Below are 67,376 nucleotides of genomic sequence, written 5' to 3'. Positions count from 1 at the left end.
ATCAATTACATACATATATTTAGACATATAGTCGGTATAGATTAGCATAAATGATTTAAGGACATTTGAAGGAACTGTTTGAGGACAGTTATAACATAAAGAAAGATGATTGGTCCAGCCGGTATGTTGATGTAAATACACAGTGAACATAAACCAATGATATCACTGCCCAGGGAAGAGTGGTCAACACATCATTAATAAACTACACTCTTTATAGTAATAATACATATACTAGGTACAGTAGTCCATAGCGACAGTCCTATATGTCGACTAGTGGTATCAGACATACATACATACATACATACATGGTCATGCAAACACACACACACACAAAGAAACAAATTATACAATGTCATTTTGAACATCCACTTAAACATAAGTTCTGCAATTTTTGTTTCATTCTTTAGACACACAAAGAAACAGCATCCTGGAGGCATCCTGATAGAGAGAGCAATGTTACAGACTGATAAGATAAAACACAGCATATTTCAAGGAAACTATTCATTGTAGTGTAGCTTTTTGCATTAATCCATTGTGCACTTTTGTGTGATAAGAGTACGGTACAGCTTTTGTGTGATAAGAGTACGGTACAGCTTTTGTGTGATAAGAGTACGGTACAGCTTTTGTGTGATAAGAGTACGGTACAGCTTTTGATTAAGATGTTGATTGTTTCAACACTGATACAACAAAAATGTCTATGGGGACGGCACTTGGTACTATCCCTGATTTGGAACCCCAATCACAAGCACACACCGTAACCAATCTCACACACACACACACACACACACACACCATATTGTATTGTACTTTTACAGGACCTTCAGAAAGTATTCACACTTGAGTTGTTCCACATTTTCTTCTGTTACAGCCTGAGTTTAAATGGATTAAATAGAGATTTGTTGTCACTGGCCTACACACAATGCCTCATAATGTCAAAGTGGGTTCATGTTTTTGTCACTGTCCTACACACAATGCCTCATAATGTCAAAGTGGGTTCATGTTTTTGTCACTGTCCTACACACAATGCCTCATAATGTCAAAGTGGGTTCATGTTTTTGTCACTGTCCTACACACAATGCCTCATAATGTCAAAGTGGAATGATGTATTTTCTAAAGTTTTACAAATGAATTCAAAATGAATAGCTAAAATGTCTTGAGTCAATAACCCCTTTCAAGCCTAAAATAAGTTTGGGAGTAAAAATGTGCCTAACAAGTCATGTGTAAGTTGCAAGGACTCACTCTGTGTGCAATAATAGTGTTTAACATGATTTTTGAATGATTACCTCATCTCTGTACCCCACACATACAATTATCTGTAAAGTCCATCAGTCGAGCAGTGAATTACAAACACAGATTCAACCACAAAGACCAGGGAGTGTCACGCCCTGGCCTTAGTTATCTTTGTCTTCTTTATTATTTTGGTTAGGTCAGGGTGTGACATGGGGGATTTATGTGTTTTGCCTGGTCTAGGGTTTTTTGTATGTTTATGGGGCTGTATCCATTCTAGGTAGTTTGTAGGTCTATGGTTGCCTAGATTGGTTCTCAATTAGAGGCAGCTGTCTATCGTTGTCTCTGATTGGGAACCGTATTTAGGCAGCTATATTCTGTGGGTATTTTGTGGGTGATTGTCTTCTGTCTTTGTGTCTATGCACCAGATAGGACTGTTTCGGTTTTCACATTTGTTGTTTGGTATTTTGTAGTGTTCTCATTTATTGTCCTTATTAAAACATGTTGAACACTAACCAGGCTGCATTTTGGTCCTCCTCTCCTTCAACGGAAGAAAACCGTTACAGGGAGGTTTTCCAATGCCTCACAAAGAAGGGCACCTATTGGTAGATAGGTAAAAAAACAAACAATGAATATCCCTTTGAGCATGGTGAAGTTATTAATTACACTTTGGATGGTGAATCAGTCACTATAATGATACAGGCATCCTTCTTAACTCAGTTGCCTGGGATGAAGGAAACCGCTCAGTGATTTCAACATAAGGCCAATGGTGACTCTAAATAAGTTACAGAATTTAAAACTTCTCAGGGCTAGGCATCCCGTCAGCGGGACACCTGTCGACAACTTCCGGTGAAATTGGAGTGCGCGCAATTCAAATAAATAATCATAAAAAGTATTCTTGTTAATCTAACTGCATTGTCCGATTTACAATAGGCTTTAGAGCGAAAGCATGCCATGCGATTGTTTGAGGACAGCGCCACATCAAAATATTTTTCAACCAGCACAGGCTTCGTAAAAGAACAAATAGCAATTAAATATTCACTTACTTTTTTGAAAATCTTCCTCTGATTTGCAATCCCAAGGGTCCCAGCTACAACATGCATGGTTGTTTTGTTAGATAAAATCCTTCTTTATATCCCAAAAAGTCGGTTTAGTTGGCGCCATCGATTTGAGTAAACCACTCGTTCAACATGCAGAGAAAGGAATCCAAAAAGCTACCGCTAAACTTTGTTAAAAGAAGTCAAAATACCTTTCTACTCAATCTTCAGGTACCCTAAAATGTAAATAAACTATAATATTTCATACGGAAAGAAGTATGTTCAATAGAAAAGCTAAGCAAGTGCGCGTCCTCTTCGCCGCACACGCACAGACTGATTTCCAACTCTGACTACCTGTACCAAAACTCAAAGTTCTTCCATGTTTGGGAAGAAACAAGCCTGGAACCTTGAACAAAGACTGAGCTGGAATTGCATAGCTTTCCATTGAAAGAGCATGGGCTCTCAAAAAACAATATTTTCTGGTTGGTTTTTCTTTGGATTTTCTCATACCATATCAATTGTGTTATAGTCTCATACATCATTTTAACATTTCTACAAACTGCAAAGTGTTTTCTATCCAATGGTACCAATTATAAGCGTATCCTGGCTTCTGGGCCTGAGTAACAGGCAGTTTACTTTGGGCATGTCAGTCAGACAGGAAGGGGAGAAAAATAGACCCTAGCCTGCGATATAGGCATCCTTCTTAACTCAGTTGCCGGAGATGAAGGAAACCGCTCAGGGATTTCACCATGAGGCCAATGGTGACTTTAAAATAGTTACAGAATTTAATAGCTGTAATAGGAGAAAACTGAGGATGGATCAACAACATCATAGTTACTCTACAATACTAACCTAATTGACAGAGTCAAAAGAAATAAGCCTGTACAGAATAAAACATATTCCAAAACATGCATCCTGTTTGCAACACTACACTAAAGTAATACTGCAAAGAATGTGCCAAAGCAATGTAACTTTTTGTCCTGAATACAAAGTGTTATGTTTGGTGCAAATACAGCATATTACTGAGTACCACTCTCTATATTTTCAAGCATAGTTGTGACTGCATCATGTTATGGGTATGCTTCTAATCGTTAAGGACTGGGGGGCTAGGCACAGGCAAAATCCTAGAGGAAAACCTGGTTCATTCGGCTTTCCACCAGACACTGGGAGATGAATTCACGTTTCAGCAGGACAATAACCTAAAACACAAAGCCAAATCTACACTGGAGTTGCTAACCAATAAGATAATGGTTGTGTAGCAATGATCAACAACCAATTTGACAGAGCTTGAAGAATTTTTGAAAGATTAATGGGCAATCCAGGTGTGCAAAGCTCTTAGAGACTTACCCGGGAAGGACTCACAGCAGTAATTTCTGCCAAAGGTGATTGTAACATATATTGACTCGTGTGTGTGTGTGTGTGTGTGTGTGTGTGTGTGTGTGTGTGTGTGTGTGTGTGTGTGTGTGTGTGTGTGTGTGTGTGTGTGTGTGTGTGTGTGTGTGTGTGTGTGTGTGTGTGTGTGAATAGTTATGTAAATGAGATATTTCTGTATTTCATATTCAATAAATTTGCAAACATTTCTAAGAACATATTTTTACTTTGTCATTATTGGGTATTGTGTGCAGATAGGTGAATTCAGGCTGTAGCACAACAAAATGTGGAATAAGTCAAGGGGTATGAATACTTTCTGAATGCACTGTATGTATTGTAGTGGTGTAATGTGTACGCTGGGAGTCGGGAAGCAAGTTCAGGGAGTGTATTTAAAAAAATAATTGAACATAGACCAAAACAAGAAAACCAGGTAGCCTACAGCCATGAACACTTGAACAGAAACAATATCGCCTGGGGAAAGAACCAAAGGGAGTGACAGATATAGGGAAGGTAATCAGGCAGATGATGGAGTCCAGGTGAGTCTGATGAGGCGCTGGTGGGCTTAACGATGGTGACAGGTGTGCGTAATAATGAGCTGCTTGGTGACTTCGAGCACCGGAGAGGGAGTATGCGTGACAAGCGGTGCTGTGTGGGGCATGTCACTAGCAACACCAGAGTAGTGGGTTCGATTCCCACTTGGTTCATGACTCACTGTCGTCACTTTGGATTAAACACCTGCTACGTAAGTGGTATGTATTACAGCATTGGCCAATGCAATTTCAGTAAGGCAGTGTGAAAAGACCCCAGCAACTTTATTTTGGATGCATGCATTACATGCAAGTACATCTCTGATCATGTCAATATCAGACTTTGTTTCAACTTGCTGTGAAGTAAAATCACAATAGTTATGATAATACATTACAGTAAATCATAATTTTATATATTTATGCAAACATCGATTCTCATTAAATGGTTCAAAATCTGTTGTAGACAAACCCGTTTAAAATGTATAGGTTTACCAAAGGTTAAGTGATTATTGATTAAGAGAGGTCAGATTAAGTTATAGTAAAATATATTTTAACAAATGAGAAGACAATCATATCAGAAATGATGTGAGCATAGCGAAAAGCAATTACTTTATATTAACGTGTATTGCAATGTGAAACATGTGTTTCTAGATAAAACACTAAGTTTGGTTAAAGTGACTATGATTTGATGTGTTGTACTCAGTCAATTGAAGATGTACTTAGAGGTTTGTAACAACTGCCTTTTTGATGATCTGTTTTGAGTTTTGTTGTAAGCGTTGTAAAAAAGTACCACATACTTTTTTCAAATGGTACCAAAGCAGTTGAAAAAAAAACCAATGTCAACGTTTAACCGGACAAAGTCGCTGCCACATTAGATTTACTGGTGAGAGCGACAGAATGTAACGCATGAATAGTTGTCTTTTTTTTTAGAGAGGGATTCATTTCCTGACTAACCCAAAAAGATTATCATGGACCCGTGAACCATTAGCATCTCTGCTATGTTATTCCTATTTTAAGTCGCGCATGTGATTATATTACCTTCCTGCAGTAGGGCAGCTAAACCTAACCAGATGTTTGTGTGTTTTGGGGTAGGTGTTTTTCATCTCACACTGTCTTCTAATGCTATGAGGTTGAGGCAATTACATCTGATGTCAGGGTCGTCTTCTCCCCTTCATTTCTCCCCATGACTCTGTTCACCGGATCCTTGACGGGATGGCAACAAGGTATAGGGGTCACACGAAGAGTGTCAACATCTTTGATGCCCTATTTCAACTGGCCAGCTTTATTGTACTTTCCATTCTTTGTCTTGTGTTGTGTGTTTCTAATGGGCTCTTCTTCTTCGGTAATGCAATGAGCTTCCACTTGGGGGAAGTATCTGTAAAATAATGGAGCCTGACTGTTACAGACGGGGAAAGGGAAACGTCTGCACAGGTTCCACTGTCCTGTTTTAAGCAGTTATAGGCTAAGCTAATTTGCTAACATCTGTAACAGTGTCACTGCTCTTGTAACATAAACAGCTTTGTGGTCGAATGCACAATGCATATTCACAGACCTCAACCGGCTGCAATCAGTCGTTTGTGTGGATGGATTCAGAGATAGATCATCTGTAAGTGCCTGCTGGAGAAGGCAATTAACTGTAGAGTCCACCAGGGAGTTGATGTGAAATGGGGAGCATTCATCCACTGTTTAAAAAAAATACACCACGGGGACATGCTTGCTCATATCCAGCCAAGAAGCTATTTATCGTCAGCGTTCTAATTGGTTATTCATGAAGATGGCCGCAATCTCTCTCTGACATGTTTTTATAGCGACACACAGCTTTTCCCCAGCCTCATTGAGATTCTGCATGACTCGATCATTCTGATTGCCTTTGACACCAACATGATTAAGGTTGTAAAAAAGAGTATGCAAATTAAATGGTACGATCTTGGTAATCAGAGAATTGGCCAGAAATCAGGGTGAAATATGCAGAGCTGTGGCCAAAGCTGAGAATCGAAGATATTGTGAATTGAAATCGTTTTTTAGTTGCCCTAACATTTTTAGCTGCCCCAATAACTGCCCCAAACCTTTACTGATAAGAACATAAACTTGGTCCAAAATGTGTCTAGAAAAGGCATATTTCATAGTTCTAGTAAATGCTACTCTTTCAGCATGCTGTGAGCAAATGGGAGTAGAAGAGAGGGGGCAGGCAGGCAGGCAGAATTTTGCAGCCTTCTGAACTGAAAGGCTTTTGCTTGGGCCCGTTAACAGTAAGTTTCAGCCTGTGTTTGTGGCTAGTGACCTGCTACTTCATTCCAGCATGCATCACTAACCCCTCTGAGGGATAAAGAGAGTGAAAGACTTGCACAGATGGAGAGAAGAGGAATGAAAGAGAGGAAGAGATTATCTATAGCCCCATTTATACCTGCCGCTAACATGCGTCCTGATATTGTCCTGATCTTGTTCTTATCTTGTCTGTTAACAAAATAAGATATGACCTGTCTAAAATTGTGGGCACAGTCAGAATGTGGGCAAGATCAGGACAAAGGACACACCAGGTTTAAACGGGGCTTTAGAGCAGGAGAGAGAAACATAATATGGTTATAATACTGTAGAGGATGGTAAGGAGAGTGAGACGTAATCAGTGACCAAGAACATTCGACTGAAACCTCTCATCAACTGGTCATGACCCTGCAACCAGTGGTCAGAGGGGTTCACGCGCACACATGCACACGCACGCATATACACAGCCATACACACACACACACACACACACACACACACACACACACACACACACACTCCCTCCCTGTTCTATTCCAGTGCTGTTAGCTATAATTGGTGAACCATTAGTTACTTATTAGCAGAGAGAGTGGGCGGTGTAATTATTAAAGTAGCCAAGCATGGAATGTGGTCTGTAGCAACCAACTGAGATAGTGTCGCAAAGTGCCCCTGTCTTTTAAGAAGGTGCGTTAGCATAATGGAAAATTACTACTTTCACTCTACTACTCCAACAAGAAATGTCAAAGCTGTTAGATGAGATACAAGCAGCAGTGGAGTTTTAGAGCCTCACAAAAAGCTAAATACACACTATGAACATTGCAACAGTACATAACTCTCATCCAATCCAAACAGACACGTTCAACCTGTTCTTCTAATGGATTATGCTCATCCAGTACAGTGCAGTATGTCTGCTGGTTTTGAGTAAATGATTATGGACATACTCTATTTAGAGTGAGCCATCACAAATGTGTTTTTCCCCCTTTACCCTCTTTTCAAAGTGACGCTATGTAATGATGTGGTGTGTGTGACATCACATCCTCTTAAAATATTTTTTGGGGGTTAGACGTCAACCTTGGGCCTAAATGCTTTATTTAATAAAGAAGAAACGGCCACGTTTAACAGTATACAACACGAAGACACAGACAGCCAATCCATGTCAGGCCAACCTCCTGTAGCTATTGTGTTTATTTGGTGGCTTGTGGCCTCAGAGAAAAACAGCCCACATGGCTTACATTGACTGCAGACAAGAGGAATGACTGGCTTTCACATCCGCTTTTGATTAGACTCCTTCTCTGGGTTTGTCCTTTTTAAGTCAACATTAGAGTAAAAGGGGCCAGGTTTGGGTTTGGAGAGGGTTCAGCGAGGACTACAAATCACTGCAACTGATGTTACTATAATAGATAGGCCCATGGGGGGCCATGGAACTAGCTAAGGCTTCAACCAGGATTCCTGGAAAAGCAGGGAACTTATTGAATGTTCCTGGAATATTGCAACCCTAGGTCTAGCTATCATACTGTACATCCCAGTGTTGCAGTTGAGGATGCTTAATAAAGTTTATAGTATTTACCTAATTCCATGTAGTTACTGTAGCCTATTTCATTGTGGTAATAAGAATGTAATTACTCAATATAATTTATAGATACTTAACGTTATGGCAGTTAAATGGCACTCAACACCTCCCACAAGTGAATGCATTGCAATCAAATAGCATCCAGTTTAGTACTCATTCAGAAGATAGGACTGTTGTGGAGAAAAAGATGAGGATGGAGTTGGTTGTTTGTCAGTGTGACCTCAAGTCTTAAAGGCCCACTGCAGTCCAAAATGTTATTTTCCTATGTTATATATATATATATATTCACACTATAAGTTTGGAATATTACTCTGAAATTCTGAACATTTTGATAATGGTCTTTTAGTGTAAGAGCTGTTTGAAAAGACGGCCTGAAATTTCAGCCTGTTTTGGTGGGATATTTTAGCCTGCCTGGTGACATCATTGGAAAGATCAATAAGAAAGAGAGTTCCAAACCTCTCTGCCAATAACAGCTAGTTTTCAGTTTTCAAATTCAGTCCAAGCTAAATTCTTGTTTGAGAAATACTCTTTGCTAAGAAGCTATTTTTGTTTCTTTTTGACCATTTTAATTAAAAACAATCATAGTAAGGTACTTCATTGTTACCCAGAAATGATTTGATATTAAGATAAAAATGGCTACATTGGACCTTTTTAAAGGTTTAAAACATGCAAGCAAAGGAAAGGACTTAAGCTCAATTATTTATATATATACTAGATGACAGAAAGGGTGCGATGTTTTGAAGCCACCGGGCCTCCATCTTGACACTCCCCCACCTTCGTAAAAAATATTTTGTAAGCTATAGAAATGCAATTGTAAATATCTATATTAGTTTTTGCCACATATGTTCTATTACAGACACCTACCTTCATGCATACTTTTACATTACATTATGTGAGCTAAAAAATATATAAAACACTTCCTTAAAGTATAATTTTGTGAAAGTACTAATCTTACTGTCCCCACTGCAAAAAAAAAATATGCCTTCAAAGCCTCTCATTGGCAAATTCATTGCATCAGAAATCCAGGGTTTATATACATCAGTGGTTAAGCCATAAGAAGGTAAATAAACTCACTGCACATGTATGCTTTGTGGGGGTGAATGATGTCTCTCCAAACACCACTGGATACATTTACAGTGATTCAGGTTTCATAGCACCTTAATGGTCTATCTTTTAAATGATACTGGACTGTCTTTTTATGAAATTAACACTGACTGTCACACACACACATGATTTGTGTCAAACATTTGAGTGTTAATAAGTATGCGAATTGTAGAAGAAACACGCGGTTCACATTAAAAAGTGAACATTCAGTTGGAATACTTCTGTCTTAACGGTCCATAGTTTATAATGCACACTATTGTTTTGCTCTAGACACGTGCACAACGTACGTACACGTAAACACCCACATACACGCAGATGCACACAGACATCTTCTCTCTTCCCGTTTTCCCTCTCTCTCTCTCTCTCTCTCTCTCTCTCTCTCACTCACACACACACACACACACACACAGCTCTGTCTCTCTGCTGCCTTTGATGTTTCCCCTCATGCACTGTGGGTCCCATTTGATCGACAACATGAGAAATCTGGAGCGTCGCTCCATCTCACACACCTGTTTCCAATTCAGACTGCAGACAGAAACATTAGATTATTTCTCACAATCAGTTTTCGTTCCGATTCAGCCGCTATTAGTCATGTCTGGAGAGGGATAGTTTACCTGTGTGTTAAATATGATGGATTGATTCTAAAATGATTCAAGAACAAGAATTAGTACAACTGTATGATTTCTGTCTGCAATTTGGACACCTAGCTTGCTTAAAAAGTTGATTTCAAATAGGTTCAATATGCTTGGGACTCCATGACATGAGTAATGTCTGGCTGTTAAGTTTATTTAAGCTGTGGAAAATACTGGGTATTTCATGTATGATGGTTGTCAGGATGGTGGGGTCAGTTTTAAAGCTGTCATGGTTGAAAAGACTGAAGAATCATATCATGTGATGCAGTCACATGGTGGAGGTGAGACTGTGTGCCGTCATTCAAATTTTATCAAAGCCTCTATATCAGGACATACATTTTCTACATGAATGACATCTCAATCAATCTCAGTTCATCCCAAAAATCACACCTAGATGCTGACCCCCTCATGACTTTTTGGTACATATTTTTTTTTTTTAAAGCAAGAGGGAGAATCAACCTCTTACAAAATGTGTGAATTTTTATTTGGCTTTGAAAAAAACAAGAATACACTCATTGTTGTTCTACAATACATGTGAAGTCAAACAAATCACCAAGCATTGCATAGCGTAGTGAAAATAAAGCAGAAGTATTTCAGTGACCGACCGCTTTGCTGCCAAATCGCTGAAACACTTCATTGTGTCTAATTGTTTGGGGGACAGAACATGCACAAAGGCAATTAAGAATGCTATGCAGAGGCAGCACTTCCACAGGGCCAAGAGTATTGAGGCTAAATCACAACATACATTATGCGGTTAACAGATTGTTGCTACATAAAACCTGATTTGTGTGAATTATCAAATGTAAAAATGATAATAATCTGAGGATAAATTTTCCCTACACCATTTACATAAGTATATGTAATGTATACTACACTTATACTGTAGTTCCATGGTCACATAAATATTTGTAACATAATTCTATTGTTTGACATACATGTATCCTAGAAGCACAGTATTGACACAACTGTGATTGTTTTATCAAAAGAGATTGAAGTACAATTCTGTTTATGAAGTAAGGTATTGTTTCCAATAGTATATCGATACATTTTTTCCCAATGTTACTCTACTATTATTTTAAATGACATAAAATTCAGAATAAGTTATTGAAAATATGAAATAAAAATAACAGCTTGGTGAAAGTTAAATATAATACATTTTAAAATATTGAAATGCTCTTTTATCAAAATACTCTAATACACACGCATTGAAAGGCAACATTTCATATTCATGTGCAGGAAATTGATGGAATAAGATATATTATAATAAAAAGCATAACAAACATTATAAACACACACACGTCATTCAGCTTACTTCATACAAAATAATTGGTCACTGCTCAACCAGCCGAAGTACTTCGAGCAACATCAGTACTTGTCATCCAAAATAAATCAATGAATCAACAAAGTATCAGTCATAAGATACAAACAACATTAACATAACAAAAATGTTAACATTAGACAAAACACAACCTTCCATTTCAAAAAAGTTCCTCTACCTTGGAAGCACCTGTGACGTTAAGTGAGGTTCCAAATTTGCTCTGTAATTTGAAATTGTGCGAAACCATGTTTGTTTCTAAAACGTGTTGACAAAATGTGACAGAGTCAACAACAAAAAAGGTCCTCGTTTTGGATCACAACGCCACCCAGAGGATGGATATGTTAGTGCCTCCCTTGTGGGTGATCTGGTTAACACGACCACGTACGCAGTCCAGTGTCACATAGATGGCTGTACCATTTTGGACCTGGAAGGAGGCCCTCAGGCCCACGTTGGCCCACTCGCTGCCCTCAGGCATGTGCCCAGAAATCTGCTGGGCCACGGGTGTAGCCTGTCCACCCTCCCCACTGCCCCCCTGCCGGTGCAGAGTGAGCTTCACCACGTTACACGAATGGATCAGCTTCAGGTTGAGGGCCACGTTAGCTGTCCCATTCCCCCAGAAGACAAAGTTCTTTTGGGCGTTGGGTTCCCCAGAATGGGCCAGGCGCACTTGGTCTGATTCTGGGCTGACCTGCTGGAAGAGGAGGGCTTTGTTGCGGACGACTCCAGAGGGAAGGCCTGTCCTGGACACTGTGGCAGTCAGGGCAGAGGAGACAGCTGAGGGGATCCAGATAAGGCTCAGTATACTGATCCCAGTACTGTCTCCAAAGTAGCGGATATTACACTGGGATGGGGATAGGATCTCGAAACTAAGCGAGTGCCCACTATCCACCCTGACAGCCCCAGAAAGGGTGATGGATGTGTCCCTGTAGTTGACGCCCGACTTGAATGCCTGCATCAATTCCTGGTTGGTCCCGTTGCGGTTGGCGTAGGCCACCAGAGAGAAGCCCTCTCGGATGCAGGTGTGGCCCATGGAGTACAGCGCTTGCTGTAGGACAAATTTAACCACGCCACTCTCTGTGAAGCGCACCCCGCGGCTGTCGTGGGTCAACCCCACCATGTAAGGGTCAGAGACGGAGGTGATGCGAAAGGTTGGACGGTAGTTGGTCTGGTAGTGGGCTGACATTGACATCTGTGCGGTCATGGCCACGGCTCCAGTATCGTGGGACAGCCAGAGCATGCTGAAGGAAGGCCCGTTGAGTTCGTAGACGTGAAGGTCCTTGCTCTGGTTGCAATGCTGGTTGGGACTCTTCAGGAACAGAGTCAGCATGTGGTTGGGCTCGACCTCTGCGATGCCACTAACACTAACTCCCTGGAAGTACTTCCCGTCTGGCTGCTCAATGCGGACCCCACTGAGGTCGTGGCCCTCCTCCTCTTGACTGCTGTTGAGCCGCATGCCCACCTGGAGGAAGTTCCTGCAATTGTGCTTTAGGGCAAAGTTATGGTCCAGCCACATCAAGCCGTGCTGCTGGAAGGATAGCCGGCCGGCGTGGTTGGACAGCAAGTCGCTGACTTCTTTGCTCTGGACATTGAGCTGGAGGCCAGGGAAGATGTGGCTGCCAGGGGCCATGGCTGGGGGCAAGGTCACGGTGGCACCCCAGGACTGGGACATCAGGTTGTCTGTGAAGGGTCCACAGACAGAATCACTGGTGGCTGTACAGGGGATTGCAATGGGTTCTCCATTGCAGTCAGAACAAGCCTGGCACTCCGGAAGCTCCTGGTTGTAGAAGTAGTCATGGCCACATACTCCAGCAGCAGCCTCCCTTTCCGACATGCCCAGGCACCTGAACCCTCCTGCTCAGCATCAAACAACAACAAAGAGTTGGGAGAAGGAGATCAGAAATATGAGCATGTGCCAAATTGCTTGATACTCTTAGTTGACTATTCAGTATAAGGACTTCTGGAACCAGGATGGATATCATGTATAATTGCAAATTAGAAATGTTATAAGCCTTACCTGGAGTGTTGAGGCACTTCACTCCCTGTCCACATAGGTTTGGTAATTCAAGGCATTCGTCTCTGTCCTGGCATATTCTGTCTGCATTGGGAGAGCACTGGGAGACCAGGAAGAAACCCGGTGGGCACATGGTACACTTCTCACACTGCGGCGGCTCCCTCTGGAAGTCACAGTAATCCTCCGGTCCACACGGGTTGCCACACCCCAGCAGGGGGTGCAGAAGGTGGGCTTCCCCGACCACATCCATCAACTTAGCATCTACATCCATGTGCATGTCCTTGCGAACGGCATAGGACTTCTGCAGGTGGCTCCGAGCCTGGCTCTGGAGGCCTGCCAGGTGGCTCTCGAAGTAGCTCTGGAGCTCCCCTTGGAGGCCTTGGAAGGACACCTGTTTGACAGTGTCAGAGAGCAGGCCATACTGTGCCTTGACCACGTCCATCTGCTCGTACATGCGGCGCTGCTGCTCCAGGATCTCCCGCTGCTGGGCCAACAGCGCCCCCTGCTGTTCGGCTAGCTTTTGCTGCAGGTCGCGGATGATCGTCTGCTGAGCCTGAAGGGCCTCTACCAGCTTCTCCTGCCCCTTAGCCAGTTGGAGGTGTAAGATGAGGGCATCCTCTGAAGGCACCTCATTCTCCCCTGTGAGATGGAATAGGGCAGGGTTTAACGTGTGGAGTAGACAGAGATAGGATGTGGGACTATGTATAGCTAGCTATTAAACTGGAATCAAGTACTTATAATGTGCTCCTGTGCTCTAAGATGATTAGACTTCAAAACGGTTCAGCAAATCATTACTGAAATTGTGGTTAATGCTAAGTTAAATATACTGTGAAATTATGATCATACAGTACATCACTTTTTGAGATTAAATACTTTTTTAAAAAAATGGTTAAACTACTTTGGCACAAAATCTAAAAGTCCAACATCAAGTAATGGAAGTTTCCTAGGCAGGCTTTTTATAGACATCAAAGCATTCTAAGTTTTCTTGACTGCCAAACATTTTTCTAGTTCAATTGGACTGCAGTCAATGCATGTATAATCTTGGGTCTCAAACACAAGAAGATGGTAGCAATGATGCCTAATGTTGCGTGTTAAATTAATCCCAAATAAATGTAAAGTAATTATAGGAATATTATGTGATTTCCATGTCATTTCTAAACAAAAATCTATGTAGCCTACAAGACAAATAATCGATGAAAACCGCTTGTTCTGGAATGAGACTACTTTGTATATTTTGCATACGCATTGTGCAAAGGGGTTCCAAATTACGCACACATCCACGGAGTTCAATCTGGCACGAGTTGGAACCCCTTTTACACACTATGTATCTTCCCTTGTCTGTCAATTACATTCTTCTCAATAGACAGCCTACACTGTAAAGGTGTTACTGTGGATTTGACAGTAGATTACAGGCAGCTCGTGGCAAGTAAAACTCTGTATTTCGTATTACAGTACACCTAATGTAATATAAATACGGCATCAAAGCAAGTACTGTGTAATTACACGAAGTACAATACCATAAAATGTACTGTATTATACTGTAAAAAGCATGTTGGCTGCTAGGTAAAGTGTTTACACATTATAGTATATTAATTTATATTTGGGTATTTATATCACTTGCACTTCTAGAGGTCTTACCAAAGGCTTCCAAACTGGCATCGACTACAGGGCAAAACAGTAGTGATGTTACGCTGAATGCTGGAGCTCCGAGGCATGCGTGGAAATCGAAGCTGTGTGCCGATGACTGTATCACTTTATCAGAAGCATGTGATCAATGATGTCTGAAGCTTTGCTGAACAACCACCTGATTGGTTTGGTATTTATTTGGCAGAAGACAAAGGCTACACTACAGTCACGCTATGGGACATCGTCTATAGTAATTTGGCAGCTCTAAATTATTTTGACCAGCAGGTGCCACTAGTGTATACTGTGTTGAGCAAAGCCTTGAATGATGAACTGATTTTCAACACAATTGGATGGAAAATCTCAATGCGTCAGGAAGCTTTGTACTCCCATCACTACAAAACAGACCAAAAGGACATGGTAAAGGTTTAATAGTTGCTGCCCATCCAAATTGATGGGGCACTATAACCACATAGTACAGCATTCTCACATTCTCACTCGAGGGTGCAACAAATATAGCCTACTACAAGCCCAAACCTCAAAATATGTTAATGAACCAAAAACAACAATACCATGCACCCACTAGTGGTCAAACGGTTATTAGCGCACCAAAGATATGGTATGGTATTGCAGTTTGTGTGGTGGAATGACAGTACCTTACGAAATACAGCAATGTTTTGCTATGCCCAAAACATTTTCCCACAATGCACCATAATGTACAGTGTGATGCAGTAAAATGTTTCAGAGTATTTGACTGTTTATAATACCCCAAATGACCATATAATTTACAGTTTTCTGTTACTGTGTAGTATTTTAAGGCATTATAACACTAATAATAATATATTTCATATACAATTGATGTGTGGGTATATACTAACCTGGTTTAATGTCACATGTGAGCTGCACTCCCAAAGGCGCACTGCCAAGTTCAGATGCAGGATATCCAAACTCTGGAAATTCTCCCAGAAACTGAGCAGCTCTGTCCGGCATATGGACAGGGAAAGGCTGGCTGGAAGCTGCGGCATCATCAGCCAGACAGCCCTCTCCCACACAATCTTTTGGACGGGGCTTTGGCCGTATCCTTAGTGGTAATTTACATTCGATTCCTTTGCAGTCTCTGGTGTCGTTAAAAGCGTGGAGCTGTTTCTGAGGAGTAACGCAATCCGCTCCAGTACACCCTGAACCGAAAACTTCAGACGTTTGCATCCTTGCGCTTTCTCTAACGCTGTCAATGTGCCTACCGCGCTGTGGTTGAACAACATACGTGTCTGTTGTGTCTCCTCTTGACTGAGAGCTGTGGTACACATGGTGCTGGCTGGGGACTGCCTGTCCCGATCTGCCCTGTGTTGTTGGATTATATTGCCGCGGTGGTCTGGATGATCTACCCCCCAGGCATTGGGCTCCGACGCACGGTCTGGGATCCCCAGTCTCGCCACGGTGGCAGTGAGTCCCCCGGCATATCTCTGCGACACCTCTTACTGTGTCATGTAGTGATAACGAGTACACCAATAACAACAGCACTGTTCTGGACAATGCCATTTTGCATTTGTTTATCTCCCTGGAGAAAATGAAAACGATTTCAATTTCAGCACACCAGTGCGCAAAAATGTCACATTTTGGATAGATATCCTTATTTGATTAAATTAGATTTGGTTTAGTCTGGATTCCCCCGTGTGTATTTTCTTGTTTAACTATAACAGTTAAAGTAGGCTACCTGAAATACAAATATGACAAAGTAAACTCCAACAGACAAAACAATAGGGAACATTACCTGTGGCTCTGGTATTTGGTGTGGATGCCCTTTTTTAATGGCGTCAATAAGATAAGAAAACAATTTGAAACGTGCATCGCTCCCCTCACTCCATGTCTGACCCACTCTGAAGGCTTCTGGAATAGAATGCTAGTATGTGACATTCCAAAGACTTAATTAGCATCAGGTTTCCAGAGCCGCAAATTAACCCTTCCCCTTCCTATTCTTCCTTCCTATCGGGACACACTAAAAACAAATGGTTCTATATAGTGCCAAATACGGGTTATTGGGCTTGTAAGAATAGCAGAATCGTTTCTGGTACTTTACACTCTTCAAATCAAATCCAGCTTCATTATATAGCACATTTCAGACATGGAATGCAACGCAATGTGCTTTACAGAAAGAAAAACAACAACAAAAAACTTTGACAATAAAAACTGAAATATTTACTACACAACAAACAAATGGATATAAAACAAAAATAATAACGCAAACTGAATGAAGGAAAAACAAAGCTAAAAATGTGTGTTTCAAGATCTCTTTTAAATATGTCCACAGTTTCTGCCCCCCTCAGGTTCTCTAGAAGGCTATTCCAGGGGAATAGTAACTAAAGCCTGTCTCTCCATGCCTCTTGGTCCTAGGCTTTGGGATAGTTAAAAGGCCAGTGCCAGAAGACCTGAGGGACCTACTGGGTACATAACTTAAAAGCATGTCTGACATGTATTGGGGAGCACAATCATGGATTGATATAAAAACCAATAGAAGCATCATTCTAAAACTCAGGCAGCCAGTGCAGAGACATTAAAACCGGTGTAATATGTGCTCTCCTTCTGGTCTTGGTCAGTACCCGTGCTGCAGCATTCTGTATGTTTTGCAGTTGACTAATGGCTTTCGTGGGTAGACCAGCTAGGAGAGCATTACAGTAAAGCCTGCTTGTAATAAAAGCATGGATGAGTCTCTCTGGATCAGCCTAAGAGAGAATTAGTGGTGACTCGAGGAAACCTGGAGATCCTCAAGGAACCCATGGAGGTCCTCAAGGAACCATTGCTAGTCAATGGTTCATATTTGCACCTTTGGTTAGTTGAGGGGTTTTTGAGGAACCTTTTAATGGTTCAATGTAGCAATGGGTTATTGGCGGAACCCTGGAGTTTAGGTGTGGCTTAGTAGGGGCGTGGCTTTAAGATATATATTTGTTTTTGGCAACCTGTTAGAGTCAAAATCATTGCTGTTAATCTGTTCAGTTGTATTATTTTATCAATGAGAAGTAGTGCTCTTCAAATGGACCTAGATTTTTTTTGTCTTGTTCATTTAAAATAATGAATCCTATGACTAATTTTGTTAATTTGAGTCAGTAATCCTTAGAACACACAGGACCCCCTAACGGCCAACGATGGACTGAAATCTTGACAGAGTCATGATTCTACAAGTTTCTCATTCACATGTTGTTCACCAGCTTTTTGGAGCTGTCATTGGTGACTGGGGCTTGTAGACGTGTGCTTTAAACAACGTACATTTGTTGATTGCTAGGCATATAAATATGATTATTTCTTGATACATTTGAAACCTATCCAAATGGTATTTGTCACATGCGCCGAATACAACAGGTGTAGACATTACAGTGAAACGCTTACTTATAAGCCCTTAAGAAAAACATGTTAATTAAGTAAAAAATAAATAAAAGTAACAAATAATTTAACAGCAGCAGTAAAATAACAATTGTGAGGCTATATACCAGGGGTACCGGTATAGAGTCAATGTGCGGGGCACCGGTTCGTCAAGGTAATTGAGGTAATATGTACAGCTGAAGTCGGAAGTTTACATACACCTTAGCAAAATACTTTTAAACTCATTTTTTTTCACAATTCCTGACATTTAATCCTAGTAAAAATTCCCTGTCTTAGGTCAGTTAGGATCACCACTTTATTTTAAGAATGTGAAATTTCATAATAATAGTAGAGAGAATTATTTATTTCACTTTTTTTTTACATCGCATTCCCAGTGGGTCAGAAGTTTACATATACTCAATTAGTATTTGGTAGCATTGCCTTTAAATTGTTTAAGTTGGGTCAAACGTTTCCGATAGCCTCCCACAAGTTTCCCACAATAAGTTGGGTGAGTTTTGGCCCATTCATCCTGACAGAGCTGGTGTAACTGAGTCAAGTTTGTAGGCCTCCTTGCTTGCACACGCTTTTTCAGTTCTGCCCACAATTTTTCTATAGAATTGAGGTCAGGGCTTTGTGATGGCCACTCCAATACCTTGACCTTATTGTCCTTAAGCCATTTTGCTGCAACTTTGGAAGTATGCTTGGTGTCATTGTCCATTTGGAAGACCTATTTGCGACCAAGCTTTAACCTCCTGACTGATGTCTTGAGATGTTGCTTCAATATATCCACATAATTTTCCTGCCTCATTATGCCATCTATTTTGTGAAGTGCACCAGTCCCTCCTGCAGCAAAGCACCCACACAACATGATGCTGCCACCCCCGTGCTTCACGGTTGGGATGGTGTTCGTCGGCTTGCAAGCCTCCCCCTTTTTCCTCCAAACATAACAATGGTCATTATGGCCAAGCAGTTCTATTTTTGTATCATCAGACCAGAGGACATTTCTCCAAAAAGTACGATCTTTGTCCCCATGTGCAGTTGCAAACCGTAGTCTGGCTTTTTAATTGCGGTCTTGGAGCAGTGGCTTCTTCCTTGCTGAGCGTCCTTTCAGGTTATGTCAATGTAGTACTCGTTTTACTGTGGATATACACTGCTCAAAAAAATAAAGGGAACACTAAAATAACACATCCTAGATCTGAATGAATGAAATATCCTTATTAAATACTTTTTTCTTTACATAGTTGAATGTGCTGACAACAAAATCACACAAAAATGATCAATGGAAATCACATTTATCATCCCATGGAGGTCTGGATTTGGAGTCACACTCAAAATTAAAGTGGAAAACCACACTACAGGCTGATCCAACTTTGATGTAATGTCCTTAAAACAAGTCAAAATTAGGCTCAGTAGTGTGTGTGGCCTCCATGTGCCTGTATGAACTCCCTACTACGCCTGGGCATGCTCCTGATGAGGTGGCAGATGGTCTCCTGAGGGATCTCCTCCCAGACCTGGACTAAAGCATCCGCCAACTCCTGAACAGTCTGTTGGTGGATGGAGCGAGACATGATGTCCCAAATGTGCTCAATTGGATTCAGGTTTGGGGAACGGGCGGGCCAGTCCATAGCATCAATGCCTTCCTCTCGCAGGAACTGCTGACACACTCCAGCCACATGAGGTCTAGCATTGTCTTGCATTAGGAGGAACCCAGGGTCAACCGCACCAGCATATGGTCTCACAAGGGGTCTGAGGATCTCATCTCGGTACCTAATGGCAGTCAGGCTACCTCTGGCGAGCACATGGAGGGCTGTGCGGCCCCCCAAAGAAATGCCACCCCACACCATGACTGACCCACCGCCAAACCGGTCATGCTGGAGGATGTTGCAGGCAGCAGAAAGTTCTCTACGGCGTCTCCAGACTCTGTCACGTCTGTCACATGTGCTCAGTGTGAACCTGCTTTCATCTGTGAAGAGCACAGGGCGCCAGTGGCAAATTTGCCAATCTTGGTGTTCTCTGGCAAATGCCAAACGTCCTGCACGGTGTTGGGCTGTAAGCACAACCCCCACCTGTGGACGTCGGGCCCTCATATCACCCTCATGGAGTCTGTTTCTGACCGTTTGAGCAGATGGGAGGTCATTTTGCAGGGCTCTGGCAGTGCTCCTCCTGCTCCTCCTTGCACAAAGGCGGAGGTAGCGGTCCTGCTGCTGGGTTGTTGCCCTCCTACGGCCTCCTCCACGTCTCCTGATGTACTGGCCTGTCTCCTGGTAGCGCCTCCATGCTCTGGACACTACGCTGACAGACACAGCAAACCTTCTAGTCACAGCTCGCATTGATGTGCCATCCTGGATGAGCTGCACTACCTGAGCCACTTGTGTGGGTTGTAGACTCCGTCTCATGCTACCACTAGAGTGAAAGCACCGCCAGCATTCAAAAGTGACCAAAACATCAGCCAGGAGGCATAGGAACTGAGAAGTGGTCTGTGGTCACCACCTGCAGAACCACTCCTTTATTGGGGGTGTCTTGCTAATTGCCTATAATTTCCACCTGTTGTCTATTCCATTTGCACAACAGCATGTGAAATTTATTGTCAATCAGTGTTACTTCCTAAGTGGACAGTTTGATTTCACAGAAGTGTGATTGACTTGGAGTTACATTGTGTTGTTTAAGTGTTCCCTTTATTTTTTTTAGCAGTGTAGATACTTTTGTACCTGTTCCCTCCAGCATCTTCACAAGGTCCTTTGCTGTTGTTCTGGGATTGATTTGCACTTTTCGCCCCAAAGTACGTTCATCTCTAGGAGACTGAACGTGTCTCCTTCCTGAGCGGTATGATGGTCACGTGGTCCCATGGTGTTTATACTTGCATACTATTGTTTGCACAGATGAACGTTTGGAAATTGCTCCCAAGGATGAACCAGACTTGTGGTGGTCTACAATTTCTTTTCTGAGGTCTTGGCTTTCATTTGATTTTGAAGGTAGGCCTTGAAATACATCCACAGGTACACCTCCAATTGACTCAAATGATGTCAATTAGCCCATCAGAAGCTTCTAAAGTCATGACATCATTTTCTGGAATTCTCCAAGCTGTTCAAAGGCGCAGACAACTTAATGTATGTAAACTCCTGACCCACTGGAATTGTGATACAGTGAGTTGTCTGTAAACAATTGTTGGAAAAATGACTTGTGTCATGCACAAAGTAGTCGTCCTAACCGACTTGCAAAAACTACAGTTTGTTAACAAGACATTTGTGTAGTGGTTGAAAAACAAGTTTTAATGGCTCCAACCTAAGTGTATGTAAACTTCCAACTTCAGCTGTATATATTGTTTTTTCTCACAATGTAGTGCAGATATTTTGTCTGCATTAGTTCTTCATTTGTTGATGAGTATTTTGACAGTTTTGGTGAAAACTGTTATTATTAAACTTCTGTACACGTGACCATGCATTGATATTAAACAGAGGGCACTATGCATAAATATTGAAGGAACTTTTTAATTTGCAGTATACATACTTAAGGTGATGAAAAGGAATGACATTTACGCTGACGGCTGACCAGAAATAACCATCTGAAAGCAACGCCTCCAATCTGATAGGCTGCCACCTGTACAATATATTATTAAAAACTTTCACAATTGAACCCCTCCCATCACAAAAATATTCTGGTTTTAACCTTTACACAGGGGTTCTTCGAAGATCCTGTTCAGAGGGGTTCCTCAAGGAACCTTTTCAACTGGAAAGGTTCCGCCAGTGTGGCTGAACCATTACTTCTAAGAACATGAAGAGGTTCTAAATGGAACTTGTAAGGTTCTATAAAGAACCATTAAAAAATATTTTCTATAGCACCAAAAAAAAAGGGTTCCGTTATGGTTACATCCATTTTTGGGGCTATATAAAACCCTTTTTTATGGTTCTTGATAGAACCTTTAAGGAGAATGGTTCTATAAAGAACCTTTCTCAATCTCAATCTCAATCTCTCAATTTGTAGAACCCTGTGTTACAGGGTGTTTTTTTCTGGTTTAATAGTCATATTATGTTGTTCAAATTTCATTGATTTTATTATTGTGTTTATCAACAAGTTGAATCATGTGTAGCTTTGGAACGACTGAGTCGAGGAAAGGAAAGACTGGAAAGAATGAGGAAAGACTAAAGAACTACTGACTTAATTAATCATCCTCAAGAGAGTAGATAAAATGGAATGACACTCTCACTCAGAGTTGCACAAGAAGAGCTGTGAAAAAACCCCCCCCAAAATATTCGATTGATGTTTTAACTGCAAAGAACTCAGAGTTTTTTGGGTCAGTATGGTTCCACATTGAACCATCATTTTTGATTATCCTTTGATGTCACTTTTTAAATTTAATTTTACCCCATTTCTCCCTAATTTCATGGTATCCAATTGTTAGTAATTGTTAGACTATCTTGTCTCATCGCTACAACGGGCTCGGGAGAGACGAAGGTCATGTGTCCCCCGAAACACAACCCGCACTGCTTCTTAACACAGCGCTCATCCAACCCGAAAGCCAGCCGCACCAATGTATTGGAGGAAACACCGTGCACCTGGCAACCATGCACTGCGCCGGCCCGCCACAGGAGTCACTGGTGTGCCATGAGACAAGACTTACCGGCCAACATTGATTTTGTTAAAAATAATGTACTAGCTATTATGCAAATACATAACGAAGAGGAAATTAAATGTCTGAGCCTTTACCAACATCAATTTATAGCCAAGGCTACTAACTCTTATTGCACAGTTCCATAGAAGCTGAAAGTATTTCTAGAACAGCTTACCCTTTATTGACTGGCATGTCTCATTTGTCCTGAATGAACTCTCTGATGACCTTGTCGTCAACAGTGTTGTCCGAGGTGTCAGTAGGTTTTTGCTCTGGACATCTTTATTGTTGAGACAGCTGTTGCCCTTCCAATGTCTGTCACGTCAAACTCACCATGTCTAGGGTGGTGACTAGGGTAGTCAGGAAATGTCTATCTTTTGTTGAGGAGACCTTAGGTGAAAGTCAGGAATGTGAAACATTAATATTGGACTTTCTCCCAATCTCATTAGTTAATTAGACTACAACTCTTGGGACTGGCTTGCATATCATGTAGTCATTAATATCTGATTTGAGGGAATATTTGAGACATTTTGTAGTACTGCCTATCAATAATTTTTACATAACCTTTACTTAACTAGGCAAGTCAGTTAAGAACAAATTCTTATTTACAACAAAGGCCAAGCCCGGACGACGCTGGGCCAATTGTGCGCCACCCAATCACATCCGGGTGTGATACAGCCTGGATTTGAACCAGTGATGCCTCTTGCCTTAGACCACTGCGCCACTCGGGAGCACCCTAATAAAGACATACAGTACACACAGCTATAAATATATATTATTTGAGTGTTGTTTGCTCTTTTGATTGCTAATGAAATCTTGTTAGAATAGCTATTTTCCACATAAACTCAGCAAAAAAAGAAACGCCCCCTTTTCAGGACCCTGTCTTTCAAAGATAATTAGTAAAAGTCCAAATAACTTCACAGATCTTCATTGTAAAGGATTTAAACACTGCCTTCCATGCTTGTTCAATGAAACATAAACAATTAATGAACATGCACCTGTGGAACGGTCGTTAAGACACTAACAGCTTACAGACGGTAGGCAATTAAGGTCACAGTTATGAAAACTTAGGGCACTAAAGAGGTCTTTCTACTGACTCTGAAAAACACCAAAAGAAAGATGCCCAGGGTCCCTGCTCATCTGTGTGAACATGCCTTAGGCATGCTGCAAGGAGGCATGAGGACTGTAGATGTGGCCAGGGCATTAAATTGTAATGTCCGTACTGTGAGACGCCTAAGACAGAGCTACAGGGAGACAGAACGGACAGTTGATCGTCCTCGCAGTGGCAGACCACGTGTAACAACACCTGCACAGGATCGGTACATCCGAACATCATACCTGCAGGACAGGTATACGCTGGCAACAACAACTGCCTGAGTTGCACCGGAAACACACAATCCCTCCATCAGTGCTCAGACTGTCCGCAATAGGCTGAGAGAGCCTTGACTGAGGGCTTGTAGGCCTGTTGTAAGGCAGGTCCTCACCAGACTTCACCGGCAACAACGTCTCCTATGGGCACAAATCCACCGTCGCTGTACCAGACAGGACTAGCAAAATGTGCTCTTCACTGACGAGTTGCGGTTTTGTCTCACCAGGGGTGATGGTTGGATTTGCGTTTATCGTCGAAGGAATGAGCGTTACACCGAGGCCTGTACTCTGGAGCAGGATCGATTTGGAGGTGGTGGGTCCATCATGGTTTGGGGCGGTGTGTCACAGCAACATTGGACTGAGCTTGTTGTCATTGCAGGCATTCTCAATGCTGTGTGTTACAGGGAAGACTCCTCTTCCCTCATGTGGTACCCTTCCTGCAGGCTCATCCTGACATGACCCTCCAGCATGACAATGCCACCTGCCATACTGCTGGTTCTGTGCGTGGTTTCCAGTAAGACAGGAATGTCAGTGTTCTGCCATGGCCAGCGAAGAGCCCAGACCTCAATCCCATTGAGCACGTCTGGGACCTGTTGGATCAGAGGGTAAGGGCAAGGGCCATTCCCCCCCAAAATGTCCTGGAACTTGCAGGTTTCTTGGTGAAAGAGTGGAGTGACACCTCACAGCAAGAGGTTTGTGGGGCGGCAGGGTAGCCTAGTGGTTAGAGCGTTGGACTCCTACCCAGAAGGGTGCAAGTTCAAATCCCCAAGGTGCAAATCTGTCATTTTGCCCCTGAACAGGCAGTTAACCTAGACTACCCTGCCTAGGTTCCTAGGCTGTCATTGCAAATTATAATTTGTTTTTAACTGACTTGCCTAGGTAAATAAATAAAGAACTGGCAACTCTGGTGCAGTCCATGTAGAGGAGCTGCACTGCTGTACTTAATGCAGCTGGTACGGACTGTTACACCAGATACGGACTGTTACTTTTGATTTTGACCCCCCCTCCCTTTGTTCAGGGACACATTATTCAATTTCTGTTATTCACATGTCTGTGGAACTTGTTCAGTTTATGTCTCAGTTGTTGAATCTTGTTATGTTCATACAAATATTTGCATATGTTAAGTTTGCTAAAAATAAAAGCTGTTGACAGTGAGAGGACGTTTCTTTTTTTGCTGAGTTGAGTTATTTTGCCACAACACGATGAAAGGAAAAAATAGTCAGTCAATAGAGCAAAGTGATCAAAACCCTCAATGTTTCTGCCCTGACACTTTTAAACTTCTGCTCCTGCTGCTCCCCAATAAATGTACTCCTGTAAACATTTTAAGTGTTCAGACTTATCAGTCTTAAGAAAGGTTCAAGGTTGGTGGCATTGCCTACCCTCACACCACCCACCAAGTTCAGTAGCAATTCATATGAGACCGAAGGAAAGCTAATGTTACCTCGCAGTAGAGGGCGCTACTGCACACCTGGAAAACATATTAGTGTATGCATAACTTGATAAAACACTGACCTGGGTCTTTGTGTTGAATTACATTTTTACAGACACTTTATTGTATTTCAATGAATGTTTCAGGGTTTTCAAACTGCTTTTACGATTATCACACAGCACTTCGGTTTGGAAGGGCATTACTTGGAAAGCCAATGTGAGGTGTGGACTAGCACATAGATTAAGAGAAATAACACGCCGGAGACATAATAATAATGGTTTTAAAGTATGCCATCTTACCTTGCCTTTCATGTACGCCACAACCCTCACACCTTACCATCTGGCCTTTTGCAGTTATTTGAAACCTGGTATGGATTTTCACAACCGCTTTCCTGTACTGAAGGCAAGACTGATCTTTGTCAAAGAGAGCTTTGTCAAAGTCCATTTTTCTATTCAAACTGCCACTTCACTGTATCAAATACTGCCTCCATTAAATGTGTGTTTAAGTTTGCTGTTGAAGCTGCACAGGCAATGGTCAGAAGTTAAGTTGTTGTTTCATGTTTCCTACATCTCAGAAGCGTTATCTCAAACGTCTTCCTATTAGTCAGCTATGGATAAACAGAGTCAATGGTGCGGAAAGCCTGCTATTGTCAAGTGCTTTTAAATAGATCCTTAAAGCAATAGGTGAAACAACGCCAGCCACCCCAGGGGCATTTATTCTTGAATTTGTTCCAAGGAAATGAGTATTCAACATTATGTAAAAAAATATATACCTAAAAGGCATGCTTAGGTATACAGAAAAACATACATATTTTTTTACATGAAATTAAGCATAATGATTATGACTGTAGATTGCAGGAAATATCAGTTTCAGCTGTTTGAAAAAGTCTAAATTCTCTAGCTTCTGGACCCCCCCCCCAGCTATCCTCACATACTTTGTGCCCCCTCAGATTTTTGGGGTGCATGACACCACTGTGTGCATTGGAGGAAAAAACAATGTAAAAAGTATTTTTGTTGTTTTGATATTGTGTAAACTGATGTGGCAGTTTCACAGCTATGGATTCCAGCTTTAAAACACATGGTATGGGGATGCTATAGCAGGAACATAGCTCCCTCATCGTAGGGTTTATGGATGGAGCTGAAATCTGATGGATAGCTGACATCAACCATATACCGGCGAGGGTGACAACACAGTTTTTATTTACCCTCTCCGCTGACCACCTCCACCCAGTCAATGAAAGGTGGACAGACAGGAAAGGAAAGGCACAATAAACATAGCTTCTTAACTCAACAATGGTGATCTTTCATTCAGTGAATTTATTTGGATAGGGCTCAGGAATAAGTAACATAAGAGGTCGATTAGGGCCCCATGCCGCTAGGGGGGTCCCGACCACACAAAAAAAAACACAAAAAAACAACAACTTTCTTTAGGGACTTTAGTAAACTTACTGGAAGTCGGTAGTGTGGTTGTGCATCAACAATATTTCTGTTGTTATGTCAGTCACACCGTCAATCAATTAGCCATGTCAGCAAAATGGGTAGAATTGCAGGAAATCTTGCTTTGGGCCCCCAAAAGGCTAGAGCTGGCCCTGATAGAGCTCTCCAAAATATGACTGTTAGCCTTTACGCTATCATATAGAGTTAATAGGGGCAGCAAAGGCAGCCTATGGCTACCATCTGTTCTTCAACCCCTGGGATAGGAAATAAGAGTGGGTGGAGCACATGCTTTCCCCAAGTGTTTATTTAATACATCACATCTGATGAAAGGCTCTAGACTCATTCAAAGCTATTTTGTTTCCCCCCATGGAGTTCAACCACACAACATGTTGACAGCCTCTCGCCACAGAGAGAGAGGGTGGTCTGTGTTTCCCATTGGAGCCAAAGGCCCCCAAGAGAAAATAGGTTCAAACATTACAGCTCCAGTGCTAGTAATGGCTGAATAATGGACAGAAAATATGGGAAGCTGGCTGCTATTTTTCCACTTTTAGTGAAGTTCTTTCCACTGTTGGTTGCCAAGGTGGGGATGGGGGTCAGTTCCCTTTTAGTTAGGCTCATTAAGGGAAATACCCTAAATCCAGTTCACGTTGAAAATGGACTAAGATTCCCTATGAGGTTTTTCATCATTTTATAGCATTTTAATGTGACTGGCCAGAAATGAATCCTAACCATCTTGCTTTTAACTACAGTTACTCAAAGGAAGTCTCGCTTTTTTATGATCACTGATAATATCTGGCACATAAGTCATGATGGGTCAAGATTTTATTTTGTAACTAATGTGTTCTGTCTTCTTGGCCAGGCTTACTTGACAAAGATATTTCGAATCTTAATATAACCTTCATCAATTATATATTTGGATAAATATAAATGTCTGCGTGTCTGCTTTACTAGATAATGGCCCTGAGTATATTCATAGCTTTTACAGTCCCGGTCCCTGACTTTACCCTGCACAAATCTGAACTCACACCACAATACACTGTATATATACACCAATATTCAAACAGCGTAAGGACACAAAAATAGTTATTGGTATATTAGTATGTTTAGTCATCTTTCAGAGTTCTGAGTTTTTGTGCTCCCTTTCAGTAACATCTTTTTCTTTCGCATTTTTATTTTCATGAACGTTTTTAGAATAAACCTGTCCAATGACAATCTCACTTTTAAAAGTGAATAGTCTATTAACTCGTGGCCAAATAATGTTGTACTTGTATTTGTGGCTAAAGCATCCATTGGATAAAAAAAAAAACTTAAAAAAACTCAAACTGATATCTCAAACAGAGATCTATTTCTGTTTTGCGATCGGTGTCCCTTCCACGGGACGGTTGAGCTAACGTAGGCTAATGCGATTAGCATGAGGTTGTAAGTAACAATAAACTTTCCCAGGACATAGACATATCTGATATTGTTAGAAAGCTTAAAATCTTGTTAATCTAATTGTACTGTCCAATTTACAGTAGCTATTACAGTGAAATAATACCATGCTATTGTTTTAGGAGAGTGCACAATTTTGAACAGGAAAAGTTATTAATAAACAAATTAGGCACATTTGGGCAGTCTTGATACACATTTTTGAACAGAAATACAATGGTTTATTGGATCAATCTAAAACTTTGCACATACACTGCTGCCATCTAGTGGCCAAAATATAAATTGCACCCGGGCTGGAATAATACATTATGGCCTTTCTCTTGCATTTCAAAGATAATGGTACAAAAAAAATACAAAAGAACAGTTGTTTTTTCTTTGTGTTATCTTTTACCAGATCTATTGTGTTTTATTCTCTTACATTCCTTTCACATTTCCACAAACTTCAAAGTGTTTCCTTTCAAATGGTACCAAGAATATGCATATCCTTGCTTCAGGGCCTGAGCTACAGGCAGTTAGATTTGGGTATGTCATTTTAGGCAAAAATTGAAAAAAAAGGGGCAGATCCTTAAGAGGTTTAAAAAGTGCTTGCTATTTCCTCATAGAGAACGATGTCATCCTGCCTCATTGGCTAAACTGGCCAATCAGTGGTCTACTCGCATTAATATTTGTTGGGGTATGCCCACACAATTGTGACAAAGAAAATCTGCTTTTTCAGCATATTTAAATACGATTTTTGTGGAAGTTAAAGTATTTTACTCATATTGTAATTAATTACAGGTCATATTTAAAAGACATTTGGAAGCACTGGACAGTTACTTTAAATGTGTTCTACATCATTTGGCTCCATTGGCACCATGTAATATAGAATTCTGGTCAAATTGAGCCAAAGGCAACTCCCCATTATAAACCCTAAGGTTTACATGTCATAGCATACACCCACTCATCTGTTAATCACTTTCAAAGGACAAAATTATTTCTGAACCTAAACACCTCAACAATCTCTGCAATGCTTCTACCTTCTCTCTTTCTATTTCCCTCTCCAGACACTCCTTTCCCAGTATCAACATTAATGAACCTCATGTCTCATTGACACGCATTGTTTTCAAATTTAGATCTGCACTACACGAAAAATAAAAGAGACTATTCTCTAACTTTTAATGCTAAATCACACCTATCAGTAGTGTACATACTCACCATTATTTTACAGTTAAGCAAGTGGATATGCGAACTTTGGCACTGCCCAGAGCTCAGTGTTGTAAAAGTGTTCAGCTCTGCTCTGGATGGAATGCACTGACAGGTCTAGACCTGAACTTCCGCATAGACCAGGAAACTAAAGTAACAGTTGTTGAGTCAGATACAGTCCAACTCCACACACCCAACCCTTCATGAGTTGTGGTGTTTGTTCAGTGTTATTAGAGAGAAAACTAGACATAATTGACGTCCAATAACCTGTTATTATTCTATCGATACGTGAAAAAGGATTACACAGGTATCAAAGGTGAGTTCCATTTCTGTTGTTGGGATCCACTCGATCCACTTAAGAAACTATATAACTAACCATTGTCTTCCAATGCTGCTTGCGTTCACAGTAAGTACTGAAAGAGTACCTCTACTAACAATAGGATCATCTCCTCATTTGTCAATGTCAATCATGTTCGTTATTTCTCTACATCAGGCTTAAGCAAATTATTTTTTTGTCTTTATCTAAATGTCAGATACCATCAATGTGAAAATCATGTACTTTCCATAGACATGTCAGATTACGTATGTCTGTGTTGTCAAGTTTTCCTGAGTGATGCATAGCATTGATATCAGATTAAAAGAGGGCAGAATTGCAGAGTGGTCAGTTTATTAGGTACACCCATCATGTACTTTCCATAGACATGTCAGATTACATATGTCTGTGTTGTCAAGTTTTCCTGAGTGATACATTCTATTGATATCAGATTAAAAGAGGGCAGAGTTGCAGAGAGTGGCCAGTTTATTAGGTACACCCATCTAGTATTGGATCGGACCCCCCTTTTCCTACACAACAGCCTGAATTCTTCGAGGCATGGCGTTCAAACGTTGCTCAATTTGTATCAAGGGACCTAACGTGTGCCAGGAAAACATTCCCCACACTAATACACCGTTTCCCCGGTAGAGTGTGTTTAGAGTGTCTGCTCTGAGATTGGAAGGATGGGAGTTCCATCTCCAGCCGAGTCATACCAGAGTCATAAAATGGGACCCAATGCGTCTCTGCTTGGCATTAAGGAGAGAGATTGGGGTTAAGGCCCTGCGATAGACTAGCGTCTTGTCCAGGGGGTGTACTTGTACATCAAGCTGCCTCATGCTACAGAAACAGGATATCTTCTCCTATGAGCCATTCTGGATCGTGCCAGTTCTTGTGTGTTTTATCTCTCCAACTAGGGTTGACCATTAACTAAATATAGGCTGATGTATGACTCAGGAGCCAGGCTAGAAGAACTTGGTTAGCCTCTAATTCCACCAGGAATGCCAGTAGAGTAGTTATATTCTCCCTATTGGTGTTCAGAAAGTTGGCTCCTGGCAGCTGAAATTCCTGCTGAGATGACAACCAATGACTGCAGACACTATTACAGAGAGAAGCAAATCACTTGTGAAATATCTCTCTCAATACTTTCCAATGAGAAAGGGAAGGAGTGAGCAGAGGGAAAACCAATTTCAGAAGGTCAGGCGTATTTGAACTTTCATAAGTATGCGGAAGGAAGTAGGCAGAATTTTTCTTGACTGAATGTTGGAAGACTTTGACATAGATTGCATTTCTCTCAAATTGAAATCAGTCTGGTCTGTTTGACATCTTGAGTTGTTTTCATGCAAGTAACTGTCATATTATTACACTATTTTGAAGTGCCAGCTTTTCAAGATGGAATATGTGGGTCCATATTTTAGTTGTCTACATAGTCTTTACAATGTAGATATCAGGGTTGGGGTCAATTCCAATTTAATTTCAAATGCCAAATTCCATTCTGGTATTCAAGCAGGAGGTGGAGAATTGGACAGTTGAATTGGAATTGCAGCAATCTTCAAAAAACATAATTAGAATTGAATAGGAATTGTAAAAGAAAATTATCCCTGAAATGGAATTGGATTTGAATTGGAATGTAGACTGTCTGAATTGGAATTGATCATGAACCTCCTTTGGAATTGAATCGGAATTTAGACAGTCTGTATTCAATATTAATTGAATTGGAATTGAAGAAGAAATCCATCCTTGGAATTGAATTTGAATTTAATTGGAATTTAGACTGTCTGCGTTAGAATTGATTTAGAATTAGAAAAGAAAACATCCTTGGAATGGAATTCCATCTTTGAATTGTATTATAATTGTGCAAATTAAATGCATTTAGAATTGAAATTTTATGCAAATTTAGTTTTAAATCAAATAATTATAATTATATACATTACTTATATGCAGCATGTTTTGTAGCTTGTCTAGAGTAGTTAAAATGCAATTTTTTTCCATTTAGGTTATTTTGTTCCAATTCAAGTGATAGTTTACCAAAATGACCTTACCCGTAAAGCTGCAATATGTAACTTTTTGGTAGACCTGACCAAACTCACATGGAAATGTGTGTTATTGATCTGTCATTATCATTGAAAGCAAGTCTAAGAAACGGTAGATATGTTCTATGTGGGGGCCTCCCGAGTGGCGCAGAGGTCTAAGGCATCACAGAGCCAGCTGTGCCACTAGAGATTCTGGGTTTGAGTCCAGGCTCTGTCACAGCTGGCCGTGACTGGGAGACCCATGTGGTGGCGCACAATTGACCCAGCATCGTCTGGGTTAGGGGAGGGTTTGCCCGGCAGGGATGTCCCATTGTGCACTAGCGACTCCTGTGGTGGGCTGGGCACAGTGCATGCTGACATGGTCGCTAGGTGTATGATGTTTCCTCCGACAAATTGGTGCAGCTGGCTTCCAGGTTAAGTGAGCATTGTGTCAAGAAGCAGTGCAGCTTGGTTGGGTTGTGTTTCAGAGGACCCATGCCTCTCTCAAGTCTGTATGGGATTTGCAGTGATGAGACAAGACTGTAACTACCAATTGGATACCATGAAATTGAGGTAAAATAAAGATATGTTCTATGTGTGCTATTTCTATGCTTCATGTTCTTAAGTTTCCTTTTTAAATCTTTCACTGACAATACAATATTCTTTTGGTTATGGAAAATATATTTAACAGCGGTTTAGATGGTATAATAATTCTCTACACGATACTTGCTTGTTTTGTCACATAAACTGAAATTAGGCAAACTATTCGAATTTTTGAAACCAGGAAATGGCAGAGCCATTTCTGCATAGCGCATCTTTAAGAAGTCTATGAACTACGACATTGTCATTTTGTAATTTGGGTGAACGATCCCTTAAGGATGCCTTTTATATGGATGCATAATTCTAATTCCACTAAGTATTGTTTATTAAATTATTATGTATTGATTTATAATTCCACAACATATGCCATATAGCAGACACTTTTGTATTGCTTACTTTTAGCCTTGGAGAAATACATTTGAAATGGTGTCAGAGGGCTGATTAACATACAGTGCCTTCAGAAACCATTCACACCCCTTGACTTTTTGCACATTTTGTTGTGTTACAGCCTGAATTTAAAGTGGATTAAATTTAGATTTTGTGTCACTGGCCTACACACAATACCCCATAACGTCAACGTGGAATAATGTTTTACATTTTTTTAGTTTTTTTTTTTTTTTACAAATGAATAAAAAATGAAAGCTAAATGTTTTGAGTCAATATTCAACCCCCTTGTTAAGCTCAGGATTAAAAATATGCTTAACAAGTCACATAAATTGCATGGGCTCACCCTGTGTGCAATAATAGTGTTTAACATGAGTTTTGAATGACTACCTCATCTCTGTACCCAACACATACAATTATCTGTAAATAAAAAAATCACACATTGAATATCCCTTTGAGGCCTCCCGGGTGGCGCAGTGGTTAAGGGCGCTGTACTGCAGCGCCAGCTGTGCCATCAGAGTCCTGGGTTCGCGCCCAGGCTCTGTCGTAACCGGCCGCGACCGGGAGGTCCGTGGGGCGACGCACAATTGGCCTAGCGTCACCCGGGTTAGGGAGGGCTTGGTCGGTAGGGGTGTCCTTGTCTCATCGCGCACCAGTGACTCCTGTGGCGGGCTGGGCGCAGTGTACGCTAGCCAAGGTGGCCAGGTGCACGGTGTTTCCTCCGGTGCATTGGTGCGGCTGGCTTCCGGGTTGGATGTGCGCTGTGTTAAAGAAGCAGCGGCTTGGTTGGTTGTGTATCGGAGGACGCATGACTTTCAACCTTCGTCTCTCCCGAGCCCGTACGGGAGTTGTAGCGATGAGACAAGATAGTAGCTACTACAACAATTGGATACTACGAAATTGGGGAGAAAAGGTAATTTAGGTTAGTATTGTGGAGTAACTGCAATGTTGTTGATCCATCCTCAGTTTTCTCCTATCACAGCCATTAAACTCTGGAACTGTTTGAATTAAAAAAAAAAAAAAAAAGAATATCCCTTTGAGCATGGTAACTTTATTGATTACACTTTGGATTCAAAGTGCCCAGGCTTCAGGGCACCCAAGAAAGTCCAGCATTTGCCAGGACCGTCTCCTAAAGTTGATTCATCTGCAGGATCAGGGCAGCACCACTACAAAGCTTGCTCAGGAATGGCAGCAGGCAGGTGTGAGTGCATCTGCACACACAGGGAGGCAAAGACTTTTGGAGGATGGCCTGGTGTCAAGAAGGGCAGCAAAGAAGCCACTTCTCTCCAGGAAAACATCAGGGACAGACTGATATTCTGCAAAAGGTACAGGGATTGGACTGCTGAGGACTGGGGTAAAGTCATTTTCTCTGATGAGTCCCCTTTCTGAATGTTTGGGGCATCTGGAAAAAAGCTTGCTCCGGAGAAGACAATGTGAGCGCTACCATCAGTCCTGTGTCATGCCAATAGTAAAGCATCCTGAGACCATTCATGTGTGGGGTTGCTTCTCAGCCAAGGGAGTGGGCTCACTTACAATTTTCCCTAAGAACACAGCCATGAATAAAGAATGGTACTAACACATCCTCCGAGAGCAACTTCTCCCAACCATCCAGGAACAGTTTGGTGACGAACTATGCCTCCAGCATGATGGAGCACCTTGTCCTAAGGCAAAAGTGATAACTAATTGGCTTGGGAAACAAAACATCGATATTTTGGGTCCATGGCCAGGAAACTCCCCAGACCTTAATCCCATTGAGAACTTGTGGTCAATCCTCAAGAGGTGGGTGGACAAGCAAAAACACACAAATTCTGACAAACTCCATGCATTGATTATGCAAGAATGGGCTGCCATCTGTCAGGATGTGGCCCAGAAGTTAATTGGCAGCATGCCAGGGCAGATTGCAGAGGTCTTGAAAAAGACCAACTTCATGTAATTGTCAATAAAAGCCTTTGACACTTATGAAATGCTTGTAATTATACTCCAGTATTCCATAGTAACATCTGACAAAACATATCTAAAGACACTGAAGCAGCTAACATTGTGGAAATTAATATTTGTGACATTCTCAAAACTTTTGGCCACGACTGTACACTGGAGTTGCTCACGGAGACAACATTGAATGTTCTTGAGTGGCCTAGTTACAGTTTTGACTTAAATCGGCTTGAAAATCTATGGCAAGACTTGAAAATGTCTTTGTAGCAATGATCAACAACCAACTCGACAGAGCTTGAAGAATTGTACAATTATAACGTATTGTACAATTGTACAATCCAGATGTGCAAATAATTTACCTAGAAAGACTCACAGCTGTTATCGCTGTCAAAGGTGATTCTAACATGTATTGACTCAGGGGGTTGAATACTTACATAATCAAGATATATTAGTGTTTTTAGTTTCAGATATATTTTTTACTAACGTTTGAATTTTTGTTCCACTTCGACATTACAGACTATTTGGTGGAGCTCATTACCAAAAATTTAAATCAAGACATGTTAATCCCACTTTATAACACAACAATGTAAAGAGGTGGGATATTTTTTTGAAGATAAAGACTAACCATGCAAGTGAACGGAATGAATTAATCTCTATCACTAACAAACACAGTCAGGGGTGGTATTTCCAACTTTCACTCTAAAGGCACACTGCGATATATGCTAATGTAGGTAAATATCTGCATAGATCCCAGAGTGCCTGTCAGTGAATGTTGGAATTACCACCCATGAATGTGTATGCTAGTGATAGAAATGTGTTTGTTGCATTCAACTCAGCATATGTATGTGTGTCTTTTGGAAGGGATAGGATAAAGTGAAGGGTCAAATTTTGGTTGAACCCTGTGTACAAGTATTCTGTACAGGCTTCCTTCTTTTTATTGTCATTTAGGTTAGTATTGTGGAGTAACTGCAATGTTGTTGATCCATCCTCAGTTTTCTCCTATCACAGCCATTAAACTCTGGAACTGTTTGAAAGTCACCATTGGCCTCCAAAGTGTAATTAGTAACTTCTCAATGTTCAAAGGGATATTCAATATCTGCTTTTAAAATGTTTACCCATCCACCAATAGATGCCCTTCTTTGCGAGGCATTGGAAAACCTTCCTGCTCTTTGTTTGAAATTCACTGCTTAAACAAAATGTGGAAACAAAATGTGCAGAAAAAAAAGTCAATGGGTGTGAATACATTCTGAAGGCACTGTACAAGTGTCACATCCTGACCTTAGTTCCTTTTCTATGTCTCTATTTTAGTTTGGTCAGGGCGTGAGTTGGAGTGGGCATTCTATGTTTTGTAGTCTAGGTATGGTATTTCTGTGTTTGGCCTGGTATGGTTCCCAATCAGAGGCAGCTGCCTATCGTTGTCTCTGATTGAGAACCATACTTAGGTAGCCTGTTCCCACCTGGTGTTTGTGGGAAGTTTTTTTCTGTTTAGTGTGTTTTACACCTGACGGAGCTGTGTCTTTTGTTGTTTTGTTAATCAGTGTTCAGTTCCATTAATAAAAGGACGAACACGTGCTACGCTTTGGTCCTCACCTTCTTCCACCAACGGCCGTTACAACAAGCTTCAAGTCTGCTCAGTATTTTGATAAGGAAAAAAGCTACACAAACAAGTTATAGAAAATGATACCAAAAGGAATTGAGAACAAAATCTCTACTTTTGTGTTGTCGATAAAATGTGAAATTCATCATAATTCACTATACCTACCCAGAGGTCCTGCAATGGCTTGAGTTGGTCTGCCTCTGGCAACCATGTCCAATTGACATGGAAAACAGGTCAAGGTTCGGGAACACATTATCCCACTGCCTTGACACTGTGAAAACATACACAGCTTTGGTCATGCTGGTCGACCTCAATTCCAAACACGAAGCACTTCTGTTCTCACTGCAGACCTTCTGTATATAAACCCAGGATGTTTCTTTCCTGTACTTTTTTGTTGATGATCGCTGAACAGAAGAAGCAAACTGACAGAGATGTCATGCCTGTGGGCACAGGGGCACGTGCCCCTTCAGATTTGTCCTGTTTTAAAAAAAAGACAGTATTACAATTTATCTGTAATACTACAAACCACCTAGCAATTATATGGAGTTGGCTTTCGCTAGCCCAGATTGGTTCTCAATCTCCCAACCTTTAGAAAAGCAAGCAAAAATGAAATGTACTGAATAAGACTCACATTCCTTTCAATATTTGATCTAGATTGTAGCAGAGATACAGAGAAGCATATTTTGTTTCTTAAAAAAAAAAAAACACCAGTCAGGAGGATACAGACAGCTGAAGAGACATTGCTTAGATATGCATTAAAAAAATGATTTTTTTAACATAGAATTGCAGGAAAAAGCTGTTTCGAGTGTTCTCCAATTCTCCAACTTCCAGACTGTCAAACCACCCCGAGCCATCTTCACGTACTTCGTGCACCTTCAGATTTTTGGGATGGATGACGCCCCTGAGAATGCATGCACTTTTCATCTGTCTACAAACCTCCATGTCGATAAGATCACACTACATTTCAAGAAAAATGTCTTCCTCATACACACAGTTTGAATTGCAGCTCAGTTCAAGTTGATGCGATGGTTGAATGACCTAGTAGTTGTGTGTTTACACAAACTGTCATTGTAACAAATGCTGTGTCTGTCTTGCTCAACATTTCATGTAGCAGGACGATGGGTGTTAACTCACAACTAAGATAGATGTTAGTGGTTTTTGCTGACATCACTTTGCAGCTTACAACTCAACTGTTTGTTTTTAATAGTTGTTTGTTTGTCTACATCCTGTGTTCAAGCCCATGTCTTGACATGGGTGGAGGTCATGAGCAAAATTAAGCTATGAGGTTTGACACGCATCTTCCAGTAACATGGCTTTCTGGGCTTCTATGTAGAGGGGTGGGGTCACAGATTATCTTGACAGCAATAGGTTATTGCACCAATCAGATAATAGAGTCTTGAACATAAACTAGGTCACTGCTGCCAACGGATTTCTGTTGAATATCTTCTACCATGTTTGCTCAGGGTGGAATATAACCACTAACCAGAGCCGACGGATTGAGTATTGTACCTGGCTTCTCTCAATCCGTGCTCTCTGGCGAGGTGGAATTTGTATTTATGGAGGATCCCCATCAGACCTTCCTGGGGTGGAAACAAAATAATATATATGATATAATATGCCGTAAAGATAGTTGTAGGTGTTGTTAGGTCGCGTTTCACCCATTCTCTAGCTACTGACACTGGCCTCTCATTCAGGCTAAGGGTGTTAGTTACCACTACGATTTAGAGGGGTTCAGGTTAAATGCAGAAGACATTTCAGTTGAATGCATTCAGTTGTGCAACTTACTAGGTATCCTTTTCCCTTTCCCTGTTCTGACCGTTTGCTGAAAAGTCAACCCCTTAGAGATTTTTCAGTCACTTCAGAGAGGCAATGTTGAGATTTGGCACTGTGCACTTTAGTATCCTCTTCAAAATGATTATTTTAAACACAGCTGGCTGGATCTAAATGACCGATACACTAATCCTTTCCTCCTGTGACGTCCAAGCACAAATGGAAACTGACATCAGCCACACAATGGGTTTGTATGTTTTGTAGATTGCAGACATTTCCAGAAATCACCAAGAGATGGCTATTGTATGATATTCTGGGGTTGACATAACACAAAGCAAAACAGAAACCCAATGCAGAGTGGAAAACAACTACAGAGCATAGAAGTGGGGGAAACCTAGTAAGAAAGGATGCTCTGTCTGATTTTCTCCTTGTTTCATCTGCTGTCTTAAACAGTTGTAACCACACAAACCCCTGCTACTGAGCTGCAACCTGGTCTCAGAGCATTTCGTATTATTCTGTACGTAAATCCGAGGCACTCCATTTAGTAACACATAATACGGTTTGTAATTCGTAATATATGTATGGTATGTAATAATTAGTGGATGTCCATGACCATATATTACAAATTACAAATTACAAACCGTATGATATGTTATGAGTTCTAGCTAGGTGGCTAATGTTAGCAACCTGGCTAACATTAGCTAGGCTAGGGGTTAGTGTTAGGGGTTAGGGTTAAGTTTAGGAGTTTGGTTAAAGGGTTAAGGTTAGGGTTAGTGGAAGGGGATAGCTAAAAGTGTATTATGTGTTACGCATTTCTAAATATACAACATGTTATGAATTTGCAATATTTACTATATGTTTTGCATTTGAAAAATGTATAATATGTTACGAACAGGTGGCTAACGTTAGCTAGCTGGCTAACGTTAGCTAGGCTAGGGGTTAGGAGTTAGGGTTATTTGAGGAGTTGGGTTAAAGGGTTAAGGTTAGGGTTAGGGGAAGGGAATCACTAAAGGTGTTAAGGTTAGGTGAAGGGTTAGCTAAAAAGGTTAAGGTTAGGGATAGGGGAAGTGTTAGCCAACATCAACTTTACGTAACCATACCAAACATAACATGTCTTACTAATTTTAGTGTCCTGGATTTATGTTTACTATATTACGTCTATGAGACCAGGCTGGCTACATCTGAGGGGCAGAAGGAACTTTGTTTACATTTGGCTGTATTGTCGTGAATTTGCTCACGTTTATTACTGAATATAGGATTTTCAACTGTTCGCCCATAATCAGATTTTGAGTGAAATAAGAGTCATGTGTTCTGAGTGTTAAACTGACAAGATATGATCACGTTAACCTCATGGGGTATTTAGAGAGGACCAAATACATCAGGCGTATAAAGTTGCAGTGCTTGCAAAAGACATTGCATGCTACCATCTCCTGCAACCTTCACAAATACTTTCAACATCACGAGAAGCAAGAGGAAGTTGCCCTGTAACCACTTCCCTCTGTTTTGGGACACACCGGACATTCTAGCAAGGGTGGGGGAGCAACACACGTACCCACACACACAGGTGTTATCTGTACAAACAAGTGCTCAATCTGTTATGGATTAAAATAGTTTTAGAGAAACTTGATATCACTAACGTTACTGTATATAATGATGCCTGCAATGAAGCAGTGAATCACATTTTCCCTTGAGAAGTTAACGTTTGTCGAATGCCAGTCTAGCTGGTCGTAGATTACATCTTGACAAAACATTTTATTTTCAATGGTTTGTTTTGAAATGAATTATGAATTTGACATGAATTGTATGTGAATTACCCATGAGTATATTTAATGACATATTCTATACATCTCACCAATCCTACATCATTACTAAATTAGCCATATTCTACGATAGAAAAACACGATTTGTGTTTTGACTGCACAGTCCGGCACACCGTAACATTTGTTCTACTACAGATAATGGGGCTTAACATATTGTGTGTGAGAAAGAGACAGCATAATGTACATCATGACTACGGTAGCTCTCGATATGGCTCCCAATCAATTTTTTTTACGTTGACTTAAGTCAATAAAAATTGATTGCTTCTCGTGATGTTGAAAGTAGGTGGCCCCATGATAAATTAAGCCTACACACTCATGCCAACAATAGTACCATGGGAGTCATAGTATGACAACTGAGGATCTGATCATGTCTGTTAAAAGTGGGTCTGGATTTTCCTTCTTGATGAGTAATTTGATAAGCAACTAATTCAGGGGTGACAGGGTAGCCTAGTGGTTAGAGTGTTGGACTAGTAACCGAAAGGTTGCAAGTTCAAATCCCCAAGCTGACAAGGTACAAATCTGTCGTTCTGCCCCTGAACAGGCAGTTAACCCGCTGTTCCTAAGCCGTCATTGAAAATAAGAATTTGTTCTTAACTGACTTGCCTAGTTAAATAAAGGTCAAAAAAAAATTATTGTGATTGAGTAATAATTTGTGGTGTAACTTACCTTAACTCAACCTTTATCCTCAGTTAATTTAATGATTTACCGGGCATACCAAAATTATGCTATTTTAACTTAATTTACCACGTCATCCACATTATTTTCCTGAGTTTAAGAAACTAAAAGGTGGTCTTGAATGTAATCAAGGCAATGACATTTTAAAAGTATCGAAGGGGAAGATATTACTGTCTGCATTTCAAATGCATAAAAGCCTCAGCCCTAATCTAAGATATCAACGTACTGTACATACTCTATCAGTGATGTACAGTAGGTGTAACATTTCTGGGCAAGGGGAAGGTCTGTTTGAAAGTTTGTTTGTTTTTTTGTTTGGCCTAACCAGGAAGTGAATTCCAGTATCTGATTGATTGACTTTCTATATATCCACATTATTGGATTATCAACCAAACAACGTATGAAACAAGTAATGAACTATCTTTCATAATTTATTGTACTCAAGCAGTTCCCCAAAAAGGAGTTTTGAAAGGCACTGCATGTCTTGACAAGGAATGAATGCCTGGAGTTAAACATACCATGCTTTACTTCCTGGAGTCTATGTTGGGGAGGTTGAGCAAGAACATTTGGCCCTTGGCTACATATTACGAATGAAAACATTCTATAGTGCATTGATCTCCTACAGTTGGCGGTTCAACACAGAAATGGAGAAATGCGGTGTGTGTGTCGAAGTTAGTGTGCACTCCTTCAAAGGTGACACAGTATGTTTGCGCATGACAATCTTAAATATAATCTCAAACTCATTCCTAACATTCTCCGGTTGGAAATAGCTTTCTTGTGCTGAGATGTAATGTATCAGTCTCAATCTACGACTTTACCTATTGCCAATGTGGTAGGTTCTAGGTCCTTCCTCGCTCATCCCTTGACTTGTCTTCAACAGATGGACGACATAGACGCTATGTTTAGTGACTTGTTGGGGGAGATGGATCTCCTCACACAGGTGAGTTCAGTCCACACACAACAGCAATGCCTTGGGCATTTGTAACTCACCCTTTGTAAACACTGTATTAACAACTACCCTGAATAAGCCTTTATAAATACTTACAAATGTTTATACATTCTTATAAATGTCAGAAATGCCTGTGAATTGTAACGTTTGTCATGCTGCATGTTTAAACATCTTCACAACGGATGCCAGCAGTCACACAGGATAGACATGTCCAGATAAAATCCCCAACAACTGTTGATAAAAGGACCTCACACGATCTAATATACCGTACACAATACATGTCCCTAAGTTTCAAACTGACAGTAGTCATGACTGTTGTGCTTTCGCTCACCAGGGAAGATAGCATTCATCTCTCTTCATTTCTTCAAGGTGATCCCCCAAATGCCAGCTGCTGCTGACTATTATGCAAACCCGCAAGAAAAACATGTATACGTTATTCATACACACAGATCTGCAATACAATATGGTCAGTATTATGGACCCCATCTTCCTGTAAGGATGCATATATTACTCCTCATTCCGTTGAAGAGTTGCTAGTAACATAATAACAATGATATTCTATGGGCAACACAGTAGCGATGTTTCGGATTGTTCCCTGTCTATTTGGACCGAAACCACGGGTAAATAAAGCACTGCTTATGAGAAACAGGACAGTAACACTAAAGCACACGATCAACGATCAATAAGACACTTCAGACTGCCAGGCAGCCGCGAAACAGCGAGAGAACCACCGTTTCTTTTTAAAAACACAGCCACACTCCCCTTTAAGAAAGGGGGTAGAATGTTAAACTCATAAGCAGGGTGGACATTAGCATAACTGTTTGAAGACACGTATCAAGTTTAACACTTGATACTTTCACACTCACTTCCTGTTTTCTATTAAAACTCCATGTTGCCTGAGATACCTAATACTGAACGTCATTTCTCATTTGATTTCATGAATTTGACATTAGTCCTTCAACTGTTCTCTATGCAAGACAATGGATTTAGAAATCCAGATGGCTACATGGGGACTGGAGTTGTTGTCTTTGGTTTATTGTTAAACTCCTTTGCTCTTCGTTTTTCCCTGCAGAGTCTTGGGGTTGAAACGCTGCCCCCAGAGCCACCTTCTAGCTCAAGCAAAGAAAATAACTTCTCCATGGGCTTTGCTGATATGAACGGTAAATCACAGGCCTAATTATGGCCCTACCAAACACTGCCAGTGTTAAAAATATAGTGTTCAAATGTCTCAGATATCAGTTTAAAAATCCCAGAGGCCAACGTCGGCCTTTTCTAACTTTGGTACAGTATGACGCCTATATTTCTCCAGTGGGTCACTTTTCTTGGGGAAGAATGACATCAATTACCTAGAAAATTACCAGAAATTAAGATTGAACCAATGACGCAGAGAGGTAGAAATAGAGTTACTAATCATACCTCTGGAATATGTCTGGCTACTGTTCAGGCTCTAATTTCAGACAGAGATTAAGATCCAGCCGACACACCAATTATAGCTGTAGGCCTCCGGCTTTCACTCAGTGCAAAACAAGCAGTATTTGTCTGGAGCTTGTGTCATAGCAAGGTCAAAATGTCCTTTGTTATTATATCGTAGCTTGAGCTTCATTTTGTTTTTCCTCTTTTCTACACAGTTGAATCCCTGAATGAATTGGAGGAAAATGACTTGGACGCACTAATGGCTGATTTGATGGCCGACCTCAATGATACAGAGGAGAAGCTGGCGGCGGAGCTAGGAGGGCAGAAAGAGGCTGAAGCGCCGCACCCGGACCTACCTCCCGCTTCGCATGGGCTCAGCTTCTACCCAGAGTCCTCACTCTCCACCCCCACCTCACCTGAGAGAGGCCCCAACACCTTTAGCGCCCCACTAACTGACTCCCCCGCACCCATTCTCTCGCCACCTACACTTCCACAGCATGCTAAGCTCTCCATGGTGAGTCAGCTCAGGTTCGACACCTAGGCCAGCACTAAAGGCCTTTAGCTGAGCACAGAGGAAGTGAACAAGCTACACTCCATCGTTTTAAAGCCTGTCAGCCACGTCTCATCCTGACAGAGACAGCACAGACTCATTTGATTATATCCACATTTTTTCCACTTTACTCTAGCAGACACTCTTTTCTAGTGTGACTACAACAAAGGAATTGGAAATTGGAATTTAGATCAACGCAAACTCATTGTTTACATTAGGTGCTTGAAACAGATACTTGCAAGATAGAGGGCCTGTATAATGAAGCTATACATGTACTTGAAGTCAGGGAAGGATGGTATTGTATTTACCACCTTCTCACAGTGAAGTCATAGTGAGATTGTTTCCTGGCCCAGGCCACTGGGGCATCTATTACAATACCTCAGAGTGAAAAGCAGGTATTCTGTCTGTAATGGACCAAACACACACATAGATAGGGGGGAAAGAGTAACAGGATCGATAGAGGGGTTAGTGTGAGAGATTTGATTCATTTAACAGTCCTTCTGACTGCCGCCGACGGAGGTGAAAAACACCAGGTATCCATCACAGTCACAGTCACACATAACACTACCCACAATACTGTCCATCGTCACTCAGCTCCTGCTTTGCTATTGGTCCATTCAGAGACATATACTGCATGGAGATGTATGTATCCAGTATATGGCTCTGGGTCCATCATTATCTGACCTCATTCTGTTATGGTGAGTGAATGAGGACCCAAAAGCGAACTAACTTAAACAGAGCTTCTTTAATAACCAAACATAGGTAGGCTCAGATAGACCGGCAGATTCCGACAGGACAGGACAAGGTTACAGCAAACATGACGATAGTCTGGCTCAGGCATGAAACACAAACAAGAATCCGACAAGGACAGGAACAGAAACAGAGAGAGATATAGGGACCTAATCAGAGGGAAAAAGGGAACAGGTGGGAAACGGGGTGAATGGGTAGTTAGAGGAGACAAGGAACAGCTGGGAGAAAGCGGGGGAGAAAAGGTAACCTAACAACGACCAGCAGAGGGAGACAGGGTGAAGGGAAAGGACAGAGACAAGACACAACATGACAGTACCCCCCCACTCACCGAGCGCCTCCTGGCGCACTCGAGGAGGAAACCTGGCGGCAACGGAGGAAATCCTCGATCAGCGCACGGTCCAGCACGTCCCGAGAGGGAACCCAACTCCTCTCCTCAGGACCGTACCCCTCCCAATCGACAAGGTACTGGTGACCACGGCCCCGAGGACGCATGTCCAAAATCCTGCGGACCCTGTAGATGGGTGCGCCCTCGACAAGGATGGGGGGGGGGGGGAGGAAGACGAGCGGGGGCGCGAAGAACGGGCTTAATACAGGAGACATGGAAGACCGGGTGGACGCGACGAAGGTATCGCGGAAGAAGAAGTTGAACTGCGACAGGATTAATGACCCGAGAAATACGGAACGGACCAATGAACCGCGGGGTCAACTTGCGAGAAGCCGTCTTAAGGGGAAGGTTCTGAGTGGAGAGCCAAACTCTCTGACCGCGACAATATCTAGGACTCTTAGTTCTACGCTTATTAGCAGCCCTCACAGTCTGCGCCCTATAACGGCAAAGTGCAGACCTGACCCTCTTCCAGGTGCGCTCGCAACGTTGGACAAAAGCCTGAGCGGAGGGGACGCTGGACTCGGCGAACTGAGATGAGAACAGCGGAGGCTGGTACCCGAGGCTACTCTGAAAAGGAGATAGCCCGGTCGCAGACGAAGGAAGCGAGTTGTGGGCGTATTCTGCCCAGGGAAGCTGTTCTGACCAAGACGCAGGGTTGCGAAAAGAAAGACTGCGTAAGATGCGACCAATAGTCTGATTGGCCCGTTCTGCTTGACCGTTAGACTGGGGGTGAAAGCCGGAAGAGAGACTGACGGAAGCCCCAATCAAACGGCAAAACTCCCTCCAAAATTGAGACGTGAATTGCGGACCTCTGTCCGAAACGACGTCTGACGGAAGGCCATGAATTCTGAACACATTCTCGATGATGATTTGTGCCGTCTCTTTAGCAGAAGGAAGCTTAGCAAGGGGAATGAAATGGGCCGCCTTAGAGAACCTATCGACAACCGTAAGAATAACAGTCTTCCCCGCTGACGAAGGCAGTCCGGTGACAAAATCTAAGGCGATGTGAGACCACGGTCGAGAGGGAATAGGAAGCGGCCTGAGACGGCCGGCAGGAGGAGAGTTACCGGACTTAGTCTGCGCGCAGACCGAACAAGCAGCCACGAAACGACGCGTGTCATGCTCCCGGGTGGGCCACCAAAAACGCTGGCGAATGGAAGCAAGCGTACCCCGAACGCCAGGGTGGCCGGCTAACTTGGCAGAGTGAGCCCACTGAAGAACGGCCAGACGAGTAGGAACGGGAACGAAAAGAAGGTTCCTAGGACAAGCGCGCGGCGACGGAGTGTGAGTGAGCGCTTGTTTTACCTGCCTCTCAATTCCCCAGACAGTCAACCCGACAACACGCCCCTCAGGGAGAATCCCCTCGGGGTCAGTGGAGGCTACTGAAGAACTGAAGAGACGAGACAAAGCATCAGGCTTGGTGTTCTTAGAGCCCGGACGATAAGAAATCACGAACTCGAAACGAGCGAAAAACAGCGCCCAACGCGCCTGACGCGCATTAAGTCGTTTGGCAGAACGGATGTACTCAAGGTTCCTATGGTCAGTCCAAACGACAAAAGGAACGGTCGCCCCCTCCAACCACTGTCGCCATTCGCCTAGGGCTAACCGGATGGCGAGCAGTTCGCGGTTACCCACATCATAGTTACGTTCCGACGGCGACAGGCGATGAGAAAAATACGCGCATGGGTGGACCTTGTCGTCAGAGAGGGAGCGCTGAGAAAGAATGGCTCCCACGCCCACCTCTGACGCGTCAACCTCGACAACGAACTGTCTAGAGACGTCAGGTGTAACAAGGATAGGAGCGGATGTAAAACGATTCTTGAGGAGATCAAAAGCTCCCTGGGCGGAAACGGACCACTTAAAGCACGTCTTGACAGAAGTAAGGGCTGTGAGAGGAGCGGCCACCTGACCGAAATTACGGATGAAACGACGATAGAAGTTCGCGAAGCCGAGAAAGCGCTGCAGCTCGACGCGTGACTTAGGGACGGGCCAATCAATGACAGCTTGGACTTTAGCGGGATCCATCTTAATGCCTTCAGCGGAAATAACAGAACCGAGAAATGTGACGGAGGAGGCATGAAAAGTGCACTTCTCAGCCTTCACAAAAAGACAATTCTCTAAAAAGCGCTGGAGGACACGTCGAACGTGCTGAACATGAATCTGGAGTGACGGTGAAAAAATCAGGATATCGTCAAGGTAAACGAAAACAAAGATGTTCAGCATGTCTCTCAGGACATCATTGACTAATGCCTGAAAGACAGCTGGAGCGTTAGCGAGGCCGAAAGGAAGAACCCGGTATTCAAAGTGCCCTAACGGAGTGTTAAACGCCGTCTTCCACTCGTCCCCCTCCCTGATGCGCACGAGATGGTAAGCGTTACGAAGGTCCAACTTAGTGAAAAACCTGGCTCCCTGCAGAATCTCGAAGGCTGAAGACATAAGAGGAAGCGGATAACGATTCTTAACTGTTATGTCATTCAGCCCTCGATAATCTATGCAGGGGCGCAGAGACCCGTCCTTCTTCTTGACAAAAAAAAACCCCGCTCCGGCGGGAGAGGAGGAGGGGACTATGGTACCGGCGTCAAGAGCTACAGACAAATAATCCTCGAGAGCCTTACGTTCGGGAGCCGACAGAGAGTATAGTCTACCCCGGGGGGGAGTGGTTCCCGGAAGGAGATCAATACTACAATCATACGACCGGTGTGGAGGAAGAGAGGTGGCCCTGGACCGACTGAACACCGTGCGCAGATCGTGATATTCCTCCGGCACCCCTGTCAAATCACCAGGCTCCTCCTGTGAAGAAGAGACAGAGGAAACAGGAGGGATAGCAGACATTAAACATTTCACATGACAAGAGACGTTCCAGGAGAGGATAGAATTACTAGACCAATTAATGGAAGGATTATGACAAACTAGCCAGGGATGGCCCAAAACAACAGGTGTAAAAGGTGAACGAAAAATCAAAAAAGAAATGGTTTCGCTATGATTACCAGAAACAGTGAGGGTTAAAGGTAGCGTCTCACGCTGAATCCTGGGGAGAGGACTACCATCCAGGGCGAACAAGGCCGTGGACTCCCTTAACTGTCTGAGAGGAATGTCATGTTCCCGAGCCCAGGTCTCGTCCATAAAACAGCCCTCCGCCCCAGAGTCTATTAAGGCACTGCAGGAAGCTGACGAACCGGTCCAGCGTAGATGGACCGACAAGGTAGTGCAGGATCTTGAAGGAGAGACAGGAGTAGTAGCGCTCACCAGTAGCCCTCCGCTTACTGATGAGCTCTGGCTTTTACTGGACATGAAGTGACAAAATGACCAGCAGAACCGCAATAGAGACAGAGGCGGTTGGTGATTCTCCGTTCCCTCTCCTTAGTCGAGATGCGGATACCTCCCAGCTGCATAGGCTCAGCTCCCGAGCCGGCAGAGGAAGATGGTAGTGATGCGGAGAGGGGGGCAACGGAGAACGCGAGCTCCTTTCCACGAGCTCGGTGACGCAGATCAACCCGTCGCTCAATGCGAATAGCGAGTTCAATCAGGGAATCCACGCTGGAAGGGACCTCCCGGGAGAGAATCTCATCCTTTACCTCTGCGCGGAGACCCTCCAGAAAACGAGCGAGCAAAGCCGGCTCGTTCCAGCCACTGGAGGCAGCAAGAGTGCGAAACTCAATAGAGTAGTCTGTTATGGATCGATTACCTTGACATAGGGAAGACAGGGCCCTGGAAGCCTCCTCCCCAAAAACAGATCGATCAAAAACCCGTATCATCTCCTCCTTAAAGTCCTGATACTGGTTAGTACACTCAGCCCTTGCCTCCCAGATTGCCGTGCCCCACTCACGAGCCCGTCCAATAAGGAGAGATATGACGTAGGCGACACGAGCAGTGCTCCTGGAGTAAGTGTTGGGCTGGAGAGAAAACACAATATCACACTGGGTGAGGAACGAGCGGCATTCAGTGGGCTCCCCAGAGTAACACGGCGGGTTATTGATTCTGGGCTCCGGAGATTCGAAAGCCCTGGAAGTGGCCGGTGGATCGAGGCGGAGATGGTGAACCTGTTCTGTGAGGTTGGAGACTTGGGTGGCCAGGGTCTCAACGGCATGTCGAGCAGCAGACACTTCCTGCTCGTGTCTGCCTAGCATCGCTCCCTGGATCCCGACGGCTGAGTGGAGAGGATCCGAAGTCGCTGGGTCCATTCTTGGTCGGATTCTTCTGTTATGGTGAGTGAATGAGGACCCAAAAGCGAACTAACTTAAACAGAGCTTCTTTAATAACCAAACATAGGTAGGCTCAGATAGACCGGCAGATTCCGACAGGACAGGACAAGGTTACAGCAAACATGACGATAGTCTGGCTCAGGCATGAAACACAAACAAGAATCCGACAAGGACAGGAACAGAAACAGAGAGAGATATAGGGACCTAATCAGAGGGAAAAAGGGAACAGGTGGGAAACGGGGTGAATGGGTAGTTAGAGGAGACAAGGAACAGCTGGGAGAAAGCGGGGGAGAAAAGGTAACCTAACAACGACCAGCAGAGGGAGACAGGGTGAAGGGAAAGGACAGAGACAAGACACAACATGACACATTCAATAGCCATCCGGCATCATCCATTTTTCATAACCTATGCTACGTAACATATGACTAATGCACATTATATACAGTAGCAAGGATTTGTTGTGTGTTATTAGCTGGTTGGTTTGAGCCCTGAATGCTGATTGGCTGACAGCCGTGGTATGTCAGACCGTATACCACGTGTATGACAAAACATTTATTTTTACTACTCTAATTTCATTGGTAACCAGTTTATAATAGCAATAAGACACCTCGGGGGTTTGTGATAAAAGGCCAATATACCACTCCGCAATGCGTTGTACCTAAGAACAGCCCTTAGCCCTGGTATATTAGCCATATACCACATCCCTTCGGGCCTTATTGCTTAATTATAAACCTACTGTGCTCTATGTCACATTTTCCTTCAGGAAGAAATAGAGGCACAGATGAAAGCAGACAAAATCAAACTGGCATTGGAGAAGCTGAAAGAGGCCAAAGTCAAAAAGGTAAGTAGCATGACAGAGGATGAAACACTATACAAAATCCAATACATTGTCCACCAACCAAAAGAGGCATTTCGGGGAGAAGGAAAGAAAACCCCGAACAGCAGTCAAGCTCAATGATCATTCTCTTTTCTGTTTCCATTCATCCTGATAATTGATGTCTGCCTTACATAGGACAAAATGGTTTCCTTCTCTGTGTGATTTGTGGACACTTCCACATCTTCAAAGCAGCCGTCTGCTAAATCACTGACACATGTGGCCTTTCTGGCACTACTGCTAGCAAGAGAGAAAATAGCTTGGTTTGTGAAATCTACAATTTTACTCAGATTCACCGCAATAATGCTTTTGAAAATAAACCATCATTAATATTATATAATAGATGTAATAAGCTGTCATAACAGCATCATAACATGACATTGGAACATGTCAAACATTGTCACTCAGCAGCGGATTGGCAGCTTTTCAGGCAATTGCAAAATAGATGCACTTCTTCAATTAAGAAAGATAAAATCAAGCTACACTCTAAGTTCTATCTTAGACTGCTGGTGATCTCTCTTAATTTTGGAAAACAGTTCAACTGCTCTTCCGTCTCCCAGCCTCTAGTTTACTCAAAGAAAGATCTGTCAACTTCTAGTCAATCTTTGTTTTCATTTCAACTAGACGCCTGGCTTGATTCTTTTTTTAAATTAAAATGCACTGGGGCTGATCTGCTTGATCCTTTCTTGTTGCAGCTTTATGTTCCCCTGATTGCAGAATCATTGACACATACTTTTAACCTGACGATTATCTCTGGTGCTAACTCCAGGGTTTGGAAGGTTGCCCATGTGCTTCCTCTCCACAAAGCTGGTGACCCCTCCGACCTACATATTTATTGCCCAATCTCTAAACTGTCTTGCCTATCAACTTTCCGTTTATGTCTTCCCTAGCTAAGAAATTAATTCTAAGTGCTTATCAATCTGGTTTAAGGTCAAATCATAGCACCATCTCTGCTGAATCACTGGTTTTAAATGATGTGGTAAATTGTAGGAAACTCTGGAAACTCTGTGCTGCCCTCTTCTTTGATCTGTCAAAAGTGTTTGATATCGTTGACCACTTTCTACTAATTCAAAGACTGTCTGAAGTTGGCCTGGATCAGGCATCATGTAATTGGTTTAAAAACTACATTACAGAAAGGACACAATGAGTATTCTCTGATGGTGTTAAGTCAAGTTTCCTTGATAATGCGAAAGGTGTCCCACAGGGGTCGATTTTAGGTCCTGTACTTTTTACTCTCTATAAAAACAATATTGGTCTATCTGCAAGAAATTTGAACATACCTACCTGTATGCAGATAACACAGTTGTGTATGCTATTGCCCCACAGTTGACAGGGCTCTTTCAGAGCTACAATCTGCCTTTATTCCATTGCAGAAAGGCTTTGTTGAACTGAAATTGGTACTTAATGCAGGTAAAACCAAGTCTATGTTATTTTTCAAAACACTTAAAATGGTATATGATGATTTATGCATAAGAATATTGGATGGTGGCAACATTGATTGTGTCCTTGCTTATACAGTGCCTTCAGAAAGTATTCACACCCCTTGACTTTTTACACATTTTGTTGTATTACAATCTGAATTAAAATTTGATTAAATTGAGATTTTTGGTCACTGGCCTAAACACAATACCCCATTATGTCACAATGGAATTATGTTTTTCAGAATATTTACAAATGAATAAAAAATGAAAAGCTGAAAGGTCTTGAGTCAAGAAGTATTCAAACCCTTTGTTATGGCAAGCATAAATATGTTCAGTAGTAAAAAAATTACTCAACAAGTATAAGTTGCATGGACTCACTCTGTGTGCAATAATAGAGTTTAAAATATATTTTTTAGAACTACCTCATCTCTGTAAACTTCACATACAATTATCTGCAAGGTCCCTCACTCAAGCAGTGAATTTCAAACACAGATTCAACCACAAAGAACAGGGACGTTTACCAATGTCTCGCAAAGAAGGGCATTTATTGGTAGATGCTAAAAAACAGACATTGAATATACCTTTGAGCATGGCGAAGTTATTAATTACACTTTGGATGGTGTATCAATACCCCTAGTCATTACAAAGACACAAGCCTTCTTCCTAACTCAGTTGCCGGAGAGGAAGGAATCCGCTCAGGGATTTCACCATGAGTCCAATGGTGAATTTAGTTTAATGGCTGTCATAACAGAAAACTGAGGATGGATCAACAACATTGTAGTTACACCATAATACTAAACTAAGTGACAAAGCGAAAAGAAGGAAGCCTATACATAAATAAAATATTCCAAAACTTGCATCCTGTTTGCAACAAGACACTAAAGTAATACTGTAAAATATGTGGCAAACCAATTAACTTTTTGCCCTGAATACAAAGTGTTATTTTTGGGGCAAATCACATTACTGAGTACCACTCTACATATTCCAAGCATAGTGGTGGCTGCATCATGTTATGGGTATGCTTGTAATTGTTAAGGAATGTTTTCAGGATACAAAATAAACAGAATAGAGTTAATCACAGTCAAAATCCAAGAGGAAAACCTGGTTCAGTAAGCTTTCCATTAGACACTGGGAGATGAATTCACCTTTCAGAAAGATAATAACAAAAAAAGGCTAACTCTACTCTTGAGTAGCTTACCAAGAAGACAGTGAATGTTCCGGAGTGGCCGAGTTACAGTTTTGACTTAAATCGGCTTGAAAATCTATGGCAAGACCTGGAAATGGTTATCAACAACCAATATGCAGCTACCAATACATTGAAACCATTGGATGTATGCACTGTAGTTTATCACAGAGCATTGCGCTTTATTACGGGCAATAGGCTTAGTGCACATCACTGCATTCTGTATCAGAAAGTAGGTTGGCCCTCTTTTCTCTCTTTTTTTTTATAATGCTATTTTACAAAAACGTCCGCTTTAGACATACGCATTACCATGCCGGTCTCAGGGATGGCTAACTCTGGAAATTCCTTCGGTGTCTACAGAGTTAGGTAAATCAGCTTACTTGTGGAATAATCTCCAAAACTTTCTAAAATTGGGTGAATTGGTGCATCTAGGGCATTTCAGACAGCTGATTGAGGACCTTTTTAATGAAGAATGTGCTTGTTTTCCATGACTGTGTATTGCATCTCTGTTTTGTTTTCATATTGTATTGATGTGTATATGCTTGTAATTACAGGGCTCATCTGTAAAAGAGACCTTGGTCTCATCCTGACTCCATGTCAAAATAAAGGTTAAATGCATTTTTTTTATAAATGCCTGAAGCAGTGTGTAAGGTAACTAGATTAGGTGACATTGCAGTCATGTAGGCCAATGTGCCTAATGGCAATATAAAATGACACAAATGAAGGTTCAGGAAACAGACTTTCTGCGGTCTCTGGCCGGTTTCATAGAAACACCTGTCCTGAGCAGAGAGGCGTTTCATTTCTCTGTGGTCTGCAGTGTCGTTCTCTGTGGTCAAACGCCAATGAGGCCTTTTCCTTTACGTGTTCTAAAGGTTAAAGCCAAGGTTCCAGAATGAGCACATTTCATTTGAGAATCCACTTGTTTGAAGACACCTAGTTCTATAAGTGATCCATTACACACACACTACTTAACCATATGGTGCACATCCATCCATTATTCTTCGTAGGAGATGGGGGAAAAAACCTGACCCAAAACGACAAATCCTCTATGACGCTATCGTCTTCGAAAGACACATTTTTATGACACAACTTGGCTGACCTCTGGATGGTCTGCGAAGCTTCTCTGCTTCCTAAGTTGGGATCTGTTGCCAGACGACAGGAAATTCAAGGACACATGAGCCAGGATGTGTGAGCTTAATTCCAGTCTATTTTGGGCTTTATTTATGGGGCGATAGCAAGACCATGACCACCATAGCTCCATAGAGGCTAATGATCATTCAATGCTCCCCTGAGACTGCTCAGCAAGCGCCAATGCTAGCTGTAGCGGCTAGCTCTTTGAGGACTGTTATACAACGGTCAGCTGGAATCAAGACATCTGTATTATCCCCCCCCCCCCCCGCCCCCACACACCTGTACTGTTTTCTCATCAACATCGTACTGGAAACACACTCTGGGCTATAAAGCTGTCATATACATTAAAGCCTATGAAATGACTGATGGAATGAGCTCTGCATAAGCGTTCATGAAAGAATTATGAAGCTATATGGAGAGGAATATGAAGCTATCAACTGTTTTATCCATACATTACCCATGTACTCTACAGCTTTATCATGCAAGTGAGAAGTCATTTGTTATGAGCTGTCATGAATAGGACACACCAGGTGTCGTGAGTCATGATTAATGAAAAGCTCACATCTCGTTCTGTAACACATAAATAAACCATGAAACGACAACCTGAACAGTGTCCTACTGTCATTACAAGTATTACTCGGATTTAGTACACAATACATACTTTCCAATGCCGGCAACATTTAAATGCTCATCTCTGTAAATGTCTCGTATCTCTATGCAGCTGGTGGTGAAAGTGGTGATGCATGACGGTAGCTCCAAGACACTGATGGTGGATGAGAGACAGACAGTGAGGGATGTTCTAGACAACCTGTTTGAGAAGACCCACTGTGACTGCAACGTGGACTGGAGCCTGTCAGAGACCAACCCCGAGCTGCAGCTTGGTGAGCCTGATCCTCTCGCCAAACACACACAGACCCACGCAGGCACGCACACACAATATATACTGTTCTGTGGTTTCAATGCGCTCACTCTATACCACACATACAGAGGGTGATGTACCAGGTGGGATTTTATTCAGGTCCAGATGATGGACTGTGTTTTCATTGGCACGATGACAGCCTTGCTGTGGTGAGCACACAATAAGGCGTTGATGTAACCCACCACACACACACACGCGCACACACACACACACACACACACACACACACACACACACACACACACAAGGCAGGTGGGTTTCATTTCCTGCATTGGGCACGGTCAGTCATCCTCCCTGTTTTGCGGAAATATAGTCCTCATGACCTCAATCCTCCATCTCTCTACCTTAGCAACTGTTGGACTTTATAGGCAACATGTTTGTTCAGTCAGCTCATTACCATGTCTTCGGTTTGCTCTGGAGAAAAACATGCAAATCATGATTTACCTGATGTAATACATTTCTGATCATCTGTAATCCTTTCTGGTTTCCTATAACGCTAAGCTCATTTCTCTAATTGCAGTCAGTTTATGGAGAGTCAAGACAAACCTTCAAACCATTGCCCATATTCTATAACAGTGGATCACAACTTGACTTCATGATAATCTTTGAATTCCTGTTAGTGCAATTTGAATACAGTGGTGCATTTGCATGTATTTTAAACCCCAATGGAAATGAGTGGAAAAAGGAACTTCCCATTGGTCAACACTTGGTTTATTTTTTGTCATGAGGGCTATTTGAAGACCAATGTCGGCCACCTCACCCACATGACATTTTGGACTGTTATCTCTTAAGACTATATTCCATGACAGGGTGTTGCTCTTGAACTGTTACTCTTGAACAAACCAGAAGTACTGCTGATATGACTCTATGCTCAATGCTACATTCCTGTCTATGACACAGATACGCGTCACTCGCAACAAAACGTATTTTTGTTTCAAGGCATACAGTACGTCTGCTTCTATAAAACCTCAAAACATATCTGATCGATTGGAAATTAAATTGATTTTGATCTGCGTCCTAAAACATCCTTGTGAACATAATGTTTTACTGTACATGTTACATGGTGCAAATGTTCTGGAAAATTGTCAAATGTACACTCATAGCTTACCACTGTTGGCATTGTCAAATTAAAGCTGAAGTCTACCCCCTTGAAGTGCCATTTACTTAATCAGATAGCTGATGTTCTGAAAGAGCTGCAAAATCTGGACCCGTACAAATCAGCAGGGCAAGACAATCTGGACCCTCTCTTCCTAAAATTATCGCCGAAATGGTTGCAACCCCTATTACTAGCTTGTTCAACATCTCTTTCGTATCGTCTGAGATCCCCAAAGATTGGAAAGCTGCCGCGGTCATCCCCCTCTTCAAAGGGGGAGACACTCTAGACCCAAACTGCTACAGACCTATATCTATCCTACCCTGCCTTTCTAAGGTCTTCGAAAGCCAAGTTAACAAATAGATCAACGACCATTTCAAATCCCACCTTACCTTCTCCGCTATGCAATCTGGTTTCCGAGCTGGTCACGGGTGCACCTCAGCCACGCTCAAGGTCCTAAACAATATCATAACTGCCATCAATAAGAGACAATACTGTGCAGCTGTATTCATCAACCTGGCCAAGGCTTTCGACTTTGTCAATCACCACATTCTTATCGGCAGACTCAACAGCCTGGGTTTCTCAAATGACTGCCGTGCCTGGTTCACCAACTACTTCTCTGAAAGAGTTCAGTGTGTCAAATCAGAGGGCCTGTTGTCCAGACTTCTGGCAGTCTCTATGGGGGTGCCACAGAGTTCAAACTTCGGGCCGACTCTTTTCTCTGTATACATCAATGATGTCGCTCTTGCTGCTGGTGATTCTCTGATCCACCTCTATGCAGACAACGCCATTCTGTATACCTCTGGCCCTTCTTTGGACACTGTGTTAACTAACCTCCAGACGAGCTTCAATGGCATACAACTCTCCTTCCGTGGCCTCCAACTGCTCTTAAATGCAAGCAAAACTAAATGCATGCTCTTCAACCGATCGCTGCCCACACCTACCCACCCGTCCAGCATCACTACTCTGGACGGTTCTGACTTAGAATATGTGGACAATTATAAATACCTAGGTGTCTTGTTAGACTGTAAACTCTCCTTCCAGACTCACATTAAGCATCTTCAATCCAAAATTAAATGTAGAATCGGCTTCCTATTTCACAACAAAGCATCCTTCACTCATGCTGCCAAACATACCCTAGTAAAACTGACTATCCTACCGATCCTTGACTTCGGCGATGTCATTTACAAAATAGCCTCCAACACTCTACTCAGCAAATTGGATGCAGTCTATCACAGGGCCATCTGTTTTGTCACCAAAGCCCCACCACTGCGACCTGTTTGCTCTCATTGTCTGGCCCTCGCTTCATATCCATCGCTAAACCCACAGGCTCCAGGTCATCTATAAGTTGTTGCTTGGTAAAGCCCCGCCTTATCTCAGCTCACTGGTCACCATAGCAGCACCCACCCGTAGCACGCGCTCCAGCATGTATATTTCACTGGTCACCGACAAAGCCAATTCATCCTTTGGCCGCCTTTCCTTCCAGTTCTCTGCTGCCAATGACTGGAATGAACTGCAAAAATCACTGAAGCTGAAGACTCATGTCTCCCTCACTAACTTTAACCACCAGCTGTCAGAGCAGCTCACAGATCACTGCACATAACCAATCTGTAAATAGCCCATCCAACTACCTTATCACCATATTGTTATTTATTCTGCTAATTTGCACCCCAGTACCGCTACTTGCACACTCATCTTTTGCACATCTATCACCCCAGTGTTTAATTTGCCATACTGTAATAATTTCGCCACTATGGCCTATTTAGTGCCTCACCCTCCTCATCCTACCTCATTTGCACACACTGTGCATAGACTTTCTCTATTGTATTATTGACTGTATGTTTGTTTATTCCATGTGTAACTCTGTGTTGTTGTTTGTGTCGCACTGCTTTGCTTTATCTTGGCCAGGTCGCAGTTGTAAATGAGAACTTGCTCTCAACTGGCCTACCTGGTTAAATAAAGGTGAAATAAAGGTGAAATAAAAATAATATTTTTATTTCCGTGAGACATCCATGTGTTCACCATACACAGCATCCTGCACTGCAACATACCACGATGATACAGTAATGTCGTTCAATGGGATTTTAACCAGTAACCACCCCCTATGGGACTCCTTTAGGAGCAAAGTCTCACACCCTCACTAGCCATTTAATGGCAGTAATAGGCCTGGCCACAGACTACAGCCCTGAAAGCGATTGGCTAATGCTTAAAGCCTGTCTCTGTTTTAGTTAGTACTAGTAGCCTGTCATTGAGAAACATGGTGAAACCACAGTGAAACTCCCAGACATGATGATGAAACACCAGAGCGTGGGTGGGCAACGTGGTGGGAAGAAGCAGAATGTTCTCTTAATAGTTCACTTAATGTGTTGTAATGCCACTTTAAATCTGTAAGCAAATGAGCGACTTGTCTTTTATTGGGCCCATTTTAAGCGCAATACCATTCTGCGTAGAACTGTAAAATGGAGAATTGTACGTTAGTGAAATCTACTTCAAACCGTGTGTGTCCATGTGCTCGATACATTGGTCTCGTAAACTATATTTGGTGATATGCTAGAATTGTTTAGAAACATAACAGTACCTTACAAAACTAAATGAATGTGTGCAGTGAAGAATGTACATTTTCATAGCTGTGTTTGACGTTTTATCAGGGTTAGGGTCACCATTATATTCTACAGCATATTTTTTCGGTGAAAAAAAGGTGTTGCAATAATGATATTGATCAAACTATCAATAATCTCAGACAACATAAGTAAATGTAAAAAAGAGGACATGTTGGCAGGCCAAAGACTCCATCTTATCATTCTTTGACTGACCCCTGATATATTATTTTCTAAGGACTAACATAATAACACATTATAATAGATGAATAACAGGTTATTGTGTGAGCTCTGTGTGCCTTTGTATTGACAGAAAGGGGGTTTGAAGATCACGAGAACCTAGTAGACCCACTGTCTGCATGGACAAGGGACAGTGAAAACAAAGTTCTCTTCCAAGAGAGACCAGACAAATACGAAGTCTTCAAAAACCCTCAGGTGAGTTTTTCACCTTGCTTTCTCAAACGGCAATCCCTTTCTAAGGGTATAATTTGTGCTGAGTAAACATAGAACAAATACACATCCTGCATAGTTATCATCAGAAATGCCTGTTCCGTAAGAAGAATTGACAAAAGGTTTTGCCGACTGCCCCGATTTCAAATAGAGTGAGGTGGTCTGGTCATGATATCCCGGCAGCTCAATACTCAGCAGACCATTTTTCTTGGCCTCTCTGTTTTTGCAAATCAATCTCTCCATTATTTCAACCCTGGTTACTTTCAAGTGTTTGCTCAATCATGAGATATCCTTTCAAAAACAGACAGACCCCTTTATGTCATCTTCACATTGATGCATCAAACAAAATGTCCGCCAGTGAAAGACATGGCAATTTAATAATGTTGAAACAATGTTTATTGTTCCAACAGAGCCCTTTGTATTGTATTAATGCGTTTTGGCTGTTGGCAGTGAGAGGCTGTCGTATCATATGCAGGCCTGAAGTGTATGGAAAAATGTGTGAGGGATTGTCTCATTTCCAAAATACTACATTGTGTATTCTTACAATTATTAAGTGCTTTTATTCTTCCGTGGAAACATGATTACCGTGTAAATCCTTGTGAATATAAGAAAATATGATTTCACTTAAATCCCTCTTGAATAGCATGGCTACTATTGCTATCTAAACTCTTCACATCAGTTAAGATAAAGGTTGAAGTACCATGTGTGATTTTTGTTGTTGTTGTAAAATGTATATTTTAACAGGCATGGTAACGATAATATTTTTCTCACCATAGAACTTTTATCTGTGGAAGAAGGACAAGAAAACTATCAAAGACATGAAAGACAGAGACAAGGAGTTACTCGTGGAGGTAAATAACACAAACACCACCACGTAGACTAGACCGTTGAAAAGATGTGAGACTTCATGTTGAGTGGCAGTTTCCAATGATGTGACCCTTCTGTGACTTCTTGCTCCCTTCCTGCCTCCTCCCCACACAGGAGAACTTCTGTGGGACCTCCATCATCGTGCCTGACTTAGAGGGGGTGCTCTATCTCAGGGAGGATGGCAAGAAGTCGTGGAAACAGCGCCTCTTCCTGCTGCGGGCCTCTGGAATTTATTATGTGCCCAAAGGGAAGAGCAAGGTCAGCAGATCAAAGTTCAGAGGTCAAAAAGGGACATCTTGGGCTACAACCCAGATAAAGAAAACACATCCACTGAATATATGGCCTAGTCAGCCTCAGTTTAGTGTGAACAGAACACTGTACACTCCCAGCTAACCCAACATACATACACAGTTGCTATGTGATCAGAAGTAACCCTTTTCCCCGCAACAACAACAAAAAAGGTAAGAGAAAAAAGAAGTCTGAAACTCTCAATGTCAACTGAGACCTTAATGAAACGGCTGGGAGGTTCTTTACTCTTGGACTACAAAGTTATAGTACTTAGTACTTTTTGCCGTATCAACCCCTTATTCTCTTCAAGCCGCTCTAAAAATACAACTGGAGTATTTGCACCTCATTGGCTACCTATATTCACTTACATCTTTCATCTTGTGGCAACAGTTATTCATACACACGCCATTCGTACATGACATCCTTACATTTTAGGTGCTACTGTAAGGCTACAGTGGCTACTGGCTCTTGTTGCAAGGCATTGATTAAGTGATCACATTATTTTGAAGTTGGGCTGTAGTGTTCGAACACAATACTGCAAGATTCAAGTTTGACGACCTTTTTTCCCCCCCACAGACATCTCGTGACCTGGTGTGTTTCGTCCAGTTCGACAATGTAAATGTGTACTATGGCAAAGAGTTCAAAAACAAATACAAGGCCCCAACAGATTTCTGTTTTGTTCTGAAGGTGAGTGAACAGTTGAAAGCACTTTTTTTTTGGAAGGACGAACCCATTTTAGTCTCACAGCTTAAGAGTCACAGTTAGTGCAAGGTAGATAAAGAGAGAAACTACACAAGTGCATCTCTTCCCCAATATTATCTTCAATTGCTACGTACATTTATTGACTTTTAAATGAATCATGTATGCCCATTGATTCTTGATCGATGCCTCATTAGCTTCGTTCAACTGTCGTACCCCATCGGAACGCAGAATATAACAATAACGCAGAATATAACAGAATAACAGTGTAATTCTAAACAAAACACTGCATCGTCTCAAAAAAATGGTTAAGACTATAATTTTGGGATCAATGGTCAGTCCTTGCATCCAGAGCTCTGTCTAGGAATTTGAGAGTGGTTACATTTTCTCCAGCCCCATCCCACAAGCGTTTCACTATTAACAGCAGTGTCCTCTTTGTTATTGTTTGAACTGCAGATTGCTCCTTTAAACCGAGCATAACTCTTCCACTATGAGCTACTGTAATAGTCTAAATATTGAATAGCTTTATTTGGAAAGGTACAGTATCTCATATGCTGCAAGTGTAAGTACTATGCATGTACATATTAAATAAGCATACAGTGAGGGTTTTGTTTATTATAATTGTAAATAACTCGGGTATATTTTTATGTCACTCTACAGACTGGTACTGTGGTCAACCCAACAGCTGCCTCGCTGGAATTGAGAACTTCAATATATAGTGACAGTTCATTACTTTCAGGAAGTGAAAAGTCCCCCCTTTTTACAGGCCATTGAATTTACAAGTGAGTTAGATCAAATGAATGGCATGAGGAACACTGTAAATGTCGCCAAAAAAATGGTTATTTGGTTTGTAACACGTTAGTCATAATAGAGTGTTTGTCTTGGTGAAAACCCTTTACTTGGAGGCAATATAGTGGGCTCACTTCAGTTGGCTCGGTTTCACATTGTATCTTTCAATAAGATCCGCACTTCTTCTCAGAACACTGATTTGAAAAAACGAGAATTGGATGGGTTGGTGGTTATAGTCTTTTAAGGATCTGAAACTGTTCTTTCTTTTCTTCCCTCCTCTTGGAAACACTTGAATCAGCAACAACCATTATTCTCTAGGCCTAGGAGGTGTTGGGAATCAAAGCCAAAGAGCTTAGAGAGGGAAGGAGAATTACATTTCACTGAGAGATATCCCCCCCAAGGCCAGAGGGTTGAAGAAGTGAGGCTGAAGGAAGATGATCTCAGTCAATGCAGCAGACAGGTTGGAACCCTGGGCAAGTTTAGCAAAGGTCTCTAATATCTAGCTCTGCATTGGGTTATCAATGCTCATATTGCAATCCTGAAGGAGTGTAACGGAGCTAGGCATTTGGACTCAGATGTTACAGAGAGCAATAGTAATGGCATCTTTCTGTAGGCACTAGTGGAGACTAACTCCACCATGGCTCGTTGGCCAAAGCTAATGGGGAAATGAATGCGGTTTTTGTAGGGTTTTTCCGATAAACGCTGAAAATAAGGTCTGTGGTAAACACAGGAACCAGAGGTAGAACATGCTAACTCGTTTTCGTTTTTTGGGACTACAAGCTGGACAGTTCTATTATCTTACTATAGTGTGACACAACCCATGTTTACTGGGTTCAACACTCCAAAGTTTCAATCACAGTATATTACCCAGACAGTAGTGGTTACATCTGCCCAGTGGTGAGCTTTACAACACTGAGAGACCAAAACAAAGACCAAAACAAAATGCACTGGCCCACAATTTTAAACAGACTGTGACCCCTAGTGGCACTACCAGGCACATTCCGCTTCACAGTGGAAAACACTGAATCATACCAATCAGTGTGTGGTAATGGCCCTACAACAAAGTCAAGACATTTTCTCTCAGATAGACAATGATCTCATACAAACTGCTGTGTTTGAACAACGGCAAGGGGAGCTTCACCAGCTTTTCAGTGACGCATTCAATATGGAGGAGGAGTTCACTATCTTAAATCTCACCACTGTCATCAGTCTGTAACCCTTAATTCTGCTAATGTGGATATCTGATATTTTCATGCAATCTACATTAGAGGACTTCAGAGATCATATGGCTGGAATCACCCCCCCCCCCCCCCCAAAAAAAAAAAAAACACATTGGAAGCTCATACAGGGTAGTGATACAAAAAACCTGCGTTGGAGGTGACGCGATCGTTTTGTCCCACTGATTCGCTACCCTAAAGATGTGTCCTTTCTCTCCATCCCCATCCCTAACTTCAGCACCCCCAGATCCAGAAAGAGTCTCAGTATATTAAGTATCTGTGCTGTGATGACGCCTGGACCATGAATCTCTGGGTGACGGGGATACGCATCGCAAAGGTGAGCGCAGACAGCTCAACAGCCCGTATATCTAAGGCATAAACACAAACGGTGACGTGTTAGACAGACAGGGTTTGGTGGTCTTGCGTGTATTGTAACGGTTGGTGTTTGTCCCTCTCAGTATGGGAAGTCTCTGTACGAAAACTACAAAACTTCGATGAAGAAGGCTGCAATCACCACTGCATGGACCAACCGTACTGCCGGTACAACGTCCATTCCGTCAACACCTTCCCCTACCACGAAAGGTTAGTAAACCCCTTTTCTGCTGGTAGAGATTAGCTGTGAGCAAAAAAGATTATCAATGGATAGATCATCGTTGTTTTACTATACTGGGTGTACAATGTCAAGAACCCTTCAAATCAAAATTGAATTAATGACTGCATTGATAAGATGAAATATCTTATTTATTGCTTGTCTGTTTCTCTCTGCTCTTCTCCCAGCCAAAGCTTCTGGTCAGGCCAATGGACATGCTCCACAGCCCCCTGCAGAACCCGTGGCCAAGGTTGGCAATGCACCGCCTCCACCACCACCCATGTTACCTACACAGATCCTACCCCCGCCACCCCCTGACCCAGTGCTGCCCCCACCACCACCGCCCCAGGCTACCAAGAAAAGCCCACCAGCAACCTCTGTCCCACGACAACTGCCCAGCCTGCCCACCAGCTTCCCTCCATTACCGACATCCATGGCCAACCTCCCTCCACCACCTCCATCTCTCTCCCAGGACGACAGCTCTGAGTCACCTCCAGACTTCCTCCCTCCCCCACCTCCAACTCTTGGATTCGGTCCAGGTGCCGGCTCGTTACCCCCTCCACCTCCAGTCAGCTTCCTACCACCACCACCACCGGACCCAGGTTTTCCCCTACCACCTCCACCACCTGATCCTGCCTTCTGCCCTGTGACCAACAGGGATTCCTTACCAGCACCTCCGCCTCGCCAGTCCAATATAGGGGCTGGAGCACCCCCGCCTCCACCTCCTCCCCCATCTGCCTCGGCAGGGTTACAATCGACCCCGTCGGTGAGGAGAACAGGCCCCCCTCCACCCAAGAGGACTACACCACCGCTAGCAGCGCCCGGGGGCGGGGACTTCATGTCAGAACTAGCCAAGGCTATGGCTAAGAAACGTGGCAATCAGTAAACAGGGGATTGGTGCACACACTCATCCCTTACATTCAGGAAAATCAACCACCGGTGATAGTAGTTGATACAGACTTTTAAAGCAAAGAGTATTACAGATCTGATTTAAGAACAGCAACTACTTTATGTTTACTGAACTGTAAGTGATAAATTAGTTGGGAAGTTATTTGTTTGTGAATCGGAGAGGCTTTTACATCAAAGAGATTTATTAGACTACTGTGTAAAGTGGGGTCACTTGCAAGATTGAAAAATATTCATGTTAATCACCAACTGAGGGGCAGAAGGAGGCTCAAGGTTAGAGAAGCCGGCCAGTAAGTGTTTTGCCGGTTCGAATCCGTTGGCCGACAAGGGAAATCTGGCAGGAGTCGGCAACCAGTTGGAGTTGATCTTGACAAAGTTTGTTGCAGTTGATCCAATGACTTTATGCATTGTACATACTGTAACTAGTTCTGCATTTCGGTGGAGGCTTATGTTTAAATAATGTATAAATACACATTTCTCAATAAGATCATTTTACTCCGAGAACAGACATGTTTCCAATCTTCTCTTGTCTGAATAAATATATTATACAGAACTGCAAATTAATATTCTGTCCTCATTTCTTGAAACCTAACATCCGTACAGATTGTGTGGGTAACAAAACCTACTCTAAGAGACTTTCTTTGAACGATTGGAGGGAATGATAAACTTTGTCTCCTTTAAAAAGGAGAGTGCACCTGCTGCCATTAGCTGGCTGTATGTGACATATGTAACATGCAGCCTCAACCTATCGGTTGCACTTCATCTTTCATAATGAACCAGTGTTAGATCCCCTTATGCATAATCCCCAACCAATACTCCACACTGTATAGTTGAGATTCCGGGCAACATTTAAGGGAGATAATGTTCTCTAGGCTAGAGAGTATTACTGTTCTTGTGTTTCAATGTCTGTTGGAGACGAGAGAGACCCGATAACGTTTTGTTTTCGAAAGCATGAAAGGATAAATTAGCTCATTGCACGTTTCTGTATTCAAAAGGACATTTCATTTAATTCATTACACATTTATTACGACGTCACAGTGTTTCCAAAACAGCTTCTGATTGTTCCCTTTCCTTTCTCATCTTGAATTACATGAAGTCAGCAAACAGGGTTACGTTCATGGTCATCCAACAGTTGCGTGAACATGTATACAGATTCATTCCACCATGATGGCTATGTAGATGTGAACTGCAGTCAAAAGATGCTGAACAATGTTGAAACTGGTGTTGAATAATTTTTTTGTGATCCTGAACACACCTAAAATATTATGTTATGATGAGTCCCGTCATATTGAGGCAGAGGCGTCACTCAGGAGGAACAGCTGACCTTTAACCCCTGGGCCCACCATTGGGGTTGTGCTGCATACCCTGCCTCGGGAGAATAGACAATAGGAAAAGGAGGACCGAGCACTCCCCCATTCTCATCGATGAGGCTGTAATGGAGCAGGTTGAGAGCTTCAAGTTCCTTGGTGTCCACATCAACATCAAACTATCATGGCCCAAACACACCAAGACAGTTGTGAAGAGGGCACGACAAAGCCTATTCCCCCTCAGGAGACTGAAAAGATTTGCATGGGTCCTCAGATCCTCAAAAAGTTCTACATCTACACCAACAAGAGCATCCTGACCGGTTGCATCACTGCCTGGCATGGCAACTGCTCGGCCTCCGACTGCAAGGCACTACAGAGGGTAGCCCAGCCCAGTACATCACTGGGGCCAAGCTTTCTGCCATCCAGGACCTCTATACCAGGCGGTGTCAGAGGAAAGCCCTAAGAATTGTCAAAGACTCCAGTCACCATAGTCATAGAATGTTCTCTCTGCTACCGCATGGCAAGCGGTACCGGAGCACCAAGTCTAGGTCCAAAAGGCTTCTAAATATCTTCTACCCCCAAGCCATAAGACTCCTGAATAGCTAATCAAACGGCTACCTAGATTATTTGCATTGCCACCCCCCCTCTTTTACGCTGCTGCTACTCTCTGTTTATTATCTATGAGTAGTCACTTTAGCTCTACCTACATGTACATATTACCTCAATTACCTCGACTAACCTTTGCCCCCACACATTGACTCGTTGTACCGGTACCCCCCTGCATATAGCCTCATTACTGTTATTTTACTGCTGCTCTTTAATTATTATTATATTTAAAAAATGTACTTATCTGTTTTTTACTGAACACTTATTTGTCTTAAAACTGCATTGTTGATTGAGGGCTTGGAAGTAAGCATTTCACTAATGTAACATTACTTTAATGTTAACTAGATAACCTATGCATGAAAATGGGATACAGTGTGCAGTTGGAGTCACCAAAATACAGCATTGACTAACTATAATCCGAAACCCAACCAAAACAAACTGCAATTCTTTTATATTTTATTTCACCTTTATTTAACCAGGTATGACAGTTGAGAACAAGTTCTCATTTACAACTGCGACCTGGCCAAGATAAAGCAAAGCAGTGTGACACAAACAACAACACAGAGTTACACATAAACAAACATACAGTCAATAACGCAATATAAAAAATCGATATACAGTGTGTGCAAATGAGGTAAGATTAGGGAGGTAAGGCAATAAATAGGTCGTAGTGGTGAAGTAAATACAATTGAGCAATTAAACACCTGAGTGATGTTGCTGTAACGTGTTACTCGTCATGCATGTCTGTTTTCTGCTTTCCCACGACCCACCCCGCCCCAGCCTCCACCTGTTATGCCTCTGCTTTTGTTTCAGACAGAGGGATTTGTACAGCGTACCTTTCTCACTGCCTGTAATTATTATTATTATTATTATCTTAACGTGATGCATCTCTGGCAGTGAGCTACCCCGAAGGAGCAGAGCTCGATGTCAGGACTAATGTATTGCTTTATTGTCATCTTTTTCCAATAAATTGTTAAACGAATGTGTGGCGTTTCCTGTCTGAACGATCGTCTCTACGGTGTATTGGATTCTTTTATCATATTCTCCTGTTGCTCCCCAGAAGAGCATGGGAAAACATGTTTGTATGGCGGCGTGTCAGCATGTGCCCATGCAGTGCAACTTTCCGTACAGTAACTGAGTGAGCGTTGGGGTGAAGGTAACAGAAAGAGATCCTCCAGATCCTCCAGCACAATCCCCATCTCTCACTCTACTTTCTCTCTCCCCCCTCTCTCTTTCTCTCTCCCCCCCCCTCTCTCTTTCTCTCCCCCCCCCTCTCTCTCTTTCGCTCTCTTCTCCTCTAAGTGGACACGCTTATCCCCTTGCCGCGTTTATTTGCCTTTTGGAGGTGTTGGTCACAGAAGTAAGAGAAATGTAGGACACATTTAGCTGTTGTTGTATTGTCCAGGAGGAGTGAGGGAAAAACAGGGAGATTCTGCAACATACACACATACAAAAACTCTTTCCTTGATCTTATCTTACCATCTGCTTCTGACACACTCAAACACAGTCTACTCAACCAATACACTAAAACAAAGTCTCATATATACTGAAACAAAGTCTATATTTTACTGTCAGTATTTGCTTGGCAACGGATTTGACTTTGAAACTG

At 42.2% G+C, this 67,376-nt stretch overlaps 2 protein-coding genes across 4 annotated transcripts; one reads left to right on the top strand and one right to left on the bottom strand.

The window, feature by feature from the left end:
• Positions 1-10,192: 10,192 nt before the first annotated feature.
• On the bottom strand, positions 10,193-26,050 carry LOC139367105 (NELL (neural EGFL like) family member 3). Of its 2 annotated transcripts, XM_071105153.1 has the most exons (4): positions 16,454-16,575; positions 15,561-16,240; positions 13,063-13,698; positions 10,193-12,899 (listed from the first exon to the last, which is right to left on the bottom strand). In XM_071105153.1, exons 1-4 carry the CDS (start codon positions 16,528-16,530, stop codon positions 11,362-11,364), a joined length of 2,931 nt encoding a protein of 976 aa, XP_070961254.1. In that variant the 5' UTR covers positions 16,531-16,575; the 3' UTR covers positions 10,193-11,361. The 2 variants fall into 2 exon arrangements, with proteins under 2 accessions (XP_070961254.1, XP_070961255.1); XM_071105154.1 differs by lacking the exons at positions 15,561-16,240; positions 16,454-16,575 and adding an exon at positions 25,739-26,050.
• A 3,545-nt stretch (positions 26,051-29,595) lies between these two features.
• LOC139367106 (amyloid beta (A4) precursor protein-binding, family B, member 1 interacting protein) lies at positions 29,596-64,424 on the top strand. 2 transcript variants are annotated; one of them, XM_071105155.1, is made up of 13 exons: positions 29,596-29,801; positions 41,463-41,522; positions 42,604-42,691; positions 43,160-43,458; positions 49,595-49,672; positions 54,162-54,321; positions 58,363-58,484; positions 59,276-59,350; positions 59,481-59,624; positions 60,231-60,341; positions 62,598-62,696; positions 62,818-62,941; positions 63,137-64,424. In XM_071105155.1, exons 2-13 carry the CDS (start codon positions 41,463-41,465, stop codon positions 63,832-63,834), a joined length of 2,058 nt encoding a protein of 685 aa, XP_070961256.1. In that variant the 5' UTR covers positions 29,596-29,801; the 3' UTR covers positions 63,835-64,424. The 2 variants fall into 2 exon arrangements, with proteins under 2 accessions (XP_070961256.1, XP_070961257.1); XM_071105156.1 differs by lacking the exon at positions 29,596-29,801 and adding an exon at positions 32,224-32,380 and having other exon boundaries at positions 63,137-64,418.
• Positions 64,425-67,376: the final 2,952 nt, after the last annotated feature.

The sequence above is a fragment of the Oncorhynchus clarkii genome, chromosome 15 (assembly GCF_045791955.1).
Source record: "Oncorhynchus clarkii lewisi isolate Uvic-CL-2024 chromosome 15, UVic_Ocla_1.0, whole genome shotgun sequence".
Lineage (NCBI taxonomy): Eukaryota > Metazoa > Chordata > Actinopteri > Salmoniformes > Salmonidae > Oncorhynchus > Oncorhynchus clarkii.
Note: the sequence above shows the minus strand (reverse complement) of the source record. Positions and strands in the feature narration are given on the sequence as shown.

Bases quoted from the DNA above. Each gene is read 5' to 3' on its own strand.
- LOC139367106 (XM_071105155.1), top strand. From the start codon at position 41,463: ATGGACGACATAGACGCTATGTTTAGTGACTTGTTGGGGGAGATGGAT. The intron at 41,523-42,603 runs GTGAGTTCAGTC...TTTTCCCTGCAG, and splicing joins AGATGGATCTCCTCACACAG to AGTCTTGGGGTTGAAACGCT. The intron at 60,342-62,597 runs GTGAGTGAACAG...CCCTAACTTCAG, and splicing joins ATTTCTGTTTTGTTCTGAAG to CACCCCCAGATCCAGAAAGA.
- LOC139367105 (XM_071105153.1), bottom strand. From the start codon at position 16,530: ATGCACGTTTCAAATTGTTTTCTTATCTTATTGACGCCATTAAAAAAG. The intron at 13,699-15,560 runs GTTAGTATATAC...TCCATCTCACAG, and splicing joins CACATGTGACATTAAACCAG to GGGAGAATGAGGTGCCTTCA. The intron at 12,900-13,062 runs GTAAGGCTTATA...GATGCTGAGCAG, and splicing joins GAAGTGCCTCAACACTCCAG to GAGGGTTCAGGTGCCTGGGC.